General features: G+C 43.1%; 2 protein-coding genes and 1 long non-coding RNA gene across 3 annotated transcripts; 1 reads left to right on the plus strand and 2 right to left on the minus strand.

Annotated features, from left to right (window-relative positions):
- Positions 1 to 7,414: 7,414 nt before the first annotated feature.
- Positions 7,415 to 16,973, minus strand: LOC118960036 (uncharacterized). The gene is made up of 6 exons (XR_016486663.1): positions 15,910 to 16,973; positions 15,406 to 15,517; positions 15,185 to 15,295; positions 15,022 to 15,091; positions 7,889 to 8,186; positions 7,415 to 7,571 (listed from the first exon to the last, which is right to left on the minus strand). It is a non-coding gene; the product is annotated as an uncharacterized LOC118960036 (long non-coding RNA).
- A 187-nt stretch (positions 16,974 to 17,160) lies between these two features.
- On the minus strand, positions 17,161 to 30,462 carry LOC118960576 (uncharacterized). Its single transcript, XM_090199016.1, has 9 exons — positions 30,448 to 30,462; positions 29,705 to 29,923; positions 24,643 to 24,688; positions 24,239 to 24,428; positions 24,087 to 24,123; positions 23,566 to 23,810; positions 18,911 to 23,369; positions 18,706 to 18,784; positions 17,161 to 17,346 (listed from the first exon to the last, which is right to left on the minus strand). Exons 1-9 carry the CDS (start codon positions 30,460 to 30,462, stop codon positions 17,192 to 17,194), a joined length of 5,445 nt encoding a protein of 1,814 aa, XP_090055142.1. The 3' UTR covers positions 17,161 to 17,191.
- A 6,456-nt stretch (positions 30,463 to 36,918) lies between these two features.
- LOC110490839 (uncharacterized) lies at positions 36,919 to 41,424 on the plus strand. Its single transcript, XM_090199017.1, has 14 exons — positions 36,919 to 37,034; positions 38,252 to 38,292; positions 38,558 to 38,697; positions 38,804 to 38,875; positions 38,957 to 39,037; positions 39,224 to 39,307; positions 39,397 to 39,477; positions 39,603 to 39,752; positions 39,870 to 39,916; positions 40,038 to 40,107; positions 40,193 to 40,279; positions 40,373 to 40,471; positions 40,594 to 40,674; positions 40,780 to 41,424. The coding sequence occupies exons 1-14, from the start codon at positions 36,919 to 36,921 to the stop codon at positions 41,188 to 41,190; spliced, it is 1,560 nt and encodes a 519-aa protein (XP_090055143.1). The 3' UTR covers positions 41,191 to 41,424.
- The last annotated feature ends 9,537 nt before the right edge of the window (positions 41,425 to 50,961 follow it).

A 50,961-nucleotide genomic window follows, 5' to 3' on the forward strand; every position in this document is an offset into this window, starting at 1 on the left:
AATAGTTGAATTACAATCAAACCCAGATTTTAGTCTATTGGTGCATAGGCTGGGAAATGAACCCGGGTCCCCCGCGTGGTCAGCAAGAATTATACCACAAATCAGGTACGTACTACCGAGACAATTCCCCAAAAATAGCCCTAATTTAAAGGTCCAAGTATTTCTCTGGAGATGATTCTCCTTACTCTCTCTCTCGTTGTCTCTGCCTCTATTTCTCTCTGCATGTCCCCTTATCTTTTTTTCCTTTCCTCTTTTGACTTTTTTCACTCTCTCCCTCCTACTCAGAATTTAGGAATAATTACTATTGTAATTGTTACTATTCACATCTTAGACTCTATACTCAGTTCTCCCTCTCTGCCTATCCCCCAGCCACAGGATTCCTAAGGAACAGTGGTGGCTGAAGCTTTTCCCCCCCGATGAAGATCCTGGCTATGTACAAGACCCTATGTATAAGACGTTGGACACATCATAGGTGTCATAGATTAGATGTCACAGGGGTTAGAGGTCAGGGGTCACTGGGTCCACTGTGTGTTTGACTCTCCCATTTAGAAGGGGCTGTCTTTAAAAGAGTACCAACTAGCAACACCAACCAAGAACAGCTTAAGATTCCTCTGTTGGCCAGTCATGAGCTGCACTTTGTTTAGTTTTCTGTCTGTCATTTGTTGCCATTGTAAAGGTACTTCCTTATTCAAATATTTGTAAACTGGCATATACAGTAGGAATAGGACTGTCTGTCACAGTTGAGAGCTCTCCAGCCGGACTCCAATGTTTATGTCTCTTTGGCTGGGAAAACACTGATCTGCCTACTCCACACGCATCATGACAACCCATTTAAATAGTCCTAGAAGGGCTATAACCCCTCAGACCACGGCTATTTGTATGTGACAAACCACCATCGTTGTCAGCCACCCTTCGTGTTAAATTGCACTTTCTGCTCTGAAAGCCTTTTATCCCAAGACTAACCACCTTCAAATTAAATGATACAGTACTGTAGCTCTGCCAGTGTGAAGTTGAACATATTTCTGTACATATGAAATTGAATGCAATACAATCCGGATGTTGCAAGACCCAGTAACAGCATTTGTCTGTGTTTCACATCGCAAATGTTTTGTTTTAACTCCATGTTAATTTACTTGAAACATGGATATATTATACAAATACCATTTTCGGCACTACTTAAAGTAGGAGTCAAATGTAATGCCCTATATAAAATGTGTAAGCCCGATATTCCCCACACATTTGTTGCAGTATCACATAATTGTGTTTTCACTCAAACTGAAAAATCATCATATAAAATTATGCAGACTCAATAACTTAATAAAATATTCTAAATAGAATGTGATGATTTCAAGTGGTTTTCTTTATACCGTCTTGAAGATTAAAGGGGCAATCTGGCATTTGAAAAACAACAGTGGGTAACCCGGTACTAGTTTTGGTAAACCACTCTCAAATTCATAAAACGAGCTATGGACGCAAGGACTGATCCATGAGGAAAAAAAAATAGTTTTAACCAAGGTTAGAAGCAAAAAAGTGTTAGCTTACAATTGCAGTAGTAAAACAAGGTTATATTTAGAGTTATAAATGGGGCAAAGTACTATCTGTATTTACTCTACAATAGCACCTGCAGTGTAGCCGAGGCCTACATTTTCTGACAATCTCCATACAATCTATGCCAGAGGAGGCTGGTGTGGGGAGGACGGCGTATAATAATGGCTGGACTGGACTCAAGGTTTGATGTGTTTCAAACAATTCCATTGATTCCGTTCCAGCCATTACTATGAGCCTGTTTTCCCCATTTTAAAAAGTGCCACCAGCCACCATTGATCTGTACCTATTCTGTTCAGGACAACTTCAAATCATGGGCTCTTATCAGGGGCGGACTGGGACAAGAATTCAGCCCTGGCATTTTATCCACACCACTTTTGCGCCGCCAACTCAACTTTTTGTTTGCCTCCATGTCGTGCTGTCTATCTGTCTCAGCATCTTCTCCGCTGTCCCTCTGTGCTTCTTCTTGTTCGGTCTGTCTGCTTAAGCTGTTATAAAAGCCAAGCTAACGACTTTGGCTTTTTTTGCAAATGAGTGCTGTAATATGTCTTCCCCTGAATCAACACCTACCCTAAGTGTTAACTACTATTACAGGGCTCCAGACTAACCTTGTCCCCTATTGTCACTGGTCCCACTAACTTCTACAGTTGGTGGCAAGCGAGTAATCATCTTATAAAGACATTTACAGTGCTTTATTAAGAAGTATAATAGCTAGACTGAGGTATTCAAACTATTGTTTTATCTAACACGTCCAAGCTGGAATGCATGATTAAAGATATTTTTAGGTGATTGTCAAGAACTATGGGTTTAGAAGAAGACTATAGTAGCTATAGTTAACTGTCAAAATAGGATAATTCACTTTAATGTTTGACTAAATAATGGTTTCAGCCACCCAAAAAAATAGGACATTTTGGGTGAGGTGACAATGTAGAATGTGCTCTTTCTACCTCTACCCTTTTCGTTTTTTTTTTACCATTCATGATCTTGGCTGTCAGGTCTCTTTGCTGATGCCACGTTTGACTTTGAATGTGAGCTTGAGTGACCTCAGCTCAGCCGATCAAAATATTTTCTGTTGCACACTGATCAGACAAAGTCTCATTATTGATTAGTATATAACAGACATTTTACAAAAATCCACACCCCAAAATCTTAACAGGCCAATGGGCCACCAGCCATGTCACGTTTTTCATTGTTTTATTATTATATTATACAGTGCTGTCAAAGTATTCAGCCCCCTTGACTTTTCCAACATTTTGTCTTATCCTAAAATGCATTAAAGATCTACACATAATGAAAAAGCAAAAACAGCAAACTCAGAGACAGGATTGTGTTGAGACCCATATCTTGAGAAGGGTACCAAAAAATGTCTGCAGCATAGAAGGTCCCCAAGAACACAGTGGCCTCCATCATTCTTAATTAACAAAGTTTGGAACCACCAAGACTATTCCTAGAGCTGGCCACCTTGACAAACTGAGCAATGGGGAGAAGGGCCTTGGTCAGGGAGGTGACCAAGAACCCAATGGTCACTCTTGACAGAGCTCCAGAGTTCCTCTGTGGATATGGGAGAACCTTCCAGAAGGACAACCATCTCTGCAGCACTCCACCAATCAGGCCTTTAGGTTAGTGGCCAGACAGAATCCACTCATCAGTAAATGGAATATGACAGCCCTTTTGGAGATTCTCTGGTCTAACCAAGACTAACATCTTTGGCCTGAATGTCAATTGTTTACAGTAAAGCATGGTGGTGGCAGCATCATGCTGTGGGGATGTTTTTCAGCGGCAGGGACTGCGAGACTAGTCAGGATCGATGCAAAGATGAACGGAGCAAAGTACAGAGAAATCTTTGATAAAAACCTGCTTCAGAGTGCACAGGACCTCACACTGGTCCTATAAAAGTATCAATTTCAATAGAATGTCACTGTGACAACGGTTAACAGATGTAGCCATAAATTCACACTTGTTATCTACCTTGATTTCAGAGCACTGTCATCTGGGTCAAATCAAATGTTATTGATCACATGCACATGGTTAGCAGATGTTAATGTGAGTGAAGCGAAATGCTTGTTCTTCTAGCTCAAACAGTGTAGTAATATCTAACAAGTGATTTAACAATTCCCAAACAACTACCTAATACACACAAATCTAAAGGGGTGGATGAGAATATGTACATATAAGTATATGGATGAGCGATGGCCGAGCGGCATAGGCAAGGTGCAGTAGATGGTATAAAATACAGTATATACAGTGCCTTGCGAAAGTATTCGGCCCCCTTGAACTTTGCGACCTTTTGCCACATTTCAGGCTTCAAACATAAAGATATAAAACTGTATTTTTTTGTGAAGAATCAACAACAAGTGGGACACAATCATGAAGTGGAACGACATTTATTGGATATTTCAAACTTTTTTAACAAATCAAAAATGGAAAAATTGGGCGTGCAAAATTATTCAGCCCCTTTACTTTCAATGCAGCAAACTCTCTCCAGAAGTTCAATGAGGATCTCTGAATGATCCAATGTTGACCTAAATGACTAATGATGATAAATACAATCCACCTGTGTGTAATCAAGTCTCCGTATAAATGCACCTGCACTGTGATAGTCTCAGAGGTCCGTTAAAAGCGCAGAGAGCATCATGAAGAACAAGGAACACACCAGGCAGGTCCGAGATACTGTTATGAAGAAGTTTAAAGCCGGATTTGGATACAAAAATATTTCCCAAGCTTTAAACATCCCAAGGAGCACTGTGCAAGCGATAATATTGAAATGGAAGGAGTATCAGACCACTGCAAATCTACCAAGACCTGGCCGTCCCTCTAAACTTTCAGCTCATACAAGGAGAAGACTGATCTGAGATGCAGCCAAGAGGCCCATGATCACTCTGGATGAACTGCAGAGATCTACAGCTGAGGTGGGAGACTCTGTCCATAGGACAACAATCAGTCGTATATTGCACAAATCTGGCCTTTGTGGAAGAGTGGCAAGAAGAAAGCCATTTCTTAAAGATATCCTTAAAAAGTGTTGTTTAAAGTTTGCCACAAGCCACCTGGGAGACACACCAAACATGTGGAAGAAGGTGCTCTGGTCAGATGAAACCAAAATTGAACTTTTTGGCAACAATGCAAAACGTTATGTTTGGCGTAAAAGCAACACAGCTGAACACACCATCCCCACTGTCAAACATGGTGGTGGCAGCATCATGGTTTGGGCCTGCTTTTCTTCAGCAGGGACAGGGAAGATGGTTAAAATTGATGGGAAGATGGATGGAGCCAAATACAGGACCATTCTGGAAGAAAACCTGATGGAGTCTGCAAAAGACCTGAGACTGGGACGGAGATTTGTCTTCCAACAAGACAATGATCCAAAACATAAAGCAAAATCTACAATGGAATGGTTCAAAAATAAACATATCCAGGTGTTAGAATGGCCAAGTCAAAGTCCAGACCTGAATCCAATCGAGAATCTGTGGAAAGAACTGAAAACTGCTGTTCACAAATGCTCTCCATCCAACCTCACTGAGCTCGAGCTGTTTTGCAAGGAGGAATGGGAAAAAATTTCAGTCTCTCGATGTGCAAAACTGATAGAGACATACCCCAAGCGACTTACAGCTGTAATCGCAGCAAAAGGTGGCGCTACAAAGTATTAACTTAAGGGGGCTGAATAATTTTGCACACCCAATTTTTCAGTTTTTGATTTGTTAAAAAAGTTTGAAATATCCAATAAATGTCGTTCCGCTTCATGATTGTGTCCCACTTGTTGTTGATTCTTCACAAAAAAAGAAAGTTTTATATCTTTATGTTTGAAGCCTGAAATGTGGCAAAAGGTCGCAAAGTTCAAGGGGGCCGAATACTTTCGCAAGGCACTGTATATAATATATAGACTGCTCAAAAAAAAAAAAGGGAACACTTAAACAACACAATGTAACTCCAAGTCAATCACACTTCTGTGAAATCAAACTGTCCACTTAGGAAGCAACACTGATTGACAATAAATTTCACATGCTGTTGTGCAAATGGAATAGACAACAGGTGGAAATTATAGGCAATTAGCAAGACACCCCCAATAAAGGAGTGGTTCTGCAGGTGGGGACCACAGACCACTTCTCAGTTCCTATGCTTCCTGGCTGATGTTTTGGTCACTTTTGAATGCTGGCGCTGCTTTCACTCTAGTGGTAGCATGAGACGGAGTCTACAACCCACACAATTGGCTCAGGTAGTGCAGCTCATCCAGGATGGAACATCAATGCGAGCATCAATGCGAGCTGTGGCAAGAAGGTTTGCTGTGTCTGTCAGCGTAGTGTCCAGAGCATGGAGACGCTACCAGGAGACAGGCCGGTACATCAGGAGACGTGGAGGAGGCCGTAGGAGGGCAACAACCCAGCAGCAGGACCGCTACCTCCGCCTTTGTGCAAGGAGGAGCAGGAGGAGCACTGCCAGAGCCCTGCAAAATGACCTCCAGCAGGCCACAAATGTGCATGCGTCTGCTCAAACGGTCAGAAACAGACTCCATGAGGGGGGTATGACGTCCACAGCTTACAGCCCAACACCGTGCAGTATGTTTGGCATTTGCCAGAGAACACCAAGATTGGCAAATTCGCCACTGGTGGCCTGTGCTCTTCACAGATGAAAGCAGGTTCACACTGAGCACATGTGACAGACGTGAAAGTCTGGAGACGCCGTGGAGAACGTTCTGCTGCCTGCAACATCCTCCAGCATGACCGGTTTGGCGGTGGGTCAGTCATGGTGTGGGGTGGCATTTCTTTGGGGGGCCGCACAGCCCTCCATGTGCTCGCCAGAGGTAGCCTGACTGCCATTAGGTACCGAGATGAGATCCTCAGACCCCTTGTGAGACCATATGCTGGTGCGGTTGGCCCTGGGTTCCTCCTAATGCAAGACAATGCTAGACCTCATGTGGCTGGAGTGTGTCAGCAGTTCCTGCAAGAGGAAGGCATTGATGCTATGGACTGGCCCACCCGTTCCCCAGACCTGAATCCAATTGAGCACATCTGGGACATCATGTCTCGCTCCATCCACCACAGACTGTCCAGGAGTTGGCGGATGCTTTAGTCCAGGTCTGGGAGGAGATCCCTCAGGAGACCATCCGCCATCTCATCAGGAGCATGCCCAGGCGTTGTAGGGAGGTCATACAGGCACGTGGAGGACACACACACTACTGAGCCTCATTTTGACTTGTTTTAAGGACATTACATCAAAGTTGGATCAGCCTGCAGTGTGGTTTTCCACTTTAATTTTGAGTGTGACTCCAAATCCAGACCTCCATGGGTTGATACATTTGATTTCCATTGATAATTTTTGTGTGATTTTGTTGTCAGCACATTCAACTATGTAAAGAAAAAAGTATTTAATAAGAATATTTCATTCATTCAGATCTAGGATGTGTTATTTTAGTTTTTCCTTTTTTTGAGCAGTGTATATACTTTTCTGTAACGTAAAGCAATGCAGAAGCAATAATCATTGTAAATGATGATATAACACATCAAATTAATGTGAACATGAGGACACAAAGGAGAGATTCATTAAAAGATCATCTTTTAATACATTTTTAATGCTGAAGTTTTTTAATGCTGAAAAAATCTATGTATTGCAAATCCAATCTGGGCAAATGGCCTGTTGGACAAAAATAAAAAATTAGATAACATCCTTGCTACTTCAGTCATTTGCTATGTTAAAGTAAAATCTAATTTAATGATGAATGGATACAATTTGGAAGGATTTTCCAGAGTCATACCTCAGTAGGGTAGAGTGTCAGGTGGTACAACCATTGGTGCCATGAGGTCAAAGTGTGAAGGAGGGAGCAAGCCAGAGAGCTGCATATATACATAGAATATAGTGTTAATAACCAGTTCCTTACAGATCTGTCTTTGTCCTCAGGTAGATGAACCTCCTTCTTATTAACTCTTCCACTCCCAAAGACCCAGCTGCCGTCTGGCACTGAGGGTTGGCCTCGGAGTGTTCCGGCTTGGTAATGGACATCATAGCAGGATGCTCAACATATCTAAGTCGGACATCTGTAATAAGTGGAAGAAGTCAGGCCACTCTGATCATGTCACCACACAGAACAATTACTAGCTGACAGGTAGGAACGTCTCGCTCTGATACTCTGTTACAACCCAATCTTAACCTACACGCAGTCACAGGGATTACTGGGAGTTTACTCCAGTACTCTGCCATAGCATTGTTTTGGTTGCAAAATTAACAATTCCCTGCATTATTATGTGAGGGCTTACAAATGTGACCAATCGCCAAACTATTTCTGCATAAAATAGTCACATCATCACGCTATCACAATGGTAATTTCTTTACTAATTAGGTACGTTTAAGTGACCTCTTCTCTTGGAATAGAAATCCACAGGTGGAGTACACGCTCCACCATCCCATTTCCACAGTGGTGCCACCATGGGGATGATGGGAGGTGGTTGTGGATGATTGTTTCCATTCTTCACAGGGACACTGGCTGTGAGGAGGAACACCTCCCTGTGTGCAGGGACGCTGGACATTGGGACGATTCCCTTCCTCTGCGCAGTGACACTGGCCATGAGGATCAACTCCTTTTGTTCAGGGATGAGGCCTGATGCTCGGAGGATCTCCTTCCTCTGTACAGCAACATCAGCTGCTGTGATGATCTGCAGGTATAAAATAGAGCATATTCCATATTCCCTAAAAAATCAACCACTTGGAATCTATAGCATCATTGACACATAGTACACTGAGTGTATTAAACATTATTAAGAATCAAATCAAATTTATTTATATAGCCCTTCGTACATCAGCTGATATCTCAAAGTGCTGTACAGAAACCCAGCCTAAAACCCCAAACAGCAAGCAATGCAGGTGTAGAAGCACGGTGGCTAGGAAAAACTCCCTAGAAAGGCCAAAACCTAGGAAGAAACCTAGAGAGGAACCAGGATATGTGGGGTGGCCAGTCCTCTTCTGGCTGTGCCGGGTGGAGATTATAACAGAACATGGCCAAGATGTTCAAATGTTCATAAATGACCAGCATGGTCGAATAATAATAAGGCAGAACAGTTGAAACTGGAGCAGCAGCACAGCCAGGTGGACTGGGGACAGCAAGGAGTCATCATGTCAGGTAGTCCTGGGGCATGGTCCTAGGGCTCAGGTCGTCCGAGAGAGAGAAAGAGAGACGGAGAGAATTAGAGAACGCACACTTAGATTCACACAGGACACCAAATAGGACAGGAGAAGTACTCCAGATATAACAAACTGACCCTAGCCCCCCGACACATAAACTACTGCAGAATAAATACTGGAGGCTGAGACAGGAGGGGTCAGGAGACACTGTGGCCCACTCCGAGGACACCCCCGGACAGGGCCAAACAGGAAGGATATAACCCCACCCACTTTGCCAAAGCACAGCCCCCACACCACTAGAGGGATATCTTCAACCACCAACTTACCATCCTGAGACAAGGCTGAGTATAGCCCACAAAGACCTCCGCCACGGCACAACCCAAGGGGGGGGGGGGGGGGCCAACCCAGACAGAATGACCACATCAGTGACTCAACCCACTCAGGTGACGCACCCCCTCCAGGGACGGCATGAGAGAGCCCCAGTAAAGCCAGTGACTCAGCCCCTGTAATAGGGTTAGAGGCAGAGAATCCCAGTGGAAAGAGGGGAACCGGCCAGGCAAAGACAGCAAGGGCAGTTCGTTGCTCCAGAGCCTTTCCGTTCACCCTCCCACTCCTGGGCCAGACTACACTCAATCATATGACCCACTGAAGAGATGAGTCTTCAGTAGAGACTTAAAGGTTGAGACCGAGTTTGCGTCTCTGACATGGGTAGGCAGACCGTTCCATAAAAATGGAGCTCTATAGGAGAAAGCCCTGCCTCCAGCTGTTTGCTTAAAAATTCTAGGGACAATTAGGAGGCCTGCGTCTTGTGACCGTAGCGTACGTGTAGGTATGTACGGCAGGACCAAATCAGAGAGATAGGTAGGAGCAAGCCCATGTAATGCTTTGTAGGTTAGCAGTAAAACCTTGAAATCAGCCCTTGCTTTGACAGGAAGCCAGTGTAGAGAGGCTAGCACTGGAGTAATATGATCAAATTTTTGGTTCTAGTCAAGATTCTAGCAGCCGTATTTAGCACTAACTGAAGTTTATTTAGTGCTTTATCCGGGTAGCCGGAAAGTAGAGCATTGCAGTAGTCTAACCTAGAAGTGACAAAAGCATGGATTAATTTTTCTGCATCATTTTTGGACAGAAAGTTTCTGATTTTTGCAATGTTACGTAGATGGAAAAAAGCTGTCCTTGAAATGGTCTTGATATGTTCTTCAAAAGAGAGATCAGGGTCCAGAGTAACGCCGAGGTCCTTCACAGTTTTATTTGAGACTACTGTACAACCATTAAGATTAATTGTCAGATTCAACAGAAGATCTCTTTGTTTCTTGGGACCTAGAACAAGCATCTCTGTTTTGTCCGAGTTTAAAAGTAGAAAGTTTGCAGCCATCCACTTCCTTATGTCTGAAACACATTCTTCTAGCAAGGGCAATTTTGGGGCTTCACCATGTTTAATTGAGATGTACAGCTGAGTGTCATCCGCATAGCAGTGAAAGTTAACATTATGTTTTCGAATAACATCCCCAAGAGGTAAAATATATAGTGAAAACAATAGTGGTCCTAAAACGGAACCTTGAGGAACACCGAAATTTACAGTTGATTTGTCAGAGGACAAACCATTCACAGAGACAAACTGATATCTTTCCGACAGATAAGATCAGGCCAGAACTTGTCCGTGTAGACCAATTTGGGTTTCCAATCTCTCCAAAAGAATGTGGTGATCGATGGTATCAAAAGCAGCACTAAGGTCTAGGAGCACGAGGACAGATGCAGAGCCTCGGTCCGATGCCATTAAAATGTAATTTACCACCTTCACAAGTGCCGTCTCAGTGCTATGATGGGGTCTAAAACCAGACTGAAGCATTTCGTATACATTGTTTGCCTTCAGGAAGGCAGTGAGTTGTTGCGCAACAGCCTTTTCTAAAATTTTTGAGAGGAATGGAAGATTCGATATAGGCCGATAGTTTTTTATATTTTCTGGGTCAAGGTTTGGCTTTTTCAAGAGAGGCTTTATTACTGCCACTTTTAGTGAGTTTGGTACACATCCGGTGGATAGAGAGCCATTTATTATGTTCAACATAGGAGGGCCAAGCACAGGAAGCAGCTCTTTCAGTAGTTTAGTTGGAATAGGGTCCAGTATGCAGCTTGAAGGTTTAGAGGCCATGATTATTTTCATCATTGTGTCAAGAGATATAGTACTAAAACACTTGAGCGTCTCTCTTGATCCTAGGTCCTGGCAGAGTTGTGCAGACTCAGGACAACTGAGCTTTGAAGGAATACGCAGATTTAAAGAGGAGTCCGTAATTTGCTTTCTAATAATCATAATCTTTTCCTCAAAGAAGTTCATGAATTTATCACTGCTAAAGTGAAAGTCATCCTCTCTTGGGGAATGCTGCTTTTTAGTTAGCTTTGCGACAGTATCAAAAAGGAATTTCGGATTGTTCTTATTTTCCTCAATTAAGTTAGAAAAATAGGATGATCGAGCAGCAGTAAGGGCTCTTCGGTACTGCACAGTACTGTCTTTCCAAGCTAGTCGGAAGACTTCCAGTTTGGTGTGGCGCCATTTCCGTTCCAATTTTCTGGAAGCTTGCTTCAGAGCTCGGGTATTTTCTGTGTACCAGGGAGCTAGTTTCTTATGAGAAATGTTTTTAGTTTTTAGGGGTGCAACTGCATCTAGGGTATTGCGCAAGGTTAAGTTGAGTTCCTCAGTTAGGTGGTTAACTGATTTTTGTCCTCTGGCGTCCTTGGGTAGACAGAGGGAATCTGGAAGGACATCAAGGAATCTTTGTGTTGTCTGTGAATTTATAGCACGACTTTTGATGATCTTTGGTTGGGGTCTGAGCAGATTATTTGTTGCAATTGCAAACGTAATAAAATGGTGGTCCGATAGTCCAGGATTATGAGGAAAAACATTAAGATCCACAACATTTATTCCATGGGACAAAACAAGGTCCAGCGTATGACTGTGACAGTGAGTGGGTCCAGAGACATGTTGGACAAAACCCACTGAGTCGATGATGGCTCCGAAAGCCTTTTGGAGTGGGTCTGTGGACTTTTCCATGTGAATATTAAAGTCACCAAAGATTAGAATATTATCCGCTATGACTACAAGGTCCGATAGGAATTCAGGGAACTCAGTGAGGAACGCTGTATATGGCCCAGGAGGCCTGTAAACAGTAGCTATAAAAAGTGATTGAGTAGGCTGCATAGATTTCATGACTAGAAGCTCAAAAGACGAAAACGTCATTTTTTTTTTTGTAAATTGAAATTTGCTATCGTAAATGTTAGCAACACCTCCGCCTTTGCGGGATGCACGGGGGATATGGTCACTAGTGTAGCCAGGAGGTGAGGCCTCATTTAACACAGTAAATTCATCAGGCTTAAGCCATGTTTCAGTCAGGCCAATCACATCAAGATTATGATCAGTGATTAGTTCATTGACTATAATTGCCTTTGAAGTAAGGGATCTAACATTAAGTAGCCCTATTTTGAGATGTGAGGTATCATGATCTCTTTCAATAATGACAGGAATGGAGGTGGTCTTTATCCTAGTGAGATTGCTAAGGCGAACACCGCCATGTTTAGTTTTGCCCAACCTAGGTCGAGGCACAGACACGGTCTCAATGGTGATAGCTGAGCTGACTACACTGACTGTGCTAGTGGCAGACTCCACTATGCTGGCAGGCTGGCTAACAGCCTGCTGCCTGGCCTGCACCCTATTTCATTGTGGAGCTAGAGGAGTTAGAGCCCTGTCTATGTTTGTAGATAAAATGAGAGCACCCCTCCAGCTAGGATGGAGTCCGTCACTCCTCAGCAGGTCAGGCTTGGTCCTGTTTGTGGGTGAGTCCCAGAAAGAGGGCCAATTATTTACAAATTCTATCTTTTGGGAGGGGCAGAAAACAATTTTCAACCAGCGATTGAGTTGTGAGACTCTGCTGTAGAGCTCATCACTCCCCCTAACTGGGAGGGGGCCAGAGACAATTACTCGATGCCGACACATCTTTCTAGCTGATTTACACGCAGAAGCTATGTTGCGCTTGGTGATCTCTGACTGTTTCATCCTAACATCGTTGGTGCCGACGTGGATAACAATATCTCTATACTCTCTACACTCGCCAGTTTTAGCTTTAGCCAGCACCATCTTCAGATTAGCCTTAACGTCGGTAGCCCTGCCCCCCGGTAAACAGTGTATGATCGCTGGATGATTCGTTTTAAGTCTAATACTGCGGGTAATGGAGTCGCCAATGACTAGAGTTTTCAATTTGTCAGAGCTAATGGTGGGAAGCTTCGGCGTCTCAGACCCCGTAACGAGAGGAGTAGAGACCAGAGAAGACTCGGCCTCTGACTCCGACCCGCTGCTTAATGGGGAAAACCGGTTGAAAGTTTCTGTCGGCTGAATGAGCGACACCGGTTGAGCGTTCCTACAGCATTTCCTTCCAGAAACCGTGAGAAAGTTGTCCGGCTGCGGGGACTGTGCCAGGGGATTTATACTACTATCTGTACTTACTGGTGGCACAGACGCGATTTCATCCTTTCCTACACTGAAATTACCCTTGCCTAGCGATTGCGTCTGAAGCTGGGCTTGTAGCACAGCTATCCTCGCCGTAAGGCGAGTACAGCGACTGCAATTAGAAGGCATCATGTTAATGTTACTACTTAGCTTCGGCTGTTGGAGATCCTGACGAACCGTGTCCAGATAAAGCGTCCGGAGGGAAAAAGTTGAGTAGGAAAAAACACAAATATAAACGGTAATTAAAAAGTAAAAACCGTAAATTTGTCAGGTAGCAAAACAGGTTGGCAACAAAACGCACAGCAACTCGAAAACAAGTCTGCAAGTCGTGACCGGAGCTTTCCGAAAACAAGAACACCTTCTCTTTCTGTGACACAGACTAATCAGGTGAAAGCTATAATCCCTTATTGATGTTAATTGTTAAAACTTCTTCTCAGTGTAGATGAAGGGGAGGAGACAGGTTAAAGATGGACTTTTAGACAATTGAGACATGGGTGAATGGGCAAGACCAAACATTTAAGTCCCTTTGAACAGAGTATGGTAGTAGGTGCCAGAAGCTGTTGGGTTTCAACAATGGTCCACCACCAAGGGGGGGACCTCAAAAGGAAGGTGTTCTTAATGTTTTGTTCACTCAGTGTAGATCATTCCCTAGCATATACTTTCATTTGTATGTGTACTGATACTGTAAATACACAAATTATATTAATGTTATCTACAATATATTATAATACCGTAAGCCTCCCTGCTGCAGGGGCATTTCCTCCTACACTTTTGAGCTGATTTTCTTCACTTTAGCAATATTTTGTATCTTTGTTCATTTTTACATTTATTGTGTTTGGAATGGCACTGCTACTACAGGAGATGATGCTATCATAAAGTATTTGATGTAAGTATGTAGGATAATTACACAATGCTCACTGACTGAACATTCAAAATTACCATAGCAATTATTGACGCATTCACATGTCATCGGAAACTTGGAACCTCAGAGTTAAAATGAATGTACGTTATTAGCGTAGAGCTTCCTACTGGTTGATTCTAATACTTCACAAGTGGGAAACTTTCCATGACGAGTTAGTCATTCCATGACGAGTTAGTGAGTCAGAAATGTCAAAATGTCCTAGTTCGACTTGAAGTGCCTTCTATGATGTAGGGCAGGTCAGTAACCAAATTATTTTACTGTGCCAAGTCGCACAGACTTTTATGGTCACACAAGTTGCCACCGGTGGATTCAAAATGAGTAGCCTAACAATTATTTACATGGCCCCAGGTACATTTGCAACCAAATAATTTTTCTGTGAGAAATCAATAATAGTTGCACTCATAGGGTAACAGTCAGCAATTGACAGTGAGCAATGAGCAAGATAAGCATAGACGGCAAGTTGACAATAGCTTATTATTAGTGTAAAGTCATTGTATTTCTATGGTTGCACTCCTCAAAGATTGAATTGCATTGAATTTAATTAATCAGATCCAATGATTTACTGCCCTTAGGGTGGGGTACCGCTAGTCATCATTATTATAATCACCATCTCAATCATTATCACCATACCATCATAGACTTATTCTTCTGTATCTGAGACTCATCTGACACTACCTTAGACATGGCAGTCTGCAACTCAATACACTGCCCCTGCATGGTGTTCAGCGTCCCCTGCATGTGGTTAATCGAATGCTTAACATCATTCAGCAGGATCTGAATCTCAAGTCTGCAAGAAATCAGGTGGTTCAACACACTGAGATGATGAGAGGCTTCATACCATGCCCATTGGACCATCTTTAGGATTCGTTCTCACTTAACACCAATCTAATTAGGAATGTAACTTTGTGCAGAAGATGTTACTGTAGTGTTATTTAGAAGAGAAAAAGTGTACTTTGTCAGGCGCCAAAAGGATGACGGCATGTCTCCCTGCTCCAGTGAGCTCTGCTGGCAGGTCAAGCTCACTGTTGGAGGAACGGGAGCCAAATTAGAGGAAAAATATCTATGGTAAGATAATGTAATACAATCTTTAAACCCATCAGAAGTATAGTACTTACCTCCATGAAAATATTGGTCCATGTTATTTATGGCTGCATTGTCCCAATGTTGACCACTAGTTCCAACTTGTGATGAGAAGGTCTTGATGAAACGATCAAGTCAACATTTTGCTAGACATTTCAGAGATAGCATTAGCAATTGTACACGAGACAGTGCTTCCAGATATTGAGGTTTCTTCCTTCTGAGGTATGTAAAAAAAATATTGTGTGTGAGTACTCACATGAAAGGTATCCATGATTCTAGATGAAGCCAATCATGTATGTGATTACCATCCTATGGGTCAGCAATGGAATGATTGCTACACAGCTTTCAGGAGACTTTATGTCTTGGGCCTGGATGAATCATTGAAATACAAGTAATATTGTGAATTTGTGATGAATAATTGCCATTGTAATTTGGAATATTCCATCAAAGTTATTTGTTTTGACAGTCAAAACAACTAACTCTTACCATTAATCACTTGACTTGAGTAACTTGAGTTGACAGAAGTAGCAACTTTATATTCTGACCTAGACACTAACTTGTGCAATGCCTAATGCACAATCTATGCATGTTATTGGCTCATCATAGTATATAGCCGAGGGTCTCATAGTCCAAAAACAGCATTGGTCATTGGACTGCTCAGTCAAAACAACTCACTTTTATGATGAATCACTTGACTGGAGTAATTTGAGTTCGGAACTAAAACATTAAAAGTAGGCTATAGCTTGACGCATATCCTTACCTTGGACAAGCGTATCCAAAAGGCCTATCCAGTCGTGCGTGAAGATACCTTTAGGCAGATAAAAGCGCGGTACGGGTTGAGACACGTTCAGTAATGTGAATCTGTAACACTGATATAAAAGCACGTTTTCATTTATAATTTACACTGTAGAATGACCTGCAAGCCAATCAGAATCTAGTTTTAAACAACACTGTGGGTTCCATGGAACGTCACAAACATATTAGGCCACTTGCGTCACAGATTACAGTCACTGAACATGGGTTTAATAGCTATAATGGCTATATGTACAGTATATGCATCTCGTATTGAATTGAGATTACATTTACTGCACCACTGTAATTATGTAGCCTAATCCTATGAGGACCATATGTGAAATGTCAGAATCATGGCACATGAAAACATAATTAAATTGACTGCAGATTACAAAATTACCTGTGACAGAATATCCATGTAATTTCAATTAAATTACTTTAAACCAACGTGGAATAAACATTGAATTGATGTATGTGCCCAGTGGGAAGTGATCAATTCGAAATGATTGAATACATACAGTATTACAAAGAAAGAGATACAAAAATTGCTTAGAAAAGCTTGAAAAAGTTTAATTTCCCTGGGCCACTCAAAAGTCAAATGTATGTACGCATTACTGTACATCGCTTTTGATGAAAGCGTCTGCTTTCAAATCTCTGACTTTCACACATATTTACAATCTCGCAATGTTTCTTTCTGGCGCTTTCACATTTGCGGGATTTTGTGAAGTAAATGATGCGCAGGAGAGCTCCATGAAATCAGTGACATGGTCAAGATGGCGACATGAGAGGGTGGAACATTTCTAGCTGAGGAACAATTTTTGGGTTTTCTCACAAAGTTTATAGTTTTAGACTGCAGTTGAAATTTGTTATTTTCACAAAAATGATATCTAACCATACAATGAATAATTTTGTAATTATTCAAACCATTGACATATTTTTGACGATTTCCAACGGACAAGCTAGCTATCTAAACGTTTCAGCGTGTGCCGTTAAGTTAGCCTGCTAACGTCTTCATAGCTAGTAGCATGTAATCAGGACATGACCAAATTGTTGCTGAGATAATCATCAGACTTCAACTGTACCTAGAAGTGCACACTATTCTTATTATTTTTTAATGTATGTTTATAGTCAACTATACAACTTCTACTACTACTACACTTTATATCATCCAATAATATATAATGAAAAACACTCAACATGAAGAATTAATGCAATTATGTTAATTTCAAATATTTATTTTGAAATATAGATTAGGTACTCTTCTTTTTATAGCAGGAAGTAAAGGGACTGGACAAGGCTTTGCCTATAGCTGAAAACATCCTGGAAATGAGCGAGCGCTTCCTTGGTTTCTTCTTGGTGGAGCATACACTCTCTGTTCGGCAGGATTGTTGATCATTGACAATTGCTGGGGGAAAAAATGTAAACATAACATTTTCTTTAACTGACCCTAGTTAGTGTGAAGAATTAGTATTGCATTATTATTATTTAAATTGTAATATTCTACATAATTTACAAATGTCGGGCGGCAGGTAGCCTAGCAGTCTCAATCCGCCTATTTAACGCAGAAGTGTTACATAGGCCACCCCAGGGCTTAGACTGTTTAGTGCCAAAAAGAAGGGGATAAAAACATGCAAAAAATATATATACATATATATATATATATATATATAAAAAAGTTGACGATATATATCAGACGCTTCAGTTCCATGTAGTGAATCTGTTATTCAATGCGTTTGTATGGGCAAATAGCAGTAAGGCCGATACAAACCCCTCGGCCCAGACAGGGCGTAGACTCTTGTGGGTTAAAAAGCATGATCATTACAAAGGTGCAACTCGTGCTGGAGGCAATAAAAGGCCACGCTAAAATGTGCAGTTTTGTCACACCACACAACGCAACTCTGTCTCTGTCTCAGAGACAGAGACTGAGAAAAATAGGAGCAAGGAAAAATGCTGGTTGACTTCTTTTGAGGGAGCGTGCAATTGGCATGCTGACTGCAGGAATGTCCACCAGAGCTGTGGCCAGAGAATTGGATGTTTATTTCTTTACCATAAGCTGCCTTCAATGTCGTTTTAGAGAATTTGGCAGTATGTCCAACAGGCCTCACAACCACAGACCACGTATATGGCGTCGTGTTGGCTGTAGGGTTATGGTGTGGGCAGGCATAATCTACGGACAACGAATACAATTGCATTTTATCAATGGCAATTTGAATGCACAGAGATACCGTCACGAGATCCTTAGGCCCATTGTCGTGCCATTCATCCGCCGCCATCACCTCATGTTTCAGCATGGTAATGCATGGCCCCATGTCGAAAGGCCTGCATACTCACCAGACATGTCACCCATTTAGCATGTTTGTGATGCTCTGGATTGACGTGTACAACAGCGTGTTCCAGTTCCCACCAATATTCAACAACTTTGCACAGCTATTGAAGAGGAGTGGGACAACATTCCATAGGCCACAATCAACAGCCTGATCAACTCTATGCGAAAGAGAAGTGTCACGCTGCATGAGGAAAATGGTGGTCACACCAGATACTGACTGGTTTTCTGATCCACGCCCCTACCTTTTATTTAAGGTATCTGTGACGAACAGATGCATATCTGTATTCCCAGTCATGTGAAATCCATAGATAAGGGCCTAATGAACGTATTTCAATTGACTGATTTCCATATATGAACTGTAACTCAATAAAATCTTTGAAATTGTTGCATGTTGCGTTTATATTTTTGTTCAGTACACATTTGAGTGTATTGACTTACCTTTTTCACTGACGGCAGGGGTCTGGTTCTGGGAAGGTGTTGGAGTGCAGTGGTTCTTCTTGTTGACCTTCTTTGTACACTGGGTAACAAACAGTCATTTATACAGTAGGAGAAATTGCACACAAAGGGTATCAGTGTTTACCATCATACTGTACGTAATGAATAAAAATAATCTTAAAAATGTGTATTTTGATGACATATGTACCTTTGGGTTGAGTCCACAGAGAGCGCTGAATCTTCCTCTCTTCTTTTCCTTTCTACAAGTTGTTGGAAGCCCAGAATTACCTACCTCGTCACTGCCAAGTACATTGTGTGATGACAACTGTGTCATGGAGGGAGGTGAAGAGCTAGCCTCATTGCATTTAGCTAGTAGTTCCCTAGTTAATGATTTGACCAGGGCATCGTCAAATGCATAATCCGTTGACTTCATTGCAACCTGGAGCATCTTCTCTGACCCAAATTCTTGAAGAAGCCCCTTGTAGACAGCCTTGAAAATCTTTTTGATTTTCAGATTCTGGGGGTAGGCTTGAGTTGGTTCAAGGCCTGAGGTGCCACAGAACTCAGACAGAATCCTCTTTGTGAGAACTCTTGATGTTTCACCAATGTCAGAGGATTCCAGTAATGTGATAGGGGTGATCATTGACAGCAATCTAACAATCAGTAAAAGTACCAAAGAGGTGTAGTCATTGCTAGTGGAGTCAAATGATGCATGTGTCTCAGAGTCCATGGCTGATGGAGTTGATGGATGCACAGAGACACTAGACATCTCCAGATCTTTGTTGTCCATCTTGGATTCCACATCTCCTAAAACTTGAATATCCACAGTTCCACCGTTGTGTGTGCTGCTGCCAGACAGAGAGGGTCTAGGCAATGATTTGGAACTAGACTGACGGCTAGTGGTCATGAGAGCCGGTCTGTCAGAGTCAAGTGTTCCAGCATCAGTTGGGGACAACCCATTGATTATGTTCATCAACTCTGATAATTCTTCTGATGAATTGGAGGCCACAGAACAGGTATCCATGACCTGATTGACCATTATATTGGTGAAAAGGCTCTTTGTGTCAAAGTAAACCTGTGAGGAACTAATGGAGATGGCAGAAGAGCTCGGCATAAGCCAACTTGTTTCCTGCAGAGAACCATCAGAGATGGTAGTTTGGCAGAAATCGGATCCTTGTGATGGTGGAGGAAGCCAGAAGACAATCTGCTGTAGCAGACGTTTTATTGACTCCGTAGCAAAGGAGTATACAAGGTCAGATGGAAACTCCCTGGATTCTTCAGAAGCATTCAATCCTGTCTTCAGCTTCAAAAGAATAGAGTCAGACACGCTCTTGCCAGCTGGCACAAAAAGAGCCTGGGGGGTGTTGTGACTTTTTATGAGCTCATAAACTTTGTCAGTGAGCTCATGTGAGAAGTTCTGAAGACCATCCCTGGGGCTGAGTCTCGCAAGTCTTCTTGTAAAAGAAGTGACATCATCTGCAGTGGCTATGTGTTCCGTATCTTCTCTTGGAATGACCTCCATAACAGTGTCAACTATGGCAGAGATGGTTTGCCTTGTGTAATTTGTTGACCCTTGTGAATGAGTTGAGGAGTCACTCATATCAATGACCGAACTCCTAATGATAGGACAATAGATTTCAACAGGCCACTCATTGGGGACTGGAGTGCCTGGAAGAGAATTTGTCAAATCACTCTGGGACCCTCTGGTCATGGCAGAGGTGATGGACAGGGAGGACTTTGAGGAGGATGGCCGGTGTATCTCGTGTCCATCACTTCTCACCATGTCAACATCCTCCAACATGGAGCCCACGATGGAACGAGTCAAGAGGGCTTTCTCTGAGGTGCTCATCCTCTCTGACATAGACACTCTCCTCTGGATTGTCATCAGAGTCTGACTAATTAAGGCTTTGGAATATTTTACCATGCTGGTCTGGCTGCCTTCATGTTCACTGTAAGTCATTTGTGTAGAAGTAGCTGTTCTGCATATGGATTCGGCATGTTTGGGGGCCTCAACCACATTGTCTAGGAGGACCGGTTGTTGCTGGGCAAAAAAATCCTTGACCTTGATGAACACATTGTTGAACAGGTTAACAGTGCCTGGCCAAATGATCTTTCCTTTCACATTGGCCCCGTTGTGAACACTGACAGGAAGGGTTGAAGCTGACAGGGATCTCTCTAACTGGCCAGACACTGAAGCATCAGACATTTTAGTAATCTGGGTGAAGCTATTAAGGTCTTTAGTGATGCTTATGACGATGTTGGATGCTGCAGAATTGGTGTGCAGAGAAGAGGTGAACAAAGGAGTTCCACTCTTCTGAATGATTTTGACATCTCTATCATCACCATCGTTACTGGACTCGGCACAAATGTCTGCACTTCTATCATCAAGGCTGGTATTTACAATGCCAATTAACCCTGATTGAAGGATCCCACCAGCCATATGTGAGGCTTTAGTTTGAAACTCCTCAGTACATAGTTTGTCAAAGGCTGTGGATTTAAGACTTCTAGAGGATGCCTCCTCCTCATCATTGTTGATCTCACCATGCAAATTGTCCTGTGTATTGACAGCATAGTCATCAACAGATAAATATGATTTGGAGGCGGCAAGGACGTCAATCTGAGAAACAACGGCATCCAAAAGCTTGGACAGGTCTTCTGTATCTCCTTTTAGGCTAGAGAGGTATTCCTCCATGGATTCCTCAGAGTGATACACAGTGAGGATCTGACTAATGACTTCCTTGGTACAGGTTTGAAGGTCCGCTTGGATTTCAAGAGAATCCCTATTACAAGTCACCTGAAAATCTAAACTTTCACTAGGAGCCTGTTTGAGAGTCTCATCATGTATTGGTGTAACACCATCGATGACCTTTACAGAGTCTTGGCAGGGAGTGAGAAACCGCCTCAGCATTTCTCGAAATCTGTGATATATAATACGAGCAGCAGAAAGGGTGCTCACTTTTGAAATTCTGACATTTTCAGAGTGATGTGCCTGCATGGACTGAACAATAGTCTCCACATCTGTTACAAAAGTGTCCAGCAATTTAGATGCTTCAGAGTCTCCCAGTAAGCTGTTTGTAAAGGGGTTGACAGATCTCAGGGCTTCGCTCACTGCCTTTCTAGCCTTTGTCTGGAAAGACACACTGGAGAGTTTCTTCATATTTATAACTGGAAGACTCTGGGTAGATTCACTGTTGGTGGTCCTGTCCTGCAGACCAAGTGGAAAAGTGAGATGGGAGAGACATTGTTCACTGTCTAACAACTCAGATGGTGAGGGGGAACACGAACTGGTGAAATCATTCAAGTCAGACATGATGCCATCCACAAATAGAATGGCCTCCAGAGACTCTTCAGAATCACACTCTCCAACAGAAGATGAGAACTTCTCCATCACCTCAGTCTTATACAAGACAAGAACCTGGCTGGCAATCGCTTTTGTGGTGTCAAGGAGGACTTGGTCTTGCAAATACTTTTTGAGAGCCAAGAGAGGTTTTGGGGTCTCACTTTGTCCTTTTTGTTCATTCATAGATGAGGGGGTTATTAAAAGTGGTTTACAAGAAATGGAGTCCGATGTGTCAGCCTCACCATTACTGGAATGACCGATGTCTAGGCACAAAGTTGGAACCATTGTGAAATAATCTTTTGTGCTCTCCACAAATGTACTTGCGAGATACCCTTTTTCTGGACAGGTAAGAATCCTCTTCAGCGTATTTTTCATGTCATAGTAACAACCAACAGTGTAAGACCAGATCTTACTCTGATGGTTTTCAAGAAGGATCTGCTCACTCTGTGCAGGAGAGCAGGATGCCCTGATAGACTGGGTAAGATTGTCCATGTCTGAAACAAAGGTACTTACCAACTCAGAGGCCTCAGGGTCAATCATAAGGTCTCTGATCTCACCTATCCTAGGAGTTGGACAAGATGATGTAGTGCCAGAACAACATGATGTACAACCCCTGAATCTTTTAACGATCTCCCGGATCGATTCAGTGGCCTTGGTCTGAAACTCCTCAGTGAGTAGTCTGTCCATACTTTGTGTTGACAGACGAAGACTAGATGTGGCACCTTTGATATTGAGGTTGCTCTCTCCTTGTTTTAGCATCTCCTCAGGACTTTTACAAGCTTCAAGCATCTTCATATGGTCAGCAACAACACAAAGCAGTTCCCTCTTATCGGGGTCATTTTCCTCCTTATTGCTGAAGTTCAAAACAGTGCCACTGAAGGCTGTCATGACCTGTCCTGTTAAATGTGTCATATCCACCTCAACACCATCCTCTCTGAGAACAACAATCTGCTCAACACTCTTCCCATTAATATACATCTGAAGTATGTTGGAAACGCCAGACACCATCTCCTCAACAACCTTGGTTCTGGAGACACCACCACTGGCAAAAATAACAGGGGACATTCGGCCAGAGATGGGAGTTTGGATAGCCACAGAGATTATGGAATTGACCTTCTTTGACACTTCTCCAACAATAACCCGGGATAGACTTTGAGTGTCTACCTGGTCCTCTCTTTGGATACAGAGGACATTGTTCAGCGACTCTTTGAAGGAATCCTGGACACCAGTGAGGAGACTGTCCTCAGTAATCCCAAAAAAGTCCCTGAGTGGCTCAGATGATATAGACTCACCATCTCCCTGAGTATTTGGCAACACTGTCTGAGACCTTTGAGAATACAAAGCAAACAATACAGCATTCCATATTCAATAGTAGACACGGTAGTGACATTAATACATCATTCAGTAATCAGTTAAACTGGTCATTAAGAGTAAACTGTTATACAGATAACAAAACATATTTTCACAAAATGGGTTATGAATAGTTAGGTGAAACCGGTTTCTTTAGGAATGACTGAACATACCCATTACGTGAGGAGCTTGATTTGGCCGTGCAAGACCTTGAGGATTTGCTGCTGCCTCTCTTGCGAACCTTCAGGTTTGTGCTAGAGGATCTCTCTGATTCTGTCAGAGACTTGCCAGATACTGGAGACACGTGGCTGTATATCCGTACAAAACGGAAAATTGCAGGGATGATGACCTCCAGGATGGCCTCAGATACAAACCGCACAATCTCCAGGCACATCTCTGCAAGCAATGCCCTCATCACCTGTAGGACCGAAACAGTGTAGGTAGATTACTCATAGTCGGGCTCTGAAACCAAGCTCCTCGAAGAGATACCAACAATCTCACATATGTTCATGAGAATCATGAAAGTGGCATACATTGGAAAGCATGAAAAGCAGTAGGCTACTAAAAAGCTCTTTGAATGTAACTGTTTGTGATAATGTGGATGATACTGTAGATAGATAAAAGGTTTGTATCTAATATTCTTGAAACATCTATTAATATATCTATGAATCATTTTCAGGGTTAAGGGACTTACAGGGTCCATCCTGCCAATGCTTAACTGCCTCCATTGCCTATAGGAGATAATTAGATGTTTTTAGCACCAAAAAGCACACCAACACACATACAATTTATAAAATCCTCCAGATGACATTGCATTCAAATACTACAATAGAAGTTTAGACATACTCCTCAGTAAGTTTTTCCAGAAACCGGATGATAATCGGGTTGAAAGCATCCGGATCGATTGGCGGGAGGTCAAGAGCCCTGGTCTGACAGGCCCTGGAGACACACTCACTTAGGATCTTCTCATTAGATTGTCCCTGGTGAGATGTCCCCTGAACTGCCATCCCAGAGAATTCCACAGATGTAGAGGGATCTGTGTGCAAAGCAGCATTCACCAAGGTAAAGAAGTCAGAAAACATGTAACCTTCTGAGGCAAATATGTATTAGCCAACTTTGTGAAGTTAAGTAGCCAAGAAAGTATAACATGTGCACTCTGCTATTAGTCTTCTGCTCAATAGATGTCCATACTAAATTAGATTTACATGCAAAAGGATTACATTCAGTGAAATTAGTGTTTCATTTATGACCTGCATCAGTGATCTGCTCCACTTTGTTTCTATTGGTCCTCTTGGCCTAAAAATACAATACAGTCAATGATATACACGTAGATACTGTATGAAGCCATCCCAATACAGCCCTTTGAGTAGAGCAAGGGTAAGACTGATTGCAGGGCTGTCCCCGACAAAAACAAATATTTGTCGACCGAGAGTCATCCTGTTCTAATGTTAAAATGTATTTTTCCATATCAGACACAGCCTATGTGTTTGAATACAATCACCTACATAGGCACTGAGCTTGGCTGATGCTTTAAGCACACTGTTTAATTAAATAATTAAGACACACAAATGACTCAAGAAAGAGCCCGATGGTGACACTGTATTAAAATAAATGACAGCGAGTGCCTGTGTGACAGGTGCACGTTGTCTCGCTCTCCTCCTTACTGCAGCGAAAAGGCACCACATAACAGCAAGTGTTTATTGTGCTGTCCATGCTGAAGACGCAATATCATTTCAGCCATTTAGTTTCTTCCTTACAGTTCTGGAAACTTCTTCTTTACAGTTCTGGAAACTTCTTCTTTACAGTTCTGGAAACTTTAGAGTGTTTTCTATCCTAATCTGACAATTATATGCATATTCTAGTTTCTGGGGCTGAGAAATAGGCTGTTTCAAATGGGTATGTTTTTTATCCAAAAACGAAAATACTGCCCCCTACGCGCAAAAGGTTAAGCAAATGTTAAGCAATACCAGTCTGTTCTAATGACTAAAAATTATAAAGCCATTATTACAGCATAGCAAATATTAAAAACAACCGAATCTGTGAAATTGCTTAATTCAACATTTTGCTGGTGCATGAGGCTTGGTGCTCACAGAATCAGTAGGCTATTAAACAAATACTCAAACAGGCAATAGAAGCTATATCTGTCTTACTCCTGTATATATGTATACAGTACCAGTCAAAAGTTTGGACACACCTACTCATTCAAGGCTTTTCTTTATTTGTACTATTTTCTACATTGTAGAATAGTAGTGAAGACATCAAAACTATGAAATAACACATGGAATCATTTAGGTACCAAAAAGTGTTAAACAAATCTAAATATATTTTATATTTGAGATTCTTCAAAGTAGCCATCCTTTGCCTTGATGGCAGCTTTGTACACTCTTGGCATTCTCTCAACCAGCTTCACCTGGAATGCTTTTCCAACAGTCTTGAAGGAGTTCCCACATATGCTGAGAACTTATTGGCTGCTTTTCCTTCACTCTGTGGTCCAATTCATCCCAAAACATCTCAATTGGGTTGAGGTTGGGTGATTGGGGATGTCAGGTCATCTGATGCAGCCCTCCATCACTCTCCTTCTTGGTCAAATAGCCCTTACACAGCCTGGAGACGCAAACCAGATGGGATGGCGTATCACTGCAGAATACTATGGTAGCCATGCTGGTTAAGTGTGCCTTGAATTCTAAATAAATCACAGACAGTGTCACCAACAAAGCGCCCCCACATTATCACACCTCCTCCTTGCTTCATGGTGGGAACCACACATGCGGAGATCATCTGTACGCCTACTCTCACAAAGACATTGTTGGAATTTGGACTTATCAGACCAAAGGACAGATTTCCACCAGTCTAATGTACATTGCTTGTGTTTCTTGGCCCAAGCAAGTCTCTTCTTCTTATTGGTGTCCTTTAGTAGTGCTTTCTTCGCAGCAATTTGACCACGAAGGCCTGATTCACGCAGTCTCCTCTGAACAGTTGATGTTGAGATGTGTTGGTGACTTGAACTCTGTGAAGCATTTATTTGGGCTGCAGTGTGAGGTGCAGTTAACTCTAAAGAACGTATCCTCTGCAGCCGAGTTAACTCTGTCTTCCTTTCCTGTGGCGGTCCTCATGAGAGCCAGTTTCATCATAGTGCTTGATGGTTTTTGCGACTTGATGGTTTTTGCACTTGATGAAAAGTTCAAAGTTCTTTAAATTTTCCGGATTGACTTAACTTCATGTCTTAAAGTAATGACGGACTGCTGTTTCTCTTTGCTTATTTGAGCTGTTCTTGCCATAATATGAACTTGGTCTTTTACCAAATAGGGCTATCTTATGTATACCAACCCTACCTTGTCACAACACAACTGATTGGCTCAAATGCATTAAGAAGGAAATAAATTCCTTTACTTAATTTTTAACAAGGCACACATGTTAATTTATGAAATGCATTCCAGGTGACTACCTCATGAAGCTGGTTGAGAGAATGCCAAGCGTGTGCAAAGCTGTCATCAAGGCAAAGGGCTACTTTGAATAATCTCAAATGTAAAATATATTTTGATTTGTTTAACACTTTTTTGATACCTACATGATTCCATATGTGTTATTTCATAGTTTTGATGTCTTCACTATTATTCTACAATGTAGAAAATAGTAAAAATAAAGAAAAACCCTTTCGACTGGTAATATATAAAGGGAACACTAAAAAAAACACATCCTAGATCTGAATGAATGAAATATTCTTATTAAATACTTTTTTCTTTACATAGTTGAATGTGCTGACAACAAAATCACACAAAAATGATCAATGGAAATCAAATTTATCAACCCATGGAGGTCTGGATTTGGAGTCACACTCAAAATTAAAGTGGAAAACCACACTACAGGCTGATCCAACTTTGATGTAATGTCCTTAAAACAAGTCCAAATGAGGCTCAGTAGTGTGTGTGGCCTCCACGTACCTGTATGACCTCCCTACAACGCCTGGGCATGCTCCTGATGAGGTGGTGGATGGTCTCCTGAGGGATCTTCTCCCAGACCTTGACTAAAGCATCCGCCAACTCCTGGACAGTCTGTGGTGGATGGAGCGAGACATGATGTCCCAGATGTGCTCAATTGGATTCAGGTCTGGGGAACGGGCGGGCCAGTCCATAGCAGCAATGCCTTCCTCTTGCAGGAACTGCTGACACACTCCAGCCACATGAGGTCTAGCATTGTCTTGCATTAGGAGGAACCCAGGGCCAACCGCACCAGCATATGGTCTCACAAGGGGTCTGAGGATCTCATCTCGGTACCTAATGGCAGTCAGGCTACCTCTGGCGAGAACATGGAGGGCTGTGCGGCCCCCCAAAGAAATGCCACCCCACACCATAACTGACCCTCCGCCAAACCGGTCATGCTGGAGGATGTTGCAGGCAGCAGAACGTTCTCCACGGCGTCTCCAGACTGTCACGTCTGTCACATGTGCTCAGTGTGAACCTGCTTTCATCTGTGAAGAGCACGGGCGCCAGTGGCGAATTTGCCAATCTTGGTGTTCTCTGGCAAATGAAAAACGTCCTGCACTGTGTTGGGCTGTAAGCACAACCCCCACCTGTGGACGCCGGGCCCTCATACCACCCTCATGGAGTCTGTTTCTGACCGTTTGAGCAGACACATGCACATTTGTGGCCTGCTGGTGGTCATTTTGCAGTGCTCTGGCAGTGCTCCTCCTGCTACTCCTTGCACAAAGGCGGAGGTAGCGGTCCTGCTGCTGGGTTGTTGCCCTCCTACGGCCTCCTCCACGTCTCCTGATGTACTGGCCTGTCTCCTGGTAGCGCCTCCATGCTCTGGACACTACGCTGACAGACACAGCAAACCTTCTTGCCACAGCTCGCATTGATGTTCCATCCTGGATGAGCTGCACTACCTGAGCCACTTGTGTGGGTTGTACACTCCGTCTCATGCTACCACTAGAGTGAAAGCACCGCCAGCATTCAAAAGTGACCAAAACATCAGCCAGGAAGCATAGGAACTGAGAAGTGGTCTGTGGTCCCCACCTGCAGAACCACTCCTTTATTGGGGGTGTCTAGCTAATTGCCTATAATTTCCACCTGTTGTCTATTCCATTTGCACAACAGCATGTGAAATTTATTGTCAATCAGTGTTGCTTCCTAAGTGGACAGTTTGATTTCACAGAAGTGTGATTGACTTGGAGTTACATTGTGTTGTTTAAGTGTTCCCTTTATTTGAGCAGTGTATATGGATGATTTACAAAGCCAGGCACATTTAACAATTAGGCTTTTGATTATAGACCTAATTTAGTTGGGTTTTCCTCTCTCCTCAATTTTCTTAGACAATTAGGCTAAGGCCAGGGCTGTTTCCACGTCTCTGCTACTGCTGCTGCCTCTGCAGCATTGTTCTCAATCCCAATATGCTGGTTAACTTTGTTATTATGCACATAGCAACATAGGAAAGGGCGGCAATTATACGGAGCACTGAAGATTATGTTTCAGAACCATGGACAGCGACCGTATCCAATGCAGGAGAAAGCGCATTTGTTATAAAATAATATGATTTATTAGTGTTGCACCATTATTTTTAAATGATATAACCATATAAAATGTCAGTATCACGTCTTAGCGTGATGGACTGTGCCATCCCTGTGGCCTCGGCAATGGATTAGTCAACTGAGACAGGCGCGAATCAGACAGGTGTCCATGTGCACCATGAAGAAAACAAACTTTTGCGGCTGCTCGACTTAAGAAATCCCAGTCAACCAACAGCCTATCGACCAAACTGTCGACCAAATGGGGTCAGCCCTAGATTTACTATTAGGAGATAAAAGGGTATTGCATGGGCAATTTACCTTCCTCGGAACAACATGCTGTAGGGGCAGGTTATAGATTTGAAAGATATCACAAATATCCACATCTCTGCTCAATCTATTCCCTTACCTTGACTTTATTTATTTTCACGGCATCCTGCTGCATCTGAGGCAGGGGATCCTTCTTCACCTTTTCCTCATCTTCATCATTCTGATTATCAACAAAATCTCTCTCAGCCGCATCACTATCAGTGCTCTGTTCAACTGTGGACCTGTTGGCACCTGTCCTCCTCTTGGTCTAAAAAGACAATACAGTCAATGACATACTGTATGTTGCCGTTGCTATACAGGCCTTTGAGAAGAGCTACAGTAAACAATTGGTGATTGAATATTAAGAGATGGAAGTCTGTTGTAAGGACAATTTACCCTCCAACCTCACAACAACATGTTATATGGCATATTGGACAGGTTTAAAGTGTGGACATGTAAGATCCCAGATTTCCCTTTCTCTCTTCAGTCTATTCTCTCACCTTAACTTTTCTCCTTGTCACAGCCTTCAGCTCGATCTGAGGCAGGGGATCTTTCACTTCACTATCTTCTGGATAGTTTAAACTCTGGATATCATTCTTCATTTTCTGGACTTGACCTTCCAAACTTTGATGATCATGTGGATCATCTTCATTTAAACTCTGATTGGAAGAAATGAGACCATTCTTTAAATGCTCATGGATATGGACAATATACCACAGCTAAGAGCTGTTCTTACAAGTGACACAACGCACAGTTATTATAAACTGGTTACCAACTTAATTAGAAGAGGACAAATAAATGTTTTACGCTCTGATATACCATAGCTTTCAGCCAATCAGCATTCAATTAATTTAAAAAAAATAACAGAACAGGTTTTCGCTATAAATACACATAGATTATATTGCTTGATATCAAGATTCGTAATTAATGCGTTATGGAGTCACCTATTATTATTATAATTTAGGTAGAATTATGATAAATAGCCTACTACTGTTATCTTTGCAATGATCATATTTGATGTATAACAAGTCCCATAGGTTATTATAATGCATTCATTTGTTTTACAATATTACAAATTATAATATTAGCGGCACATTAACGTTAGCCCACACTGCCACCCAGCTGCCACTACTTGCGGCACCCCTACCGCCATGTCCTGTAAACCCTGCAGCATAAAAAAAGACGATGGAGCGGTTCCTGCACCACTGCATGGGGCTTCTCTGTTAGCAATTCATAGGCTTACCTTATTATCCTCCATGGTTAAAGTCTATGGCTGGAGCCTATATTCCCACCATGTAAAACTTTACCAAGTGATTACCAAAGAGATAAACTATCGCATTTTATACGGTAACTCAGCCAACGTCATAATGTGAATGCACTTTGACGTAATAAAACAACTTCAGGGATGATCTGTCAATCAATGCCATCAGCGACGCAATACTGGATCCCCATACCACTAAAAAGACCACTCGAAACAATAAATACTGGTGTATTAGCCACGTTTCCGTTGTTTTGTACAATAATGTGATGAGACAACAAATAAATAAGTAAACAACAGCCGTCACCAATGATGAGCAATACATAACATTGTAAATAAGAATGCGTTCTTAACTGACTTGCCTCGTTAAATAAGGTTAAATCATTTAAAAAAAAATAATAATAATAATAATAAAATGCAGTAATTTGAGAAGAACGCTTGAGGGCGACTACGAACCAGTTTTGAATAAACGAGGACAGAAACATGCCATGTGTTGTTGGGTCAGAGGCGAAGGGTCATAGTTGAAATGAGAAAAAATGGTGGCGCACGCAGAAATACACGTGGTTCACCGTGGTGGCAACAAAATAAACTTCAGAGAGACAGTTATTACAAATGATTCCAACTACATTGTAGCTGACATGAGCTAAACCTGAATTAACTGTATGACACAAGTATGTCATGGATGCAAACTGTAGCCCTGGCTAGCACGTTAGCTAACGTGTTACTGTGTAGCTACAACACAAGTATTCTAATCTTGAGAGAAACGTAACGTTGACTTGTTGTCTGTGGTCCTGCAAGAATTATGGGTCCGATTCCCGGGAGCACCCATACGTAAAATGTATACGTGCATGGCCATTGCTTTGTCCCGCAACGAACTATTGTTGATACAGACGACTTCCGTACGTGTCCCTTTTACTCAAGTTAAAGTCACCCAGTAAAATACTAGAGTAATAGTCTAAAAGTATTTGGTTTTAAATATACTTAAGTATCAAAAATGTAATTGGATAAAATATACTTATAAACCTATAAATATTTTCAAATTCCTTATATTAATAAGCAAACCAGATGGCACCATATTCTTGTTTTTTTCATTTATGGATAGCTAGGGGCTCCAACACTGACATAATTTACAAATTAAGCAGATATAGATTAGAATGTTAGATTAGAACATTGTGCAAGGTTATTGTCCATTGTGCCAATGAAGCTGTTCTTATGCTACACCCTCGGGAGTGTGGTGTCAGGAAAATAACCTCACGCTCAACGTCAACAAAACAAAGGAGATGATCGTGGACTTCAGGAAACAGCAGAGGGAGAAACCCCCCTATCCACATCAATAGGACAGTAGTGGAGAAGTTGAAAGTTAAGTTCCTCGGCGTACACATCACGGACAAATTGAAATGGTCCACCCACACAGACCGCATGGTGAAGGAGGCACAACAGCGCCTCTTCAACCTCAGGAGGCTGAAGAAATTTGGCTTCAACCTCAGGAGGCTGAAGAAATTTGGCACAATCGAGAGCATCCTGTATCACCGCCTGGTACAGCAACTGCACAACGCATCACCGGGGTAAAACTACCTGCCCTCCAGGACACTTACACCACCCGATGTCACAGGAAGGCAAAAAAAGACCAAGGACAACAACCACCCGAGCCACTGCCTGTTCACCCTGCTATTATCCAGAAGGCGAGGTCAGTACAGGTGCATCAAAGCTGGGACCGAGAGACTGAAAAATAGCTTCTATCTCAAGGTCATCAGACTGTTAACCAGCCATCACTAACATTGAGTGGCTGCTGCCAACATACTGACTCAATCTCTAGCCACTTTAATAATAAAACATTGGATGTAATAAATGCATCACTAGTCACTTTAAACAATGCCACTTTATATAATGTTTACATACCCTATATTACTCATCTCATATGTATATACTGTACTCTATACCATCTACTGCATCTTGCCTATGCCGTTTGGCCATCGCTCATCCATATATTTATATGTACATATTCTTATTTATTCCTTTACACTTGTGTGTGCATAATGTAGTTGTTGTGAAATGTTTTGATTACTTGTTAGATATTACTGCACGGTCGGAACTAGAAGCACAAGCATTTCGCTACACTCGCATTAACATCTGCTTACCATGTGTATTTGATTGAATGTTTTCCCCATAAAACCTACCACTGCTTTGATTTCTAATTTGATCAGTATTGGTTTATGCTGTGTTAAAATTTGTGTTTAAGCAATAAACAAATGTAAAAAAATCCCTATAGGCTGTCTCATCGTCGTTGGTGATCAGGCCCTACCACAATCGTGTCATTGGCTAACTTAATGGTGTTGGAGTCGCAGGTGAACATGGAGTACAGGAAGGGACTAAGCAGGCACCCCTGAGGGGTCCCCGTATTGAGGATCAGCATGGCAGATATGATGTTGCCTACCCTCACCACCTGGGGCGGCCTGTCAGGAAGTCCAGGATCCAGTTACAAATTGTTGCCTACCCTCACCACCTGGGGGCGGCTCATTAGGAAATTACAGGATCCAGATGCAACTGGTTTCAAGTGGCCAAGAGAACTCATGTGATCTCCTACTGCTAACTAGTGGATGAACTAGGAATCAGACAGGGGAATATTTATATCAATGGATAGGTAGAGACTTCAGCTTTCTTCTCATGTGTATGTCCTGTAAAACGAAAAACGTTGCACAAACCCCGTGCTTTTAAAATGGCTATGTTCCTTTGGAAATGTGCACATGTTTAGAGCGAGTAATTGTTTACATATTTTATGTCAAACCTAGACTTTCAAACCCCTTATTCCCCAACAATTGGGACCTCCACCGTATCTCGGGCTCTGTAATAGTCACATTGTTTCTGACGATTATCAGAATCCCACAGTTCTTAGCTTTCTAACAGTACTTAACTGTCGTTCTGCCCCTGAGCAAGGGAGGTAACCCACTGTTCCCTGGGCGCGGATGACGTGAATGTCGATTAAGGCAGACCCCGCACATCTCTGATTCAGAGGGGTTGGGTCAAATGCGTAAGACACATTTTAGTTGAATGCATTCAGTTGCACAACTGACTAGGTATTCACCTTTCCTTTTCCGTAAGCATGTTTCTGTAAGGACCGAAATGTACTTTATGAGGGCAAAATACAATATTATGCATCGTTTATAAAATGCCACCAGAGGGCGTCAGAGTTGAACAGGTTAAGAACAGCTATGTCTACAGACAAACAGGTATTCGTTGGTAATAGTACTAAGGAATGAGCAGCAGTAAAAGGGTGACCCAGACTCACCCTGGTTCTTGAGGGTTGAAGACAGTGAAAAATGATCATTAAGTAAATGGGACTTTTCAATTCTTGAATAAAAATCTTTAATTAACATGAATTTAAATACAATTGACTTGAGGATCAGAGCAGGCAGGCTGACTGGCTAGCCCTGTGCCTCTGTGCGGTTCATCTCAACCAAGAGGTTGTGTGGGTTGTCTTTCTCTCTGTGGGTGTGAATCACTATGAGCTCTCCCTCTGCCTGCCATTTGGCTGATCAGAAGCCTTCTGCTCTTTCTTACTCACATGAACAGGAGGAATGGCCTCTGGGGTAACCTCCCCCTCTATCTAATGCCTCTTCCACCTCCTCTTTCTGACTGTGTTCGACTGAGGTCACTCGTTCTCTCCCTGGGTGTTGGATAGTTCCTCCTCCTCTGTGTCTTTGTGATGGTAGAGGGAGTTATCCTGTTCCGGCTCCCTCTAAGGGTGTGCACCGTAATCTCTTTCGGTGTGTTGAGGGGTTCAGTGGTTTTGGAGGGAGTCTGAAGTTCGATCTCTAGACATGAGTGTGGGGTCTGTCAAATCAAATGTATTTTTATCAGCTGATATCTCAAAGTGCTGTACAGAAACCCAGCCTAAAACCCCAAACAGCAAGCAATGCAGGTGTAGAAGCACGGTGGCTAGGAAAAACTCCCTAGAAAGGCCAAAACCTAGGAAGAAACCAGGCTATGAGGGGTGGCCAGTCCTCTTCTGGCTGTGCCGGGTGGAAATTATAACAGAACATGGCCAAGATTTTCAAATGTTCATAAATGACCAGATTGGTCAAATAATAATAGTCACAGTGCTTGTCGAGGGTGCAGCAAGTCAGCACCTCAGGAGTAAATGTCAGTTGGCTTTTCATAGCCGATTATTAAGAGTATCTCTACCATCCTGCTGTCTCTAGAGAGTTGAAAACAGCAGGTCTGGGACAGGTAGGACGTCCGGTGAACAGGTCAGGGTTCCATAGCCACAGGCAAAACAGATGAAACTGGAGAAGCAGCACGGCCAGGTGGACTGGGGACAGCAAGGAGTCATCATACCAGGTAGTACTGAGGGATGGTCCTAGGGCTCAGGTCCTCCGAGAGAGAGAACGAAAGAGAGAAAGAATTAGAGAGAGCATACTTAAATTCACACAGGACACCGGATAAGACAGAAGTACTCCAGATATAACAAACTGACCCTTGCCCCCCCGACACATAAACTACTGCAGCATAAATACTGGAGGCTGAGACAGGAGGGGTCAGGAGACACTGTGGCCCCATCCGATGATACCCCCGGACAGGGCCAAACAGGAAGGATATAACCCCACCCACTTTGCCAAAGCACAGACCCACACCACTAGAGGGATATCTTCAACCACCAACTTACTGAGACAAGGCCGAGTATAACCCACAAAGATCTCCGCCACGGCACAACCCAAGGGGGGGCGCCAACCCAGACAGGAAGATCTCATCAGTGACTCAACCCACTCAAGTGACGCACCCCTCCTAGGGACGGCATGAAAGAGCCCCAGTAAGCCAGTGACTCAGCCCCTGTAATAGGGTTAGAGGCAGAGAATCCCAGTGGAAAGAGGGGAACCGGCCAGGCAGAGACACCAAGGGCGGTACGGTTCGTTGCTCCAGAGCCTTTCCGTTCACCTTCACACTCCTGGGCCAGACTACACTTAATCATATGACCCACTGAAGAGATGAGTCTTCAGTAAAGACTAAAAGGTTAAGACCGAGTCTGCGTCTCTCACATGGGTAGGCAGACCATTCCATAAAAATTGAGCTCTAAAGGAGAAAGCCCTGCCTCCAGCTGTTTGCTTAGAAATTCTAGGGACAATTAGGAGGCCTGTGTCTTTTGACCGTAGCATACGGGTAGGTATGTACGGCAGAACCAAATCAGAGAGATGGGTAGGAGCAAGCCCATGTAATGCTTTGTAGGTTAGCAGTAAAACCTTGAAATCAGCCCATAGTGGTGTCCCCATCCCTCCTCAGGAGGAGCCACTGAGACATGTGATGAGGCCAAGGAAGATCACTCTGCAAGGACGGGATAGGACACATCACAACACTGCTGCTCATTCATATTCAAAACACACCTCAGAGTATGGACACAAACATGGACGCCCCCCCATACACACACACAATGAACTTACCTGTACATATCAGAATCATACATTCGACAGCCACCTCTTCCCCCACATGTATTGATCCTCCACCTAAAACATGTTGAGTCAATTCCAGATGCTGGAATGGTGCTGGAATACAGGTGCAGTAGGGCCTAGTATGTAATGATGTGATACCATGTGTACCCCATATCCTGTGTTTGTGTTGATGTTTTTTTATTTTATTTAAACAGGGAGTCACACTGAGATTAAACATCCATTTTACCACAGTGCCCTGTAAAAGCTGAAGTCATATTGAACAACTACCAGAGAGAACCTTCTCTACATAGGAATTGCATACTATATTTTTTTCCATACATCAAAATAATACTTTGTCAATCAGCAATTACTTACTTAGATAAGGCCTCAACAAGGCCCCAGTTAATGGTTGAAAATAGCTAATTTCAGTGCCAATGAGTTACACTGAGTGTATAAAACATTAAGAACACCTGCTCTTTCCATGACATATGCTGACCAGATGAAGCCAGGTTAACGCTATAATCCCTTATGGATGTTACTAGTTAAATCCACTTAAATCAGTATAGATAAAGAGGGGAAAGGTTTAAAAAATATATTGTACAGCTTGAGACAATTGAGACATGGATTGTGTATGTGTGCCATTCAGAGGGTGAATGGGCAAGACAAAATATTTAAGTGCCTTTAAACGGGTTATGGTAGTAGGTGCCAGGGGTACCAGTTTGTGTCAAGAACTGCAACGCTGCTGTTTTTTTTTACACTCAACAGTTTCCTGTGTGTATCAAGAATGGTCCACCACTCAAAAGACATAAAGCCAACTTGACACAACTGTGGGAAGCATTGGAGTCAACATGGGCCAGCATCCCTGTGAATGTTTTGTACACTCAGTACATTAACAGTATTGGTACGTGTTCTTGCCGTAACCTGTAAAGCTGGAGCAGCCTGCGAGGCAGGGGGGGGACATCTAACCGACGTTCTATGGAACGTTTTCTGTGCGAAAACAACAACAACTTTGCTGCTGACAACAAACTTGTAGGTGATGCCGTTGTCTGAACACTCAGGGTCCCACTCCCCAGCCAAGAGCAGTCTCTGTTACACTCTGACAACAGGCTGCCATCGTACACCAGGGGACCTGGGGGACAGAGAAAATGGCTGGTAATAATGATGTTTAAATAATTGTTGCTGAACTATCATTGACACAGGCACAGTGACAAAACAGCCAGGAATCCGGGCTCAGTAACAACCATACTGAATATTCCCACAAGAGGGAGCCCCGGCACAAGCCCATGTGTGTTTTGGTCTAGCTCTCCCTCATATTCCACTGATCAAAACTTTTGTTTTTATCAACCCACCAACCGACCAACCAATCAGATGTCATATTTACCCGTTGTAGGACACGGTCAGACCAGCCACCTGAACGTTGTCACACTTAGTGCCAGACTGCAGAGGGAGGAGGAGGTAGGCCATGAAGGAGGTGACGAAAGACAGCTGGGCTCCAGACACAACGCCAAGCTTATACCTCTTCATCAGTAGACCTCCCAGGAATATCCCCACTGCACCCACAGGCAGGTTCAACTCACCTGGAAAAGTTATACTCACACGTCTTTAAAGCTACCAGTGTGCTGGAGTTTTATTTCCATTCATGTTCAACAAACCTACAACAAAAAAAGTGTATTTAATGCCATTCAACATCAGTACTGACAGGAAGGAACATTTCAGTTGGAGCATGTCCAGGTTTCTATGGATTCGTTGAGACAGGCAGCCCAATTCATTTTTTTTAGTAATTGGTCTTTTGACCAATCAGATATGCAAGGAATCAATTTATCATTGAATGCTTTATAAAACTCGCTTATTAAACCATAATTTCCAGGGGACCTATTGTCCTTAAGGCTTTTAATACAGTATTTTATCTCAATTTCAGATAACTCATCACAAAAATCCCTGAAATCATTATCTATCGTCTTAGCAATGTTTGCAACACGTCATGCTCTTATCAACTGAGCTACGAAGGAGCACGTCAACGTCACTAGAATGATGACAAGCAATTTTAACGGATTCTAAAGGGAATCAGAATTCCAAACTAATTTCTATGGCAACACAGTTGTCAATTTTGTAAACAATCATTTTCGAACGTGTGTTGCCAAGAGACATCTAACCGACGTTCTATGGAACGTTTTCTGTGCGAAAACAACAACAACTTTGCTGCTGACAACAAACTTGTTTGATTTTTGAGACCTGAGAACAAGCGACTGGAAAATGCCTGGGTGCTTTTCAAGACTGGCAGAGAGAGTGCGTGGACGTCGGCGTCCTACTGCATCGACAGGTTGTTCAAATTCATTTGTGGCTTGTTTTTGTCTTTTTCTGTTTTGCAGGGTTCGTGATCGTCGACAGGTGGACAGCGACTTCGAAGAGGGTATGTGGAGTTTTACAACTCTTCTTTTACTACATTTAACAATGTCATTATAATTTGCGAAATGTTGTGTATTTCTATCATTCAGACTTGGCAAAAATGCTTGTGCTAGAGATGTTGTAGCTAGCTAGCTTGCTAGCTAACATTAACTTTAGTAACTGTTGCTAAGCGATCGACTTTTGCTACCTAGCTAGCTAGTATTAGCAATCTTGCTATGTTTTATGTCCTAACAATTGTTTATTTTATATTCCAATGTTCCTCATTTTAGAAACAACTGTCCTGGACGAGGTCCAGTTGGATGTGCCATTGGATGATGTGCCAGATGTTCCACAGCTGCCGGTCCTCCTTCATGTCCAGAATGCTGCTATCATCCTTGAGGATGTGCCAGATGTGCAGACTATCCTTGAGGTACAATTTTCTGAAAGTTTGGGGTTTTATGTTTGAAAAATATCCCAGATATTCAAGTTGTGTCTCTTTAACATGAAACAAATCTCTTGTCTGCTTTCTGCTTTAGGAGGCCACTGGCAATTGGCAGTTGATTCCGATTAGGTTCAGCCCCCAGTACTGTGGGCCTGTTGTGATCAGGGTAAGAGACCCCCCCCCCAGCACAGTCACATCACTGTTACAATGTTTACTGTTTCCAACATGAATGTATTGTAATGTGCAGAACAATGCCGGTCCGGTGGTTAAAGCTTGGAGAACTTTCCAGTTCATCAGCCCCATCACCTACATGCGTGGGGGATCCCAGGTATGTGTCTTTGTAACAACCTAATCATAATCTATATTGTCAGTCATTTGATCTTGATGGAAATGTGTCACAGCAATTGCCGAAGTGGTTTTGTTGATGTTGTCTTGTTGTTTATCTCAACAGCAGGTGGTGGTGAGGATGCACCACGTGAGTAGGGTGAGAGGCCTGGAGACTCAACTGGTGTAGGCCATCTCCAAGGAGACAGCCAGGCCTAGTCCAGAGGGCATCCCCTACTGTGCCACCAAAGTGCAGTCCATCACTTGGATCCAGGTAAGACGTAAATACTACTGAAATAGTATTAGATTAGGCTTTTCTTCACTTATTCCATTTGGCCGTAATATGTATTCTCTCTTTGTCAGCGTGTGGCTGGCAGGGTGACCCACTATGCGTCTCACCTCCGCCACGAGACGTCTGTGGACGTGACGCTTGGCTGCTACCAGGTAAATAAACGATTTCCTATGTATATAGACTAGACATTACTGGGAATTTTTGCATTCGATTTGGTGTGTTTTCTAATAACGTGTGTGTGTGTGTGGTAAACAGGTGTGTTGTGTGTTTTGAGCAGCAGACTGATATCTCAGTGGTGTACGCCACTCTCCACATGGGGCTGGACGGCCTTCTCTCCTCTTCAGCGTGGTCGGAGGCTGCCTCCTTCTCTACTCCCACCACTCAGCAGTTCACTGACCCAGAGCCTGAGGGCCACAACTGCTATGAGGTCAGACGTTACACACACATACTATTGACTAGGAGCATTAAGATCCTTCCATTGACCGATTGTTTGTTATGTCATTGCACTGGTCACTGATTTTGAATGCTTGTTTTGTTGTCGTAGGGCTGGGAGGACCTGCTGCCTGAGGAGAGGGAGGTTCCTCTGCTAAAGTGAGTTCCTCTAAATGTCTGTGTAGTCTGAGCTTGTCAAATGCTGAAGGATAGTGGTCATAATGCTGTTATCCCCCATTGACTCTAATGGTTGACATGCTTCATTCCCTCCCTTTCACAGCCTCTACCTTACCACCAAGAGAGTGGAGGACATCGCCCTGAGGCTCGTCTCCTTGCGCCAGGCCTTTACTGTGAGTGGACCCACTTTTATTTTTCTCTCTGTGACTTCTTGTTCTGTCTCCTAGAGGAAGATGTCTCACCCTAACTCTTCCCTAGACCCTGCTTGGTTCCACCCTGAGCAGGAATCATCTGTTTGTGGCGGGAAAAGTCCTCCTGGGCGGCCTTGTTCAGGCCAACCACATGGTAACTCACTAACTCATTCTCTTTCAAGGGAAAGAGAGCGTCCCAGAGGGGAAATGTGTTCTGTTCACTAAGATGCTCTTTTCTTTGTCATAGGACGAGGCCAAATTCATCCGTACCTATAACGACTTTGTGGACTACCGGAGTGACCCCTCCAAGCGGAATGACATTGAGAGGGAGCTGGCTGAGGCAAAGGTGAGTTCATTAACTCTTTCAAGTCTCACCGAGTTCTTCCACATGCAAGTCTTTTATACATCACAGTAGCTGATATTTATGAAATCATTCCTATTTTCTCCAAACGTGTTTTCTTGTCCTAGATCCATCATGTGAACATGCTAGATGTCCTCTTTGAGCTGGTGCTGTTTGGGATGATGACAGCTCAGAAGTCCCTGATGGTGGTAAGTAGCATCTCAGTGGAACATGTTTTGATATCGCTCTATTAGCAGTTTCACTTAAATTCCTCATCTCTTCTATTCTCTTTTCTCCTCCTTTGTTTCCTTTAGCACCCTGGTGGGTTCGTGGAGCGTCTGTACGCTCTCCTGTACTCCTTCCTGCCCACTGCTGCCAACATGGAGCCAGAGGCTGATAGATACCTACTGCTGCTCAATGTAAGAGTCAAGAGGTTACTTCCTGTTTACTTCCATATTCTTAGTGTACTTCCTTATTCATGGTTAACCAGGTTTCAATGCCATTTTAGGGGGAGTATTTCTAATTGTCTCTCTCCTCTTGATAAGCTAGTAACTCAGGACCATTTTCTATGTGTTGTGTGGTGTTCTCTTCAGGGCGGGCTGATGGCTCTGCTAGATGACATGTTTGGCCAGCAGCTGGCCTGGTACTTTAACCCAGAGTCTCTGGTCACTGAGCTCTCCAGCCTCCTGGAGTACCACTTGGAAAACCTCATGGCCAGCATGTAGTCCTACTGCAGGGACCATACTCCTTTCTCCTGCTCTCTCTCTTTTGAAGGAATTGAGGACTTGAAGTGCTTTGTTGAACCCTGATTAGTTAACACCCATTAATTTAATGTATTCTCTTGTTTTCTCTCCCCACAGGATTATTGTGACACTTTGCCACCCAACAGGGATCTAGACACCAATGAACTACATTACTTTGCACTGAATTTGACATTTTTTAAATAAAAGTTGTAGTTCATAAACATTTGTTTCCGTCTTTTCATCTATTTGATTTTATGACCATTTCCTCTTCCTAGAGGTATAATGCTAATATTAGAATATTAACTGAACAATGATGCTTTATTATCTGCATATGGAAATAAAAAACAACGTTTAGTTGATTTACAGATACTACAGGCCCACACTTTATATGGTTTTGTACGGGCGTTTGTGATACTGGGGCGGCAGTGGTTAGAGCGTTGGACTAGTAACCGGAAGGTTGCAAGTTCAAACCCCCGAGCTGACAAGGTACACATCTGTAGTTCTGCCCCTGAACAGGGGCCATCATTGAAAATAAGAATTTGTTCTTAACTGACTTGCCTAGTTAAATAAAAAAAATACTGTACTATTAAAAAAACATGTAGGATGACATACACTGAGTCCACAATAGACTAGGAACATCTTCCTAATATTGAGTTGCACACTCTTTTCCCCTCAGAACAGCCTAATTTCCTCTGGGCATGGACTCGACAAGCTGCCCTAAGCGTTCCACAAGGATGCTGGCCCATGTTGTGTCAAGTTGGCTGGACGTCCTTTGGGTGGTGGACCATTCTTGAGACACATGGAAAAAAACAGCAGTGTTGCAGTTCTTGACACACTTAACCCGGTGTGCCTGGCACCTACTAACATACCCCGTTCAAAGACAGTTAAATATTTTCTCTTGCTGAATCACCCTCTGAATGACACACACAATCCATGTCTCAATTCTCTCAAGGTTTTAAAATCTTTCTTTAACTCCCCTTCATCTACACTGATTGAAGTAGATTCAACAGGTGACATCAATAAGGGGTCATAGCTTTAACTTGGTCAGTCTATGTCATGGAAAGAGCAGGTGTCCTAAATGTTTTGTATTATCAGTGTGTAGTAACCTGGTACAGTATAAAGTATACCACTAGAGGGGATAATTGCTTCAGTCTTGAATGTTACTTCTCACTATCCCTACATTAACAGTCTGCCATTGTAGACTCCGGTAACTTCGGTATCTTAGTTTTTTATATTTGCCATTAATGTCTGAACCATTTACCGTCTTTCCCACTGAAACCGTAATGTTAGCGTTCATGTGAGAGAGGGTGTAGAGGTGCATACTGACCACTAGTTGGATCATAGTGTGGGTGGTGGAGTTTATGCAGGAACACAGAGGGTAGAGGCATTCTCTATCACATTAGAAGGCAGAGTAACCCGTAGGAGCCAATACCCAGTCCTAATGGAGAGAAATACCATAGAAATTGAATGACAAGATTAGATGAATGACTAGAACAGACTCTTTCTATGAGAAATACATGATAAAGAATGCAAAGAACATAGTCTACAATGCACATCCTACACAAATGCCTTGCTTCCCTAAAATACTAACTGTCTGTTACAGCAAATAAGGTGGTACAATGTTAGCTCATGATTATCTATTCAGTACAATGAGCAGTTAAGAGAGATGGAATCTCACCTTCTAGCCTTGGTCACTGAATCTCACAGATAATTCATGTCTCTTACAAGCCTGACGCCCACTGTTGACATGGCTGTGATCTGAAAGGGACCAAAAAATATGTTATGAACCAGGAAAGACTAATGTACACTTTGGATGCATTGGATTTCAAATGAAATGTAAACGTAACTTAAGTCATTTTGTAATTGGGATGACCTATACCTTTAAACTGTGTATAAAACAAGTTTAACTACAAGACGAAAAACTAGTGTTGTCCTCTTACCTTGTATGTATACTGGGCAAGGGCAGGTCGTATTTGGGCTTCTTCTTATGGGGGTTGGGTTTCAGGGCGCATGGGGGGCGACAGGGGGCCTGGCTGGCCCTGAAGAAGTTGGTCAGATGAGTACTTGAAGGCTTTTATCTATATTTTGGAATATTGGATGTTGATTTCGGGAGGCTTCGATCATGGAAAAGGGACCAGACCACTTTTTTTGTTAGTTAACCTAAACGAGTCACGACCCTCTATACAGTGACAACAGTTGACTGCTATTTAAGTAATAATTTGACTGTCAAATCCATGTATTGGTGTGTGGCCATTGACTTTTATGCAGAGACCGCCCCAAATTTTCTGTGCCATTTCCTGGGCATTTCATTAACTACGTGTTCTAAGTTCTGCGCATCCCAGCGCTTGGAAAAATCGAACCCTAAGATATTGATCTTGAAAGAGTTGCGAAACAAGCTGCAGTGAAGTCAGGCGCAGGAGAGCAGAACTGGGTAATAACCGGAGCAGTTTAATGGAGGAAAAAACCAACAGCACCCAGAACAACAAAATGTGGGTTGAAATAACCCGTCGCAAACCAGCCTGAAGTGCACATACACTTTACAACAAACAATTCCACACACAGACATGGGGGGAACCGAGGGTTATATACACGTCAAGCAATGAGGAAATGTAAACCAGGTGTGTGGGAAAACAAGACAAAACGAAAGATGGATCGGCGATGGCTAGAAGACCGGTGACGTCGACCACCGAACGCAGCCCGAACAAGGAGAGGAACCGACTTCGGAGGAAGTCGTGACAGATCTGTTTAAAACTAATCAATCTTGTCGTGATCGTGATCTGAGGTTAACATTTTGTGTAATTCCAGCATTTCACTTACTTGTAAATAAAAATAGTCAAGCATGATCACATTTATTGTAAAATAAATACTGCAGCAGCTGTATTTCTGCTGTTTTGTTTCATAGCTGGTAAATTAAATCGCAAAGTCAAAGAACTACGAATTATATATAGCCTATCCCACCTTGTGCTGCAACACTGCCTGGCTGGGGGTTGTGCGCACATGAAGATCTGAGAGAAAGATACATTTATAAAAGCGCTGCGCACAGGAATAAAATACTTGAAACTAAAGACTACTGGAGGGAGACTTTGTCCTTGTGTTTCTTGGCTATTTACATTGTTTTGTTCACAAGCTGTTGTTTTTTAATGTTTGAGTTTCAACTGCTAGGGAAGAGAAGACAAAGTTGCTACTAGTCAGACTGAATCTCACAGGTAGTGGTTGGGAGTCGACTTCAAAATAATAGAGTCGTCCACTCCTGGTGTCGACTACAAATTTGGGGTGTCAAGCTTGGCGGAATGGACTCCGACTCCTAAGATTCAGTGTTTTCTGCAACGGAGGAAACTATTTTCCATGCTTTACTTCAACAGCACAAACTCTCGCATCTTTCACAGAAAAGAAACACAGAGTTAGCAAGAGAAAGAGATAGTTGGGGCAAAGCCAGGAATAGGTAGGCACGGAGTTAGCAATGGAGAGAGATGGGAGGGGCAAAGCCAGGCATAGGAAGGCATGTTGGCCACCAGGCAGAAACGTGCATCAGTAATCAAAAGATTTAGGCTATAGGTGTAATATTCATATGTGTAAACATACTGAATTGTAACTGGATGCATTTTACCGCTATATCATGCTGTGCTATGATTGGTTAAGACCACCCAAATGGTTAGGTCATGGGCAGATTGATCCTGGTTGGCGATACGTGAACATGGCAGTTATAGCTAACTAATAAAGAGCTACGTTAAGAAATATCTTGTAGTACGGCTGTCACGACCGAGGGTGGCTTCCCTTCCCGGTCGGGTGGCGCTCGGCGGTCGTCGTCACCGGCCTATTAGCTGCCACTGAGTGTCTTTCCTCCCCCTCCTTGTTTATTGTTAGCACCTGTTCGTGAATGATTAGTTGGGCTTTATTAGACAGCCGGCCTGCCTGTTTCTTTGTGCGGGTATAATTATTGTGACTTTCGGTTCTGTAGTAGAGGAACGTGTTTGTTCCTGGTTGTGTATTTCAGTTGTACTATTTTCGTCCCCCGTGTTTGGGGCAGTTTGGTTGTGAGCACCCTGTGTTGCGTTTGTGCATTAAAGAGCACAGCATTGCACTCTCCGTTTCCAGCGTCTGACTCCACACCCACGACACCCGGAGCGTTACAACGGCATTGTATTATTGTGTGCAAAACAAGACATGGTGTCAGAATAAAAGGCCTTACAAGATGGATTTTTCTGGAGTTCCTTCACCTCGAATGGACTGGGAGTCTACAAACTTACCCGATGCATGGCGTAAGTACAAACAGCATGTGGAGCTAAGGTTCACAGGTCCTCTGAAGGACAGAGGAGAAGAGGAAAAATGCTGCTACCTGCTCCTCTGGATCGGTGAAAAAGTGAGAGATATTTACATGGACACTTACCGAGGCTGAATCAAAGGTACTGAAAACATACTACGATCTTTTTGAAGCATATGTTGTGCCGAAGACCATATTGCTCGGTACAAATTCAGGGAGCTAGCGAGTCTTTTGAACAGTTTGTGACAGAGCTGCGTCTGCTTGTGAAAGACTGTGATTATGCAAACAAGGATGAGATGGTCAGGGACCGTATTGTAGTTGGAATACACACCGCGAGTGGGAGAGAAACTTTTGAATGTTGGGTCTGAGGTAGCGCTGGACAAAGCTATCGACATAGCCGGATGGAATCACTTTGCAAAAGTGTGCAGAGCTTACCGTGGAAAAACAGTACTCACAGTGAGTGAAGATGAAATGTCAATCAAAGAGTCAAACGCTGATTAACTGTTTATTGATTCAGTGACACAGAAAAGTCAAATATCAGAGACAGAGCAAGCCTTTGCTGACATTGAGATAGGAACACAAGGCACAAAGCTAAAGTTCAAACTAGACACTGGTGCACAAGTAAACATTATTCCTCTGAATAAGTACCGCAGCTTGACATCTGAGTACGAGCTACAGCCCACCACGCGCAGACTGACTGGTTATGATGGTGAACAGCTCCCAGTAAAAGGCACATGCACTTTCAAATGCAAATACAAGGAAAGTGACATGATGTTGGACTTTTATGTTGTTGACACTAGAGCACCTGCAGTGCTAGGTCTTAAAGCATGCTTAGACATGGACCTCATCAAGCTAGTTTTATCAGTGACAGCACCAGTAGAGAGACAATTCACTGGAGGAGTTTGCTTATGTTTTTACAGGAATAGGATTATTCCCAGGAGAATGTACCATTCACCTTGACCCAGACGCAACCCCTGTGGTCTACCCACCGAGAAAGATTCCCCTTGCTCTCCGTGCCCGCCTGAAGAAAGAGTTGGAGAGCATGGAGCAATGTGACATAGTCACCAAGGTTACAGAAACGACTGACTGGGTGAAAGCGTTAGTGGTGGTGGAGAAACCTCGCATAGGCAAGCTCCGAGTATGTCTCGACCCAAGAGACTTGAACAAGGCTATCAAACGCCCCCGTGATCCTTTACTGACGCTAGATGGCATCACACACAAGCTAGCGGGAGCACACTACTTCAGTGTCATGGACGCTAGATCAGGCTACTGGGCTATCATGCTCACAGAAGAGTCATCTAAGCTCACAACCGTTTGGACGCTACAGGTTCCGTCGCCTGCCTTTTGAGATTATCGCAGCCCAAGACGAGTTTCAGCGAAAGATTGACCAAGTGTACGAAGGCCTCGACGGAGTTGTGGACGACATCCTTGTCTACGGTCGAACCAAAGAGGAGCACGACCGAAACCTCAGCGCGATGCTGCAAAGGTCCCGTGAGAGAGGAGTCCGGCTCAACACCGAGAAGAACACAGTCGAAGTTAGAGGTCAGCGACTGGAATCAAGCCAGATCCACAGAAGATCTAAGCCATAAAAGAAAGGGAGCCACCAAAGAACCGTGCAGAGCTGGAAACAGTGATTAGCATGGTCAACTACTTAGCCAAGTTTGCACCCAGCCTCTCCAATGCTAAGGCACCCCTGTGTCAACTGCTAAAGCATTCCAGTGAGTTTCTCTAGGACAAGCAACACGACATTGCTTTCCAGAATGTGAAAGACGTGATCACGAGAGCACCAGGACCAATCTTTGCCTACTACGACCCCGACAAAGAGCTCAGACTCCAAGTGGACACGTCGAAGTATGGACTAGGTGCAGTGCTACTGCAAGAAGGAAAGCCCATCGGCTACGCTTCCAAATCTCTCACAGACTGAAATAAACTACGTTCAAATCGAAAAGGAGCTCTACGCCATTCTGTTCAGATGTAAACATTTCCATCAGTACATACAGTGGGGCAAAAAAGTATTTAGTCAGCCACAAATTGTGCAAGTTCTCCCACTTAAAAAGATGAGAGAAGCCTGTCATTTTTATCACACTTCAACTATGACAGACAAAATGAGAAAAAAAATCCAGAAAATCACATTGTAGGATTTTTAATGAATTTCTGAATAAACAGAGAGCCCGGGACATTTTGTTTTGGCCCGGAATGTGCAAACAAATAGAGGACATTGTTGGTAAATGCGCCATATGTCTTGAATGACGCCCCTCTAACACCAAAGAGCCAATGTTACCTCACTGTATCCCAGGCCGACCTTGGCAGGTCGTGGCAACCGATCTGTTCACCTGGAACAACGAGGACTACATCGTAACAGTGGACTACTGTTACGACTTGCAGACTTGTTTTTGAGTTGCTGTGCGTTTTGTTGCCAACCTGTTTTGCTACCTGACAAATTTACGGTTTTTACTTTTTAATTACCGTTTATATTTTGGTTTTTTTCCTACTCAACTTTTTCACTCCGGACGCTTTATCTGGACACGATTCGTCAGGACCTCCAACAGCCGAAGCTAAGTAGTAACATTAACATGATGCCTTCTAATTGTAGTCGCTGTACTCGCCTTACGGCGAGGATAGCTGTGCTACAAGCCCAGCTTCAGACGCAATCGCTAGGCAAGGGTAATTTCAGTGTAGGAAAGGATGAAACAGCGTCTGTGCCACCAGTAAGTACAGATAGTAGTATAAATCCCCTGGCACAGTCCCCGCAGCCGGACAACTTTCTCACGGTTTCTGGAAGGAAATGCTGTAGGAACGCTCAACCGGTGTCGCTCATTCAGCCGACAGAAACTTTCAACCGGTTTTCCCCATTAAGCAGCGGGTCGGAGTCAGAGGCCGAGTCTTCTCTGGTCTCTACTCCTCCCGTTACGGGGTCTGAGACGCCGAAGCTTCCCACCATTAGCTCTGACAAATTGAAAACTCTAGTCATTGGCGACTCCATTACCCGCAGTATTAGACTTGAGAATCATCCAGCGATCATACACTGTTTACCGGGGGGCAGGGCTACCGACGTTAAGGCTAATCTGAAGATGGTGCTGGCTAAAGCTAAAACTGGCGAGTGTAGAGAGTATAGAGATATTGTTATCCACGTCGGCACCAACGATGTTAGGATGAAACAGTCAGAGATCACCAAGCGCAACATAGCTTCTGCGTGTAAATCAGCTAGAAAGATGTGTCGGCATCGAGTAATTGTCTCTGGCCCCCTCCCAGTTAGGGGGAGTGATGAGCTCTACAGCAGAGTCTCACAACTCAATCGCTGGTTGAAAACTGTTTTCTGCCCCTCCCAAAAGATAGAATTTGTAGATAATTGGCCCTCTTTCTGGGACTCGCCCACAAACAGGACCAAGCCTGACCTGCTGAGGAGTGACGGACTCCATCCTAGCTGGAGGGGTGCTCTCATTTTATCTACCAACATAGACAGGGCTCTAACTCCTCTAGCTCCACAATGAAATAGGGCGCAGGCCAGGCAGCAGGCTGTTAGCCAGCCTGCCAGCATAGTGGAGTCTGCCACTAGCACAGTCAGTGTAGTCAGCTCAGCTATCACCATTGAGACCGTGTCTGTGCCTCGACCTAGGTTGGGCAAAACTAAACATGGCGGTGTTCGCCTTAGCAATCTCACTAGGATAAAGACCACCTCCATTCCTGTCATTATTGAAAGAGATCATGATACCTCACATCTCAAAATAGGGCTACTTAATGTTAGATCCCTTACTTCAAAGGCAATTATAGTCAATGAACTAATCACTGATCATAATCTTGATGTGATTGGCCTGACTGAAACATGGCTTAAGCCTGATGAATTTACTGTGTTAAATGAGGCCTCACCTCCTGGCTACACTAGTGACCATATCCCCCGTGCATCCCGCAAAGGCGGAGGTGTTGCTAACATTTACGATAGCAAATTTCAATTTACAAAAAAAAAAATGACGTTTTCGTCTTTTGAGCTTCTAGTCATGAAATCTATGCAGCCTACTCAATCACTTTTTATAGCTACTGTTTACAGGCCTCCTGGGCCATATACAGCGTTCCTCACTGAGTTCCCTGAATTCCTATCGGACCTTGTAGTCATAGCGGATAATATTCTAATCTTTGGTGACTTTAATATTCACATGGAAAAGTCCACAGACCCACTCCAAAAGGCTTTCGGAGCCATCATCGACTCAGTGGGTTTTGTCCAACATGTCTCTGGACCCACTCACTGTCACAGTCATACGCTGGACCTAGTTTTGTCCCATGGAATAAATGTTGTGAATCTTAATGTTTTTCCTCATAATCCTGGACTATCGGACCACCATTTTATTACGTTTGCAATTGCAACAAATAATCTGCTCAGACCCCAACCAAGGATCATCAAAAGTCGTGCTATAAATTCACAGACAACACAAAGATTCCTTGATGTCCTTCCAGACTCCTTCTGCCTACCCAAGGACGCCAGAGGACAAAAATCAGTTAACCACCTAACTGAGGAACTCAACTTAACCTTGCGCAATACCCTAGATGCAGTTGCACCCCTAAAAACTAAAAACATTTCTCATAAGAAACTAGCTCCCTGGTACACAGAAAATACCCGAGCTCTGAAGCAAGCTTCCAGAAAATTGGAACGGAAATGGCGCCACACCAAACTGGAAGTCTTCCGACTAGCTTGGAAAGACAGTACTGTGCAGTACCGAAGAGCCCTTACTGCTGCTCGATCATCCTATTTTTCTAACTTAATTGAGGAAAATAAGAACAATCCGAAATTCCTTTTTGATACTGTCGCAAAGCTAACTAAAAAGCAGCATTCCCCAAGAGAGGATGACTTTCACTTTAGCAGTGATAAATTCATGAACTTCTTTGAGGAAAAGATTATGATTATTAGAAAGCAAATTACGGACTCTTCCTTAAATCTGCGTATTCCTTCAAAGCTCAGTTGTCCTGAGTCTGCACAACTCTGCCAGGACCTAGGATCAAGAGAGACACTCAAGTGTTTTAGTACTATATCTCTTGACACAATGATGAAAATAATCATGGCCTCTAAACCTTCAAGCTGCATACTGGACCCTATTCCAACTAAACTACTGAAAGAGCTGCTTCCTGTGCTTGGCCCTCCTATGTTGAACATAATAAACGGCTCTCTATCCACCGGATGTGTACCAAACTCATTAAAAGTGGCAGTAATAAAGCCTCTCTTGAAAAAGCCAAACCTTGACCCAGAAAATATAAAAAACTATCGGCCTATATCGAATCTTCCATTCCTCTCAAAAATTTTAGAAAAGGCTGTTGCGCAACAACTCACTGCCTTCCTGAAGACAAACAATGTATACGAAATGCTTCAGTCTGGTTTTAGACCCCATCATAGCACTGAGACGGCACTTGTGAAGGTGGTAAATGACATTTTAATGGCATCGGACCGAGACTCTGCATCTGTCCTCGTGCTCCTAGACCTTAGTGCTGCTTTTGATACCATCGAT

Source organism: Oncorhynchus mykiss, chromosome 15 (genome assembly GCF_057628025.1).
Source record: "Oncorhynchus mykiss isolate SJ-2025 chromosome 15, ASM5762802v1, whole genome shotgun sequence".
Lineage (NCBI taxonomy): Eukaryota > Metazoa > Chordata > Actinopteri > Salmoniformes > Salmonidae > Oncorhynchus > Oncorhynchus mykiss.

Excerpts from the sequence above, each read along its gene's own strand:
- LOC118960576 (XM_090199016.1), bottom strand. Across the intron at positions 24,689-29,704 it reads TGACAAGGAGAAAAGTTAAG|GCCAAGAGGACCAATAGAAA; the intron begins GTGAGAGAATAG and ends TTGTATTTTTAG. Across the intron at positions 18,785-18,910 it reads TCTGTGGACTCAACCCAAAG|TGTACAAAGAAGGTCAACAA; the intron begins GTACATATGTCA and ends TTTGTTACCCAG.
- LOC110490839 (XM_090199017.1), top strand. The coding sequence starts at position 36,919 with ATGCCGTTGTCTGAACACTCAGGGTCCCACTCCCCAGCCAAGAGCAGT. Across the intron at positions 39,917-40,037 it reads AGGGAGGTTCCTCTGCTAAA|CCTCTACCTTACCACCAAGA; the intron begins GTGAGTTCCTCT and ends TCCCTTTCACAG. Across the intron at positions 40,108-40,192 it reads CCTTGCGCCAGGCCTTTACT|ACCCTGCTTGGTTCCACCCT; the intron begins GTGAGTGGACCC and ends ACTCTTCCCTAG.